At 32.2% G+C, this 72,089-nt stretch overlaps 1 protein-coding gene and 3 long non-coding RNA genes across 5 annotated transcripts; 2 read left to right on the forward strand and 2 right to left on the reverse strand.

Annotated features, from left to right (window-relative positions):
• Positions 1-2,694: 2,694 nt before the first annotated feature.
• On the reverse strand, positions 2,695-4,931 carry LOC134692587 (uncharacterized). Its single transcript, XM_063553044.1, has 2 exons — positions 3,440-4,931; positions 2,695-3,047 (listed from the first exon to the last, which is right to left on the reverse strand). The coding sequence occupies exons 1-2, from the start codon at positions 4,929-4,931 to the stop codon at positions 2,695-2,697; spliced, it is 1,845 nt and encodes a 614-aa protein (XP_063409114.1).
• Positions 4,932-14,500: 9,569 nt separating this feature from the next.
• On the forward strand, positions 14,501-17,138 carry LOC134692864 (uncharacterized). The gene is made up of 3 exons (XR_010102285.1): positions 14,501-14,713; positions 15,141-15,229; positions 15,777-17,138. It is a non-coding gene; the product is annotated as an uncharacterized LOC134692864 (long non-coding RNA).
• An 8,857-nt stretch (positions 17,139-25,995) lies between these two features.
• On the reverse strand, positions 25,996-35,732 carry LOC134693729 (uncharacterized). Of its 2 annotated transcripts, XR_010102452.1 has the most exons (5): positions 35,470-35,732; positions 33,922-34,042; positions 32,743-32,941; positions 28,102-28,279; positions 25,996-26,072 (listed from the first exon to the last, which is right to left on the reverse strand). It is a non-coding gene; the product is annotated as an uncharacterized LOC134693729 (long non-coding RNA). The 2 variants fall into 2 exon arrangements; XR_010102453.1 differs by lacking the exon at positions 33,922-34,042.
• Positions 35,733-39,666: 3,934 nt separating this feature from the next.
• LOC134693730 (uncharacterized) lies at positions 39,667-47,082 on the forward strand. Its single transcript, XR_010102454.1, has 5 exons — positions 39,667-39,929; positions 41,357-41,477; positions 42,461-42,659; positions 44,767-44,944; positions 46,969-47,082. It is a non-coding gene; the product is annotated as an uncharacterized LOC134693730 (long non-coding RNA).
• Positions 47,083-72,089: the final 25,007 nt, after the last annotated feature.

Below are 72,089 nucleotides of genomic sequence, written 5' to 3' on the forward strand. Positions count from 1 at the left end.
AACATCAACACTAAATACATGAATTGGGGATAAAAAAAAGTACCATGACGCGTTTAATAATAATGTGAATTCACACTCAAATATAAGAGGAAACAAACGACACAAAAGAAACACAAAGGTCAAATGTAACACACACAAAAACGAACTATAATATAACAATGACCATATTCCTAACTTGGTACAGGACATTTTTCAAAGAAAAAATGGTAGGTTGAACCTGTTTTTTTGCATGCCAAACCTCCCTCTTTTATGGCCATATGAAATATAACATTAAAATAAGAACACAACATTACAGGACTAAAATTTAGAATGAAATACAATACAAATAAAAAGGGGGACACAACTGAAAAAAACACACGAATAATAGGTAACAAAGGGCAATAGGTTTTAATTTTGATATGCCTGAAGTGCATTTTGTCAACAAGACTTTCTGGTGACGCCCAGATACAAAAGTTTGGTGACTTAATAAATGAAGGCGCTGATTAATATTTTTTAACATAACACATAACAATAGTTCTCCGTTAAAGCGCATAACGTCAGAGTAAAAAAGGATAAAATATGAATTGCAGCGAAAGTTGTTTATAAAGAACATAGAACATCGTCTTAGTGTATTCTATCTACACTATAAGTTTTAGCATAAAAAGTGCTACCGTTATTTTGTAATGATAGTTTAAGTGAAAAAAAAACAATAAAAAAAATCATTTTAGGTCAAGTTACAGTAAATGGGCTATGTCACTGTTGGGTTTTGAGTGTGTTACTTCGCGTTGTGTTCGTTTAGGATTTGACTAACAATAAATAACAAGCGTGTGGTTCAACATTCATTCAAAAGCATAGATTCATAAGATACAATATACATAGTAACGCGACGTCACATCGTCAGTGGCGACGGCACACATACGAACGAATAACGTTCCCGCAATCCTCGACATCCTGGGGGCCACCGAAATGGAAATTACTAAAGAAAAATGATAAAATTTACAATCACAAAAGAATACAAAAAGAATTTACTTTTACTGTCTCTGTAATTTACTATACTTAAATTACTCCTGAAATTTACTTTAACTAATTCACAATTGTCTTTCATTTTGCCCCTCCGTCATTGAATGTAATTGATATGTTAAAGTCCTTTTTGGTTTACTTTTGGCGGGAGTGAAGTAAATAGTGCGTTTTACAATTTTCACTAGTTGGTCCTTGTAATTCCAACGGATATAATTTAAAAATTGGTCGGTTTGTAATACCAGTGTCTGTTTTGATGATAGCAGTGCGGATAAATCCATCTTTTCAACGAATCAACTCCTTCACGACGGCTAACCTCCACATACGTCTATTTGAATCGTTGTGAACTTGAACGATGTCTCCAACTTCAATAGTTTGAACGTTATTACCAGTTGCACGATGGAATTCTCTTAAGCTGGGGTCACACATTCACGATTTTTACTACCGTTCTTGACAGGACCATTCCCGATTAAAATTTATTAAAAGTCTGATCAAGATCCTGTGAATCGTGGATGGAAATTCAAACTTAAATTAAAATTTGTAAAAAAAATAATTTGATCACGACAACAATCAGATAGTGTTCAGGAAGCACCGATATTCAACCGTTTCTAAGCGAATAAGTCCCGATAATCCCGTTCTGAATCCACTTCTAATCCGATTTGTATTTTTCGCCAGGTAAAATTCGACCGAGTCTGTCACGACTGCGTCCCGACTCTACCGAATGTAATCCGACTGAGATCAGACAGTGACCAGACAGTGAACCGACGCTGACGGAAGTTATTTGTTCGAAAACTGTCGGCATGTTCGGGATGATCAGGTACTGTCGGAACGTAATCCTATCACGGTCCGCTCTATCGCATTGCAAACGGCTTTGTCTGGTCTCAGTCGTATTGTATTCTGTAGTTGTCGGGACTCTGACGTGGGTATCATTGACGAATTTCGTATTAATAACGGGACTGTTTCGGAACGGTTTCGGCAAAAAACGGTTCGCAATCGACAAGATCTGGATGCAATCTGGACTCAATCGGCAGAAAAACAGCTATGAAAAATTACTCCAGATCATTCCCGTTCTACAGGACACCGTCCAGAATACACAAGACATTGTTAGGAATTCGATCCGATACAGCAGAATCTGTCACGACATAGCCACGATTGTAATCCGATTAGACAAAATCGGCTGAGTTGCCCCGAATGTTACGGGACGCACCTAACTGTCGGGATGCTTTGCCGAACTATTCGGACCCTTCCCGATCCGTAGGAATCTGTTACGAACTAAAACGAATGCGTTCAGACAATGATAGGACATTCCAGATAATTGAGGATACCAATCCGACTTTTTCACTTTTCGTATCGTATTGCTGTCTGATCTCAAACGGGAGCAATAATCGGCAATGTGTGAACCCCGCATTAAAGATGTTAAATATTCATTCCTCCAACGTGTACGAAAATGTTCAATCAGTTGATGTTGTCTCTGAAGGTTTTTGTTACAAGACGCATGGTTGGAATTGTGAAAGTTTTCAATATCATCCATTTGATGTGGTAGCGAATCCAATCTCCTTCCGCTTAGTAAGTGTGATGGCGTAAGTGGTTGCGGGTCGGTTATGTCTGTTGATATATACGTAATCGGACGATTATTCAGCATGCTTTCAATTTCAGTCACTATGGTTCGAAGCATGTCAATGGTAACAAATGATCGACCTAATACTTTTTAATAGCATTTTTGGTTAGTCCTATAAGTCTTTCCCACCATCTACCAAACCATGGGGCTCTATTTGGGATGAATTTCCATTCGGTTCCGCGCTCCACAACTTTTTGTTGAATTGATTCGGCTGCAGCTTTAAATGTATTAGCGTTATCTGACATCATTATTCTGGGAAGTGAATGGCGTGCCACAAATCTCCTTAAAGCTAACATGAATGACTCTTCTTTCATATCCGGTACAATTTCTAGATGTACTGCTCGTGTTGCTGCACATGTAAACAGGCAAATATAAGTTTTGCAGTCAATGTTATTTTGTCCTTTTGTACACAAAGCGCCTGTAAAGTCGACACCTGTAACATAAAAGGGATATTCATCGTTAAGTCTATCTTTCGGAAAAGCGGTGGCTCAGGTGCGCGGTAAGGTTTTCCTGTTACTTTATTGCACTGTGAGCATTTTCTAAGATGGTATTTTACACATTGACGAATTCTCGGAATCCAAAACTTTTGCTGAATATGCACAATTGTGCTGTTTAGTCCAGAGTTTCGATTTTTGTGATGCATGTCTCTAATTATCAACGACGTAAAATGGTGTTTCGTTGGTAACAAAATTGGATACTTCGTATTATAATCTAATGGTGCGTTGTTTAGTCTTCCTCCGCAGCGCAATAATCCGTTGTCGTCCAAATAAAGTCTAAGTTGTCTAACTATAGCAACTTTGTGTTTCGATGATGGGTTCAAACTACCAATCTCGAGTTCAAATGTCGTCCGCTGAACATTACGAATAAGTGTATTCTCGGCTTCTCCGATTTCTTGAATGCTGAGTATTCCAATTGTTCGCTCGCTTTTACGGGTCTTCAAATTATGGATAAATCTTAACACGTATGCTGTCATTCTAACTAATTTACTAAACGAGCTATATTTTTCAATTTGAATACAACTTGTCTTTGGTACATGTATCTCAGCATCCATAGATTCCTCTGTAATTGTTGAAAATGTGTTACAGTTTTCCACATTTCTTGTCCAGTTTGGCCATTCTGCCTTGTTGTTGATCCATTTTGGTCCCTTTATCCAAAGTGCACTATTCATCAACTGTTTTGCCGTAATTCCGCGGGTAAGATAATCTGCTGGGTTTTGGTCTGTTGGGCAATATCTCCAATCACTGTTTTCGGCCAATTTTCTTATTTCTTTGAGACGATTAGATACAAATATAGTTAACGTTTTTGTTGACGATATCCAACTCAACACTATTTGACTGTCACTCCAAAAATATGTCTTCTGTGTGTCAATAAATCCTACTAAATAGTTCGCTAATCTGGCGCCAATCAGCGCACCCATTAATTCCAAACGTGGCAAAGTTATAGTTTTTACCGGAGCGACTCTGTTTTTTGTAATGATTAGACTAGATGTGTTCCCTTTGACCAAATAGGCACACGCGCCATATGCTTGTTGACTGGCGTCTGTAAATATGTGAAGTTCAGTCTCGTCTTGCGCATCATATTCAGGTACTATTTGGCGGGAAAATTCTGTTTTTGTTGCCTCTTCTATTTCCATAGCGATCGATTTCCACTCTTCTTTTAAAGTACACGATAATAGATCGTCCCAATTTAACTTCTCTTTCCATAATCTTTGCATAAAAAGTTTTGATGTCACAGTAACTGGGGATATTAATCCAAGCGGATCAAATATTCTTGACGACTGGCGCAACACTTCTCGTTTTGTTAATGATATATCATCATTTTCTGTCAAAGTAAGTTGATTATACAAAATATTATCAGATTTTGTGTTCCAGCGCATCCCAAGTATTTTAACTGTCTGGTCCTCGTCTCCTGCCTTTTCCTGTATTGCTCTATTTCGTAAGTTTTCATTGTTAGAATTCCATGATAGCAAGTTAAAACCGGCATCGTGTAATAATGTGCGAGATTCTGCGTAAAACTTGAGTAGAGTTGTCTCGTCAGGAAAGCTCGTTAGAATGTTATCTACATATATGTTCCTTTGCAGTTCTGAGGATGTGTTGGATGGGTTTTCTCTAAAGTGTTTCATCAATGTAGCACTCAAAATAAAGGGTGAACAGGTTGCACTAAACAGTACTACTTTGAACCTGTAAGTTATTAATGGACTGTTCGGATTGTTGGGGTTCTGTAACCAAAAGAATCTCGTAACATCTCTGTCATTTTCGTCTAATTCTGTGTGTAGAAATGCTCTCTCTATATCAGCTGTCACTGCATATTTCTCCATTCTAAAGCGTGTCAAAATTGTAGTAAGGTCGTTCATCATAGGCGGGTATTCTGCTTAACAATCATTGAGACTAGCGCTGTAAGAATTTGCTTTACAGCTACAGTTATAAACTATTCGTATAGGCGTGGTTGTGGAATCCTTCCTAACAGCGTGATGTGGTATATAATGAATAAGATTTTCGGTAAGAGTCTCATCGCTTACCTTTTCTATGAAACCTCTCCGTTCTTGGTCAGATATAATGTCTCCATACATTCGGAACATTTCTTTGTGTTTTGAAATACGACGTATTACATTTTCTGTTCTTCTTTTGACGAATTCTTTGTTGGTTGGTAACTCTGGGCAGTTTTCTTTCCATGGTAGTTTGGACACATATTTCCCATTTTGTTTTGTAATGGAAGATTCGGCAAAGGTTTCCATGACATCTATCAATTGCGAATCAACTTCCTTTTTGTCAATTCCTAAAGACTCCAGTTTTCAAAATTTCTCTAAATCGTAAGTTTCCTGTTTATGAGATATCAAAACATTCATCATTGAAGTTAACTGGTTATTGTTCTTGACTGGAACTGGGCCTGATAACAAATATCCGAGTTTAGAGCTTACAGCAGTCGGACCATTTCCACGTATTATTTTATCTTGCACTATATTCCAATAAAAGTCTGCTCCAATTAGAAGAGTAAGACTCTGCGTCTGTAACGGGGTGGGCTAGAGATAAGCCATGTAGATAGTGAAGTCCCTGCGTAATTTTTCTACTCTTGCTCTAAAGCGGTGATGCTATGGTGGGTACTATCAGTACTTGTATAGGTATAATCTCTCCATTATTGGCTTTCAACTGTACTGTGGTTTTGTCTAAATTTCTAATACCGCTAGTTTTATTCCCGAAAGAAACAATATTCAGATTTTCGGATCCCTCTTTTTGTACATTTAATTTAGTAGCTAAGTCTGCAGTAATAAAAGACCGTTGTGCACCCTCGTCGAAAAGTATGTTTGCCTCTGCTGTATTATTCACCGACATTACCTGAGCTACTGCTGTTTTCATGAAACGGTTGAAGTTTCTTGACTGGCTGATGTGTACAGCATTGAAGTTTCTGTGGTGTCCTTATCTTCTGATTGTTGTGTTGTATTTTTCTTGCAAATTGATGTATGATGCTTACGGTGGCAAATTCTACAGTCGTATTTAGAGCGACAATCTGATACTTTGTGAGTACCAAAACAATTAAAACACAATTTCTTTTCTTTAATAATGGCTATTCTTCTTTCATGTTCGGCGACATCCGTGCAGTCATTGGAAAAGTGGTCCCCCTCACAGAATGTGCATGCTCGTTTTCTTTGTGCCGAATTAATTGGTTTTTTCATACCTTGATGCTTCGAGGTTTTTCCTTGTTTGCTAAAATCCCTCTTAACGCTTGCTACAAAATTTGCGGTGTGATTAGCTGTCGGCGGTTGATACATGTACTCATTACGTTCTGATTCTTGAATTGAAAGTTCTCTGCAAATAGCGTCTCGTAGTTTCTGTATATTCCAATCATCACTTCCGTTTTCCCGTGTAATATTTTTCTGAAATCTGGCGGCAATTTCCCTAGAATAACCGGAATCAGTAATGAACCAAACATTTCTTGGCATTGGCCTAATGACTCTAGACCTCTGATGTATGCCTCGGACTTATCGTAAAATGCTCGTAAACTCTCTAAACGCTCATCAGGCACCGGCATATCCAAAAGTGATCTCATGTATGCATTGATTATCTTGTGGGTTTGACCATAACGATTTGTTAAAAGTTCTATAGCCTTGTAATAATTTGGGTTGGTCATGGTGAGGCCTGAAACTACGTTTGCGGCATCTGATTGCAATAATGACTTCAAATATGAAAATCTCTGAATGTCGGATAGTGTACTGTTATGATGAATTGTCGATTCAAATGAATCCCAGAAAAATTGCCATTCTAATATATCTCCGCTAAAATTTGGTAGCCTTAACCCTCTTGCTGCCAAAGGGACATTTATGGCTTCTACACACAAGTCTTGTTGATTGTGTAGAACGTCAAAGGTCCATTGTAACGTCACAATACTCAGGGGCACCGACAACGTCAAAATACGGCGTCAAAATGGCGATTTTGGCGGGAATGAAGCAAACTGAATAAAATGCTTTAAAATTATACTTAAAACGGATGTCAAGAAATGATACAGGATCAAAAGCTTCTTAGTACTATAATACCAATTTATTTAACATGTTTACTAATTATCGAGTTCGTCATTTTCATGTTAAATGTTGCATTGTTTCGAGAAATTTGTTTTACGTTTTTTTTCGTACATCTATCAATCAGAATGGCAGAATATCTCATCATAGTATAAATCAAAAATCTTATTCCTGATAAATAATCATAATAAAGGTTACTGTTATACTTGATTACGCGAAATATTAATATTCATTCACAATACGTCGCCATACACGATTTATTTAAAAGAACTGGATAATTTATTATTATAATTTATTAACTACCACGATTGAAATCTCAGCTAGGATTTTTTTGTAAAAGTACACACATGTTAACCGATGTACTTGTATTGCCATACGATATTTCAATACATTTTAAACCTATTTCATCATGGATCATCATGGCAGCACTGAATTAAAAATGTTTATTTTAATTCGAAATGTGGATGTTAAATTTGTAGTAGACACAATGATTTCTATTCCTATCATATATATCATAGATATCTTTTCCCAGTGGCAACCTATTTTTTCTGGCATTCACCACAGATCTTTTACTTTGTAGGACCCACTGAGCAATAGATTTATTGTACATTGAATTTCAGACGTCCTCGATATTGCATCATGTGAAATATTTGTCATTGAACGTTTAGAAGAGACCAGTTTACCAATTATCAGATTTTTAAAAATATTTCGTGTATGTCACTTACAGTGTGTTCTTTAACATAGTAAATGAAAGTGAATTAATATTGATTCAGGTTCACTCGTAGACAATAGAAATTCATTTTAGAGAATTTCTTCCCTGTTTTTACTATGTTTTGCTTAATCGTATTCTCTAAATTTTTTAGCAATAAGTGGTCAACAAAATAATAATAAACATGATTAGAAAATAAGCAAAATGAATATGAATAATAATTTTTTTATAAAAAAAAATATATCCTCGCCTACCGGCACAAGGATTGAAATCTTGATAATTTAAATCTGACACATTTGATACTTTACAACAAGAAGAAGTTCATAGAATCATAGAGCAGCTGCTCGGAGATCTTATTTATTTTTATTAATTTGTACACGCTTTAAATTTGTTTTTATTTTCATTTTCATTGGGTGCCGTTGTTTCGCCGTTTTTAAAATGATTTGAGAGTGGGTTTTTTTACCGTATTTACCAATTACCTTATTAAAAAAACCGAATAAATATTTTAGTATTTTATAGGCGGTTAAGAATCGTTAATGCATTTCACTTGACAAAGATAAAAACAAAGTTGCCTTCAAAGCTAGTATAGCAGTTGGTATATTATTTTCACTTTCTTTTTAAAAGACAAGAAAGATGAAAAAATATATATTTTAAGGTTAAAAGTTGTATTTTTAAATAATGTTGTATTAAAAACATCTTTTATGACAATCTTAGAGCAATAACTTCCGTAAAATTACTTATACATCGCTTTTCATAATTACGGCTACATTGAAACGGGAAAAACTATGGACGGCGGGAAAGCGCAGTTCTACAGAGAGGCACAAGTTTTGCAACGTCACAGATAAGAAACGTCGAGATGCTTTTGGCGCGACAAAGCAAGAAAAAAACTCGGCAGCAAGAGGGTTAACTTGGGTAGGCGATGGTTTTGGCTTGAGGTTGAACTTGTCTGTGACAGCTCCCGACTGGAATGCGTAAATGGGTTTGAATGTGAATTTGGTATAAACTCTTGGGCATTGCTATCTAGAATTGAAGAAGTGGCGGTGGCGACGAGTTTCAAGAACTTTTTGTATTTTCTAATTTTACTTTCTAACTCTAAATAGTACTCATCTGTTTCTATAATTTCATCAGTAATTACCTCCGAGTCCACTGTATTTAAAATTTGTTCGTCGATATTGGCTAAAGTTTTCTTTTTCTTTTCAACTGCTTCCAATAATGTACATATTTCCTCCGGGTCTAAAGGTGTATCAACGATGGCGTCCTCCAGTTTGTTAAAAACTTTCGTCACCGCTGCTCTGTTCCCCGCTCTCAACGATTTTAATCTGCTTATGTCCATTCTCTCCCTTCGTTTGTCACGGCACCAATGTTGGGTTTTGAGTGTTTTACTTCGCGTTGTGTTCGTTTAGGATTTGACTAACAATAAATAACAAGCGTGTGGTTCAACATTCATTCAAAAGCATAGATTCATAAGATACAATATACATAGTAACGCGACGTCACATCGTCAGTGGCGACGGCACACATACGAACGCATAACGTTCCCGCAATCCTCTACAGTCACAGATTTTAGTTAAATTTGGCATACAACTCTGGCTCGATGAACTTCAATTGAAAATCGAAAAAATAATGCATTTATCACAATTATAATTTGAAATATTACTGATTGAATTCTTTTAAAATGGGTGAACATGTGTATAGAAAGTACATAAAATCGGCGAAACCCCTTCTAAAATTTGTCTTTAAATCGCCAAATCTCTTAATTCTACTCCATAGATTTTTCTTAAAAAACTATATATTGTTGATACATAAATTTCCGTTATAATGATGCGAAATAAAGATAGGGTCACCGACTTCGTTTTTACGGTATTCATCATTCAAAGTTCTTTGTGAAAAAAATCCAACAAAACGTCGAAATAATCGTAACGTTATCGCGTTGCAGGCCGTAAAACGTTGATTTTTGACGTTTTTTACTACCAACAAGGTAACAAATTGATTATTAGACAAAAAACAAAGTCGGTGACCCTATGATGATTTGATATCATTAAAACAGAAATTTATGTGTCAACAATATATAGTTTTTTAAGAAAAATCTATGGAGTAGAATTAGAGAATTGGCGATTTTAAGACAAATTTTAGAAGGTTTTTCGCCGATTTTATGTGCTTTCTATACAAATATTCGCCAATTTTTAAAAGAAATCAATCCGCAATTTTTCAGATAATAACAGAGATAAATGTATTATTTTTTCGATTATTAGTTGTAGTTCAACGAGCCAAGGTTGTATGCAAATTTTTAGCGAAATCTGCGACATAGCCCATTCACTGTTCCTTGACCTTAACGTCATTTTATTTTCTTTGACGTCGTGATTTTCAATGCCAAAATGCTAAAAACTTATTGATTCACGTGAACTTTTATTTCTTTTTCTTGATAGCTAAAATTTAAGTATGATATTCAGTCATGTCTGCTTTATTATTATTTATATAAAGGTTTTTTTTCTCTCTAACAGAAATTAAAGTGATAAATCTTCAATTTGACCTTTTCTGTGCGAACTTGTACGATACACAATCAACTCAGCATTTCAGTCTTGTACAAAGCAGGATAAATATTTAAATCGTATAAACAGGCTTTCAACCCGAATACGCATATAATTTGCAACTGAATCCTCCTCCTTTTCGTCATCATCCTATTTACCAATCTGTGTAACCATGAATTATCATTGATGTGGTCATATTAATATCAAAAACATATATATAAATCAACTGTTTTAATTTCAAAATGAAAAAGTATGGCGTATTACGCATGAATTTCTTGCTTTGAACTGTTTTAAAATCCCTTCGAAGCCGACGCACAACCCTTGTATGATCTTGTATCTTTGATTGGTTACTTCCTTTAATATTCCTTAATACTTTTTTGATCATTGTATCGGAAATTTAAAGAAAAAATAGGAGAGACGAGAAGTGTCTATTAGTTTTTGAAGCAGACCAATTGAAGTATATTTCTTAAAATTGAACACTTTAATATAACAATAAAAAGATGTGGTATGATTGCAAATGCGACTCCAGTCTAACATTCAACTAATAAAGATAATCGGCAAGATAAATCGTTATACAATGTTTTGGTGACCTAATACGATATATACAGGGTCAGTAAATTCCATATAAGGTTCTATTTTCGCTCAAATTCCTTATGGAATTTACTGACCCCGTACTTATCGTATTAGGTCACCAAAATTCTGTGTAACTGATAATATCTGACTTAAATTTAAACGAATCACTTTAATTTTATTTAAAGGACGACATCAAAAGATCGATGTGGGATAAAAAAAAATAAAAAAACTTAAATTAAATAGTTTGGGGGTGGGGGTCAACATTGCTTCAAGTTTTGTTAATCTAAAATCGATTTAACATATATCCCTTTTAGTCAATCAATTTTTCCCAAATTAAGTTAAGAGGAGGTGGAGTCAGTGAAAAAACTATGTGAATAAAGTTTTTTATCCTTCATTGAACTTTTGATGTCTTTCTTTATTTAATAATGTTTACAGTTAGTATAATAATACAAATTTAGAGGAGATATGATTTATTGATTGATGTTTTCTGAACGTACAGTGGCAAACATTTCATGCTGATTTATGACCGGAAGAAGAATATTAAAAAAATAAGTAAGATGTTACATGCGATCTCGTTGATAAAGAATTTAAAAAGGGTTCAGTAAAAATATATAAAAAAACAATGATGAGAGAGACACGACAAAAAAATAATCCAGCAAAATATAAAATATTAAGATATTTTATTCATCCTCTTTGTTGGTTAGTTGTACCCTATTAATCTCGCAACTTTGATTTTTAGACAACCAGTAACGACCCCAGCTTCTTTTAGTAGATCCTCTTATTCTAGTAGTACTATGCATCATATTCCGCTTAAATATCATAAACTTATTTTAGTTATTTGAAATAATCCGAGATATAGGTGGTGGTTTATAGATTAAAAAATAATTTTGAAACTCAGGAAAATGGTGAATTGAAAATAACAGAAATAAATGATTTACAGAATAATGAAACTTTACGTTTTCTGCATATTAAATTCATTATTGACAATATTCTAGTAGATCCGGGTCCCATGTATATCTTTAAGTCGGCATCATATCTTGACTTACATCTAGAAATTGACAATGAGGGTGGGTTGAAAACAAAATTTTACGACAAAAGAGATGATTTCAGCTTTCCAATTGTTAACTGTCCATTTCTAAGTAGCAACATTCCAGCAGCACCTGTATACGGGGTATATATCTCCCAATTGACACGATATTCCCGTGCTTGCATATCCTATCATGATTTTCTTGATAGAGGGTTGCTGCTCATAAGGAAGCTATTAAACAAAAGTTCCAAATGGTGAAATTGAAATCATCCCTTCATCAATTTTACGTGCGTCATCACCAGTTAGTTGACCGTTATGCAATAACCGTTTCACAAATGGTTCGGATATGTTCCTTACGTCGTACCTACAATCGCCTCCCCTTCCATGAATGTGACCCACCGAACAAGACTATTTACAGGCTTTGTTAACACATAGGCAATACGACCGGTGCCACATGTGGAACAGGATCTGCTTACACTTCCGGAGTACCTGAGATCACCTCGCAATCTAGAGGGTAACGTATCAGAACAAAGGATTTTTAATGAGAATGAGATTGATCACCTCTAGTTTTTGGTGGGATTCGTGTTGTTTATTTCTTATTATTTAATTTTGTGTCATGTGTACTATTGTTTGTGTGTTTGTCTTTTCCATTTTTAGCCATGGCGTCGTTAGTCTGTTTTAGATTTATGAGTTTGACTGTCCCTTTTGTACCTGTTGTCCCTCTTTTGAACTTGGTGGCGTAATGTTGCCTTTCTACAAATGAACAAGATGCAGATTTTTTTCAGATTCGTTTTATTACTGGAGTTTGTCTCCACCAAATGTCATGAAACTCATACACAATGCTTAAAACCACAATATACTGATCAAGTTTGATTTTTGATGGCGTCAGCTTTGCATTTCTAAATTTAAAGTTATATCACTTTCAAAAATAAATGTTAAATGTCTGTTAAATATCGATAATAAGTTAATCATCGTTTTACCTGTAAACGAATGTTTTTTGTGGATCGAATCAGTCAATCAAATTATTTACCTGTGTTTCACTCTTCATGTTGACATTCTTTTCTTTATACCTAAGCGGTTAAATTGATGTTCACAGGAATACGAATACGTGTAAGTGAATAATTCATCATCAATTTGTCTTATATAATTTGACCAGATTGAATCATATTGGCTGCTAAAAGCGAAATAATTATTTCACTATATTCACTTGTATTAATGATTTGATTTTTGTTGAGCCTTCGACTTTAGTCGTAAAAGCGAGACATAGTGATCCTACATTCAAAATAGGTTAAAATTTTTAAAATTTTTATAACTTTCTTGAAAGATCCATGGATTTCTATGGAACTTGGAAAGAAGCTTGTGTATGTTCATAAGATAGTATCCAGGAGTAAATTTTCCGTATTTTAATTAATTATAAATGAACTTTTTTTCTGCCAGGAAACATTACATTCACTCTGTGGTTAAATATTTTAATAACTTTCTTAAACTATCCTGGATTTGTACCAAACTTAGACAGAACCTTGTTTATGATCATAAGATCACAGAAGATGTGGTATTATTGACAACTCTCCACAAGGGACCAAAATGACTCAGAAATTAACAAATACATGTCACCGTACAGCCTTTAACAATGAACAAAGCCCATACCGCATAGTCAGCTATAAAAGGCTCTGAAATGACAATGTAAAACAATTCAGACGAGAAACCTAACGGCCTTACTAGTTTTTGTTAAAAAAAGAAAATTGAACGTTTCGTAATGAATTCATTGCCATAATTTCAACATATACTATCAGATATACGTTTTTAGTGTCAATATCAATAAAACACTTTCAAGTTACGATTATCTTTTCATTTTTTTTATACCATAGTTTAGATTAGCTTTTTTCAGAGTTACTGTTATCACGCCGACTGTTTCAACGGCAATTTTCAAAGCACTTAGACAATTCCAGTGCACCGTTACGATTCAAATATGATGTAATAGTATAGAAAAACCTTGCAGTTGAGTAACTTTGACAAAAACATGCTACATTTAAGAAATTTTACCTATATCTACCGTTGCCATATCAAGATGGTCGTAATTCCAGTTACGATAATCTCTATAATACCTATCGTAAGGTGGTTTACTAAAACTGCATATGTAATGATAAAGACGTCAAAACTGTATGAATTTGTATTGATGACTAAAGTATACAAGATAACTTCATAAGTAAACGACGTTGGATATATAATAATGCAGCGTTACGTTAACGTTCTCTTCTGTGAGTGATTTCCAACAATACAAGTGCTCTTCAATTTCGTACTTTATTTGGCCCTTTTAACTTTTTCAGCTTCGAGCGTCACTGACGAGTCTTTATTAGACGAAACGCGCGTCTGGCGTATATGTAGCAGAGTGATTTTTATGATAATTTTATATATTGTAAAAATCATCTATTTAATTACTATATTTATTATAAAAGCTTTATTACATATTTTGAATATTGTATATTCAGTTTAATTTATTACTTGCAAACCTTACTTTTATGTATAGTAATATTCACGTTATTTTTATGAATATTCATTAGGGTTTTACTTGAATCATTGTATCTGATTGGCTGTTAATATTTCGCGGTCAAGTTTAATTTCCTTTGTTTTGTACCTGTACATTTCCACGGACGATAGCCATGACAGTCCATTGAATTTATGTCTGTTTATCTTGACCACATAGTTTACCTGTAAACCTTATATATTTTGGACAACATTATTATAGAATACTGTAAGTTACTTCTTTATTAACATTATTTATATTTTTCACGTAAATGATATTCTAGTAAAGTTTCTATTTTGTTTTGTAACGTTCTCCTCATATCGCTTGTATGTAACACAAGTACACAAGATGTACGAGAGAGTATTTCATTAAGCTAGAAGTATATGATTTTATAATCTACGGTTTATTTGCCACGGTAGAATTGTATTGTTAATTTGCGTACATTACTATTTGATTATTGTCAGGAATAGTCTATATTTTATAAATGACGGCTTATTAAGTTAAAAGAAGGAAAAGTGTTTCCATTTATATAAAGTAATAGTTTTGTAGTAAATAGTTTTTATCAAGTACAAATATGAATGCGTAAAGAATATTTGGTACATTGTATATTTTTATAATTCGAGTCCGAGTATTTATGTTCGTATTTTGGTTTCAGGAATCCATGTAATGTAATTATGTAGAGAACATGATTGTTGTTTATATGATGTGCCGTTAACCGTATCAGTACAACTCACTCCACAAGTGGTAAGAGTATATTTATTTATAGTTTAGCTTTTTTTATATTGTATTGTAAACATGAGTTATCTCCCGTTAGTTTGGAGCTTTTAACGAATCGATAATATTGACATCATAAGTCTTTATGATTATTATATTTGCAACTTTATGATTGTTGTATGATATTATATAGTTAATTATTATAAGTATTATATATTTTAATGAAGTCATTATTAATAAATGTAGTTGTAACATTTATTATATACCGTTTGTAAGGTAAACCAGTATTGAATACAAATACACAGATACACATAAATTACGTATCACATTCCGATGTAGTGTATAGTCAAAGGTCAAGCATTTGTAAAAGTACACGTGACACCCGAGGTCAATTTTATATAATGTAAACATCGAACATTTTCTACTTGCAATACATTTTACTTGCTACTTAGTAAATAACAGTTAAATGTATTATTAATTATATTCCTGTACTATATAACTGTGATATTCGTAAAAGTATATATATTATGTTATATGAAATAGCTTGTTATTTATATATGTTGTATTGCTATTTCAGACTTGTTTTATATACTGGTAATAAATCATCAGAACCCTTAGCTCTTGTTGGTGTTATCGTTAACGCATAGAAAACCACCTACTACAAATGGCGCCCACGTTTCGTTGGGTTGATGGCACATACCAGTTTTTGTGGAGATCCAGATGTGAAGTCAGTGACCACCATTAGATGTCTCGAGTCCATGTATGCAGTGACCATGTGTGTTTGTTTACTTCCGTTATGGTACCATGTGATGAACTTTACCACGTGCTTATGTTTACTAACATTCCAACCCATGTGATAATCGTCCACGTGCGTTTGTTTACAGTTTACCGGATGACATTATAGTACCGGATGTTACTTATAGTAACTTGACTTTTTGTTTTCATTTTTGGAAAACTGAACTTTTATTATTCTACATTGTGAAATATTGTGATTCAATTATACTTTTGTGGAACAGTGTAATTATTGGAATAGTTTTCTAGTTTAAGGTAGGATTTATTTATTTACATTATATACTGTATACCATTTTGATACATTGAAACTTAGCATACACTTGAAACATTTACACATTTCGAATTTAATTTTGAAATTTTGCATCCACTTTTTGGACTTTAAATATTTTTTTTTGACGTCCTACATTTTGACCTTTTCATACTTAAACATTTATACACATTAAAAAAAATTTTTTTTTCAATTTTTTTCCGAGGCTTACTTGGATTTGGACTTAGTCTGTCAGAGGACATGTACACTTATATTATTTAGGCATTCATTTATGGTGTACATGTATTACTGATAGTGATAAACATACTTTGTAGATTACAGTAGCATAGCTACATAGTATATAGCATACACTTTTATATTTTAAATTTATTTTTCGGTATACAGTTGTAGTGTATTATACTTACATTGAACTATAACCCACATGGTATAGGTCAATGCTCAGTTGAACTTAGCAATTATAACACACATTATGTTTTATGTGTAGCATTGCTAGTTAATATTAGATACATAGTATATATATCGTTTTTATAAATGTACTTTGTATAGTGACTTGGTACTTAAGTTGATATGAATTAAATTTATCATCATATTATTTACATATTAGACATTCACTGAGTTAGATAGTACCTAGATTTTGAGATTGTTGATAGACATTGTTTATTATTTTTTAATATTGATTAAAAAATTTGCATTTGATCATTTAGTGTGGTGGTGTTGACACTTGTTAGATTTTTTCATTATTATTGAACTTGAATTAGGGTGAATGAATTGAATGTTTATAGGTACACTAGTTTACACCGTTTACCATGTATGAACAACCGAATGAGCCATGTTACAACGCAATGTATGACCAACCCTACAATACCTACGACACTTTTGATCCACAGTACTATCCACCACGCAGAAAACGTCGTCGCCACCGAAGACGCAACAGACAACGTCCATACTGGGACCAGAAAGAAGCTGAATACCAACCTGCTCCGACTTATGTATCTCAAACATCCAGAGAACCTGTTATATGCTACAGATGTGGACAACCAGGCCACTATGCCTTTGCCTGCTGTGTTAGACTGGATCACACTAGAAAAGCTTTTAACTTTCAGCAGATGAACACTGAAGCTAAGATGTATCAACAACGACAGTCATCAGGTGATACAGAAGGATTACTTGGTAGCCCTAATGAAGTCACAGTAGTCATCAATGGACTTCAAGCAGCAGCACTACTAGATACTGGTTCTACAGTTAGTACAGTTAGCCAGTCATTCCATCGACAGTACCTTGCTGACAATCCTATCCAGACACTCAACCAGATACTTCATATCGAATGTGCAGATGGCCAGAACATGCCATACCTTGGTTACATCTCAGCAGATCTACAATTACCGGGTACATCTACATCAGCAGATCCTCAGCAATGCTTACTGTTAGTCGTTCCAGACAGTTCTTACAACCAGCTAGTACCACTTCTACTGGGAACCAACGTTTTAACAGCAGCTATGACAGATGTAAAGCAACGATATGGATCACGCTTTCTACAAACAGCAGATCTACATACACCTTGGTATATCACATTTAGATGTTTGCTTCTTAGAGATAAAGAACTGCAAAAGAGATGCAACAGACTTGCCATCATCAAGAGTGCTGAAGGAAAGACAATCCGTATACCACCTAACAAAGATGTCGTTCTACAGGGATATATGGACCATGAACTACCATACCATCCAGTTTGTGGACTCCTACAGTCAACTGATAGAGCAGCAATACCATCTGACTTAGATATAGCTCCATCGCTAGTCTCATATGAGTATAGAAACAACAGCATCATACCGGTACATATCAGTAATGTAACCACCAGAACAGTGACCGTTTCGCCAAATGCCATCCTTTGCGAACTCCAACCTGTTTCAGTCACCGACATTGATGTACCAGACACCTACGAACAAGATGCATGGAATGAATCTACATTTCCAGACACACTTACTGATGAGCAACTACATAAAGCCAGAGAATTACTACATCAATTCAGAGACGTATTCAGCACTTCGGATACTGATATAGGCCACATCACTGCCGTTCAGCATAAGATAGAACTGATAGATGAAACACCATTCAAACAACGACACCGGCGTATTCCACCTGCCTTATTCGACGAAGTTAGAACTCATCTTCAACAACTTCTTACTGCTGGGATCATTCGTCGTTCACATTCGCCTTGGTCATCGAATGTTGTATTGGTTAGAAAGAAAGACAACAAGCTCAGAATGTGTGTAGATTATAGACAACTGAACCAGCTGACGATTAAAGACTCATATGCTCTTCCTAGAAGCGAAGAAATCCTTGACGCCTTGGGAGGAAACAACTACTATACCGTCATGGACATGAAGAGTGGTTATCACCAAGTAGAGGTAGAAGAGACACACAAGGCTAGAACAGCATTTACAGTCGGCCCTCTTGGTTTCTATGAATTTAATAGACTTCCGTTTGGCCTCGTAAACAGTCCAGCAACTTACCAACGTCTCATGGAACAGATACTTGGAGATCTTCACCTAGATATATGCTTTATATACCTTGACGACTTGATCATCTTTTCAGAGACGTACGAAGAACATCTTGAAAGGTTACAGATGGTACTACAACGACTAAGAGAACACAACTTAAAACTTTCGCCCAAGAAATGTGCATTTTTCAAAGATAAAGTCAAGTACATCGGCCACATAGTCTCTAAAGATGGTATTTCACCTGATCCAGATAAATTAGAGAAAGTTATCAACTGGCCTCGACCAACAACGCCAGAAGAGGTACGTCGTTTCCTTGGTTTCGTCGGTTATTACCGGAAGTTTGTCAAAGATTTCTCCAAGATAGCAAGACCGCTCACAGACTTGATGCCTGCACCAAAGAAATCTAGTAAGCGAAAACTTAAGAAGCCAACAGTAACATCATGGGTTTGGGATAAACCACAAGAAGATGCATTCCAGAAGCTCAAAAGTCAACTAGCGATGCCACCTGTTCTTGGTTATCCGCGTTACAAGGAACCTTTTGAACTACATACAGATGCATCTATGCTTGGTCTTGGAGCAATACTGTACCAATCACAAGAAGGAAAGAAGAGAGCCATAGCCTATGCCAGCAGAGGACTTAGCAAGACTGAGAGGAACTACCCAGTCCATAAATTAGAATTCCTTGCTCTGAAATGGTCAGTAACAGAGAAATTTCATGATTACCTTTATGGCAACACATTTACCGTGGTTACAGATAACAACCCACTTACTTACGTTTTAACAACAGCGAAGCTTGATGCCACTGGACATCGTTGGATAGCAAGTTTGTCATCATACAACTTTAATATCGTCTATCGACCTGGTGCCAACAACGCTGATGCAGATGCACTTTCCAGACTTCCAGAACTACTTGGTCGTACCAACACCTCCAACATTAGTACAGATTCTGTGAAAGCCATTTGCCAGTTACAGCATGCACAACCATATGTTCAGACGTTATCGATGACAACATCTAAAGCCACTGATGATCCATACTTACCATCACAACATCTAGTTAACATCAAGATGGAACAGAAGCAAGATACTTACCTTAAAGATTGGATATATTGGGTTGATGAACATCCAAAGCCACGAAAAGAACAGTTAGAACGTTCACCATGGAACACTTGGTTTATAAACAACTACGACAAATTGAAAATGGTTGATGGCGTACTCTACCGTATTATCCACGACAATGGGGAACAACATAAACAACTTGTACTACCTGAAGTCTGCATTTCCAAAGTACTTACATCATTACATGATGAGATGGGACATCAAGGCAGAGACAAAACAGTATCATTGGTTAGAGATCGTTTTGTTTGGTTTGGAATGAATAGAGATGTTGACAACTGGATATCGAATTGCGACAGATGTATTCGACGAAAGCAACCTGCAAGTCATAGAGCACCACTCATTAGTATCGAGACAACACAACCACTGGAGTTAGTATGTATGGACTATCTATCACTTGAAAGATCTACAGGTGGATTTGAGAACATACTTGTAATAACAGACCACTTCACTCGATATGCATTGGCAATACCAACAAGAAACCAGACAGCAAAAACAACTGCAGACGCATTCTTCAACAACTTTGTCGTCCACTATGGTTTGCCTGAAAGAATTCACTCCGACCAAGGTGCCAACTTCGGATCCAAAATTATCAAGGAATTATGTAACATCACTGGTATGACTAAGTCACGAACAACACCATATCATCCGATGGGTAATGGCATCACCGAACGTTTCAACAGGACATTACTTGGTATGCTTGGAACATTAGAGAACGTCCAGAAGAAAGATTGGAAGTCGCATGTTGCTGGTCTTGTCCATGCTTATAATTGCACTCGTCAAACATCAACTGGATTCTCTCCTTACTATCTGATGTTCGGAAGACAACCAAAGCTACCTATCGACATCGCTTTTGGAATTGGAGATGAAGCTGAACCTATAACCACAACTAAGTATGCAGAAGAAATGCAAGAAAGACTTCGTAAGGCATATGACACAGCAACAAGGAACATCTTTGCTGCCCAGAAACGACAAAAGACACACTACGACCAGAAAGTAAAAGGAGCTGTGCTGAAACCGGGAGATAGAGTTTTAGTCAAGACTCTAGCTTTTGATGGAAAGCACAAGTTAGCAGATAGGTGGGAAGATGACCCGTACCGTATAATTAGTCAGCCTAATTGTGGAATACCAGTGTACGTGGTTCAGAAAGAAAACAAGGAAGGAAGAAAGAGGACATTGCATAGAAATCTGTTCTTGCCTATTGGAGATCTGCCCAAAGATATTGATAAAGAAAAGAAACGTCCTGCGCCCAGGCAACAAAGAAAGAAGCAGCCAGAGGAACCGACGAAATCTGAAGGGAACAGTGAGAACAGGACCACTGATGAAGTATCAGATGAGGAGTCGGAGCAGGAGTATGGATATTGGATACTTGATAAGGATACACAGGACAACACTAACAGTGATGTACCAGTTGTGGACCTACAAGAAGAAGGAACTCTTGGTTTCACTGGTGACGGCCATGATGGAGCTGAGAGTAGTGATCAGCAGGGAACTGGTTTAGGAGGGGACGCTCTTCCTGTGGACATTATTACAGCTGCAGAACCAAACCCTGTGAGTGATGAGGAACCTGAAGAAGCGACTGCTCAGACTATTGAAGAAAACACTTCTATTGATCAAGATGAGAGTGCGCCAACAGACTTGTCACTAGTAGAGGCAGAGGAACCCACCATAGCTCCGGAACAACAACGAAGAAGACGTATACTACCGACACCACCACGCGACCCACCAGTATCAACTAGACCTCAGAGGGAAAGGAAACAACCGAAATACCTGGAGGATTATGTTTTATCTAAGCAGGCTACTACTATCCAACAGCCGGATTGGTTAATGAGGATTCACTGGTTGGAGTCTGAAGCAAGAAAAGGAAGATTCAAAGGCTTAGAGATGGAGTTGTCAAGAACCATCCTCGACATTATGCGAACTGGTTAATGGCTTGCCGAGGACGTCAACTTTCAGTGAAGGGGGAAAACAGACTGGAATGACGTGGAAGTCATTTTCCTACAGCGGGGAGAATGTAGCAGAGTGATTTTTATGATAATTTTATATATTGTAAAAATCATCTATTTAATTACTATATTTATTATAAAAGCTTTATTACATATTTTGAATATTGTATATTCAGTTTAATTTATTACTTGCAAACCTTACTTTTATGTATAGTAATATTCACGTTATTTTTATGAATATTCATTAGGGTTTTACTTGAATCATTGTATCTGATTGGCTGTTAATATTTCGCGGTCAAGTTTAATTTCCTTTGTTTTGTACCTGTACATTTCCACGGACGATAGCCATGACAGTCCATTGAATTTATGTCTGTTTATCTTGACCACATAGTTTACCTGTAAACCTTATATATTTTGGACAACATTATTATAGAATACTGTAAGTTACTTCTTTATTAACATTATTTATATTTTTCACGTAAATGATATTCTAGTAAAGTTTCTATTTTGTTTTGTGACGTTCTCCTCATATCGCTTGTATGTAACACAAGTACACAAGATGTACGAGAGAGTATTTCATTAAGCTAGAAGTATATGATTTTATAATCTACGGTTTATTTGCCACGGTAGAATTGTATTGTTAATTTGCGTACATTACTATTTGATTATTGTCAGGAATAGTCTATATTTTATAAATGACGGCTTATTAAGTTAAAAGAAGGAAAAGTGTTTCCATTTATATAAAGTAATAGTTTTGTAGTAAATAGTTTTTATCAAGTACAAATATGAATGCGTAAAGAATATTTGGTACATTGTATATTTTTATAATTCGAGTCCGAGTATTTATGTTCGTATTTTGGTTTCAGGAATCCATGTAATGTAATTATGTAGAGAACATGATTGTTGTTTATATGATGTGCCGTTAACCGTATCAGTACAACTCACTCCACAAGTGGTAAGAGTATATTTATTTATAGTTTAGCTTTTTTTTATATTGTATTGTAAACATGAGTTATCTCCCGTTAGTTTGGAGCTTTTAACGAATCGATAATATTGACATCATAAGTCTTTATGATTATTATATTTGCAACTTTATGATTGTTGTATGATATTATATAGTTAATTATTATAAGTATTATATATTTTAATGAAGTCATTATTAATAAATGTAGTTGTAACATTTATTATATACCGTTTGTAAGGTAAACCAGTATTGAATACAAATACACAGATACACATAAATTACGTATCACATTCCGATGTAGTGTATAGTCAAAGGTCAAGCATTTGTAAATGTACACGTGACACCCGAGGTCAATTTTATATAATGTAAACATCGAACATTTTCTACTTGCAATACATTTTACTTGCTACTTAGTAAATAACAGTTAAATGTATTATTAATTATATTCCTGTACTATATAACTGTGATATTCGTAAAAGTATATATATTATGTTATATGAAATAGCTTGTTATTTATATATGTTGTATTGCTATTTCAGACTTGTTTTATATACTGGTAATAAATCATCAGAACCCTTAGCTCTTGTTGGTGTTATCGTTAACGCATAGAAAACCACCTACTACATATATACTAAATTAAGTCCTGGTATCTATGATGAAAATATTTACAACCTCTGGGTCGATGCCACTGCTGGTGAAGATTTATTTCCCCGGGGATATCACAAGCCCAGTAGTCAGCACTTTTTGTGTTGGCATGAATTTTTATTTATATGGTTATATCTATAAATCAAGGCGAAGTGTACGTAATTGCACGCCCCTAGCGGAATACGGGATTAATAACGTTCGACGTTAGTTACGCAAGTTATCTCCCTTACTCCAAGAAAGGACACACAAAAGAGAAAATACTTCGTGCGGTCTATCATAAATCCAACAAGCACGCCCGTGCTGTCTTTAAAAACCTAATCATGAGAAATTATCTGAATTACTCCATTTAGAAATCAAAGCATTGTATTGTTTCGTGGAGCCTGACTAGTGGATTTTTTTTGGTTTCAGACGCATGGGACATGATAGGCATTTCGTGTAAAAACTTATGATATCAACAGATTGTAAAAACGCATCACAACAGAATTATGAATAAATAAACATGTGACGATTCTACTTCTATTATTAATTATTTAATTATTAAAATTAAACCTGAATTGACCCAACAATATCGTTTTAAAAGCCGTAGTTTTCAACAAAAGCACACAGTACTCAACATAAAGTTTTAGGTTACCGAACAATTAATGAATGACATGTGAAATTAATTATTAGATTAAAAAAACGTTGACATGTTCGTATTTTGTGCTCATGAAAATTTTAGGACATGTTTTATATCAATTTAGAAAATAAAGACGATACCAAGAGAATATAATTTGACGACTAGTCCAGGGCAACACTTACAAGTCGGAAGAACAAAGACGAAAGTTAACAAATTAGGCCCCAAACATATACTCATAGTAAACTAAAAAGTTATCACTCTAAACATTTATCTTAGAATAAGTAAAAACTATGTCATTCAACTTCCAGTTTTTAACTTTTTATACATGTGCAGAAAATAAACAGGTGTCTTCTATTCCGTCCGAAATTTATTGGAAAACTGAATCTAAATTTAGAACCAAATTGAAATTCATTTATGATAAAAAATATAACACGTCATTTCTTCTTTTTCAAATTCCAATTTCGAAGAGATAGCAAAATTTGTTTTATTTTATTGTGTCTGTGTGCATCATTTCAAATTAGAGAAAAAATGTAATTTTGACTGAGTAACGTGTTATTCCTAATAGGTCTCAATTCAAGATTATGAATGCGTAGAAAATATCATTACGCTTAAAGAAAAGAGGCCAGGAAAGTTTGTGGCACTTGTAACTGTAATTTAATGTTTAGTGGAATGAGAGGTGAAATAAGCTCAGACTTTTTATACATTTCGATAGCATTTTAAAGATTTTTTTTTAATTTAACGGAAGTCTACTGCAAGGAATGCATATAAACGATCTCAATGATTATCCCGGAAGATATCGCACTCAATCAGCTCTATGCTTTCACTAAGTTCATGATAATAGATCATAATACAAGAATTGAGAAGCTCGTGGTGTACTACACAGGCAAAATTGCAACGCATGTAAACGCATGTTTACCAGGAATTTACTCTACGTTTCTAAACATGTCAGAAACGCATGTTTGGAGCACCGTACGTTAAACGCATGTTTGGAGAACGTATTGTTTACATGCGTTTATGGAAAACATGCGTTTGAAAACACGTGGTAAACGGATGTTTATGTGAAACATGCGTTTGAAAACACATGATAAACGCATGTTCATGGTAACCATATGTTTGAGAACATATGGCTAACAGATGATCATAAACCATATGGTAAACATATGTTTGGATGATGGTTGCTTTACTTCCAGTTGCAGGTCAGATGCATATTCAGGCTATGAGATCATGATAATCAGAATTGAGCTCCAACCCTAATTTGTATAAGACTGACACCCTAACTCACAAAGTAATAGTTTGCAGGAAGATATGTCTCCCTACCTGGACACAAAATTCTGACTATGTGTTGATTCAGTCTGCTCTTACTTCTTAATGCTTTTTGCCTAGCAAAGCAGCTTATACCAGTTTTCAAGTCTTTGCATTGACTCGGTCCCTGTTTGAACCTTTAATAACCTCCTGCACTCAAGGCAAGCACTTTCAGACTAACTGAGGTGTTCTAATAACATGTAGGATATATGAACAAAACATGTCATGATGTGAATTATTCTTTTGAAATAAAACTTTCATGGTATCAATTCTATTGCATCATATGCGCATTTCGTCTGAATGCAGATGTTTTAATCAATAAAGAATCTACAGCTTTACAGTTTGCACTTTGACATGAGTTTTTTAAGGATTTTTAAGAGCGCTTACAAATTATATCATTAAGATGAGAACCCCTTAACCATCCCATCAGCTTAAAATTAAACCCATTTCTATACATCCGTGTTGAAGGCCGTACTTTAACCTATAATGGTTTACTTTTTAAATTGTTATTTGGATGGAGAGTTGTCTCATTGGCACTCACACCACATCTTCCTATACCTATGTTTTCTTAAAATGGCATGATTGATAATAAATTCTCATCTTTGGTAACAGAATATATTTTAAAAATTTGTTATCAGTATAATCAAATGTACATATATGTAACAAAAGTTACAGTCTATTTCTTCATCTTTTTTTTCTGCTTTTAACAGTTTCTTTCCATGGCTGATTCTGAAATAAATGCAAGATGCAAATTTTATAATGACAGCAACTAACTATCAATATATTTTGATTTTAAAACAAGCAAAATAATCAAATTAAGGTTAATATTATTATTACTTACAGTTATACATGAACATCTGTATATTTACAAGCATTCTGTCAGTATTGCATTACAATTTATCGGACCACAGCTGAATTATCACGTTGTGATTGGTTAAACACCGTCACATGGTGACCCCTATGAGACAGTTTGGGGTTAGTCAGTTTCATAAGAGGTCCATGACACGTTAATTGTGACGTCATCTATTAATGTTGTTGTATTTCATTGTTAATTTTTTCAACAGAACGCAGAACAAAAGTCTGGTGTCCGATAAATTTGTTATACGGTTAACTACTGACCCCCTACAGATCCAGAGGGTGAATAAAATTAAAAGGGGATTTGACCTCTGGCCTCACCCCCTATGAATTTCACTAACCCTCTATGGATCTGTATATACGTAGGGGTCAGTAGCTAACCATATTACTTATAATATAGTCCCCTACCAGTTAAATTTCATTGTATTGGAACATATTTCTAACTTTATCTACTGTGGATTCATTATTATTCGTTGGATACCAATTTTCGTGGATTTCGTGTGGACAGTTGAACCACGAAATTAAAAGTTCAACGAATGACAATTTTTCCTATGGCTTGTATGCAGACTTCAGCAAAACCACGAAATTAAATATCCACAAACAAGTTTTCCTCAATCCACGAAAATTGGTACCCACAAAAATAAATGAATCCACAGTATAACTTGTCATGGTGTAACATGTGTAAACTATATAACAAATATCAAATCAAAGTGTTGAAAACTAATTATTTAAGTGAATTTTGTAAGACCAAGGAACATTATTATGCTCAAAATCATTACACCAGAAAAAACTAGAGGCTCTCAAGAGCCTGTATCGCTCACCTGATTCTACCTGGGTTTTTGAAATCATATAAAAAAAAGATAAAATTTGGCTACAAAGTAACAACACTTGGCTAAAAGCTAAAAATTAAACTGGATCTGTTACTTGTCATGATAAAACAATATCATATCAATATCTTCAAGCATGAAGAAACAATTCCTGCAAGAATGTGTCCATAGACTAGTTCATGAATGCCCCACTTGCACTATCATTTTCTTTGTTCAGTGACCATGAAATTGGGAACAAAGCTCTTATTTGGCATTAAATTTAGACAGATCATATCATTGGACTTCAACTTCATCAAAAACTACTTTGACCAAAAATTTTAACCTGAAGAAAGACAGACAGAGAAACCAATGCACAAACCGAGAAACAAAATGCCCATACATATAAAAGGGGCATAAAAAAGTGAGGAAAACTGGATGGACAGACCACAGAAAGCCTTCAAAGGGAACTAAAAAGTTAAAACCATTGAAAATCACATATATCAGAATACCTATTTAAACATGTTAAACAGTGATTTTTTTTTTCTTCTCAAATAACTACAATTTCTGTTTGCATCCTCAACTGTCACCTTTCTCTAGTTAAAATTGTTTGATATACTTTACATGTCATTTTTAAAGCATAAAGGTACATGTTTAATGTGTTTTGTCTAACTAATATAAACTTCCTAATAATCCAAATTGCAAAATAATTATGTTTTAAATTTAACTACTTTTTTGTTGTTGAGGGCAAAGAAATTCAAAAGTAACATTGTAATCCCACATGTAGCATTAATTCTGCACCACAAATATTGGCTGATGTGCAATGGATTAACACAGTAGCGCAAATTTTGATTAAGCCGAAGTGCGATGATGGCATTGTGACACTTTTTTATCGATAAAATTGCTGAATTGCTAAGGTGGTAATTTGAATTTGTTTATCATATTTTCTATGTTATTTTTTAATGTTTACATGTGAATTTGGTCAAGGAAAATCCTGTTTACCACCCACTTCATTTAGTGGTGATATAATTTGATTGGTTGAGGTCACAAGTTGATAAAACATTCATATATATATATATATATTCTATATAACATAATACCTTGTCTTAACTTGCTCATGCTGGTGTCCATGTACTGTGTCTAATATTTTCCCCTTTTCTTTACTTTTCTTCACTTATATATGTTCCATTTCTCCCAAAAGTAAAAAAAAAACTCAACTTCATCAGGCCCATTGACCATGTTGACATATATTAGCTTGTTTTTGTGGAAAAATGACCTCTGAAATTAAAACAATTAAAATATTGATTTTATTACAATTTACTGATTTAAGGATTATCTTATGTACCTATGTTTAGTAAACCAGATGCTCTGCAGGGCACAGCTTTATAAGATTGCAGAGGTCAAACCCTGAACATGTGGAGCAAGTATGACACAACATTTAAGCTTGATACAGCTCTGAATTTGGATTGTGATTAAATAGATGACACAACATAGGTTTCTGACACAGAATAAATATGTGGTCTAAGAACTTAAACTTAAAAACTTAAAAATTTTAAATTGGAAAAATGGTTAAAAATTGACTATAAAGGGCAATAACTACTTCAGGAGTCAACTGACCATTTTGGTCCTGTTGACTTATTTGTAAATCTTACTTTGCTGAACATTTTTGCTGTTTACAGTTTATCTCTATCCATAATAATATTAAAGATAATTTCCAAAAACAGCAAAATTTCTTTAAAATTACCAATTCAGGGGCAGCAACCCAATAACGGGTTGTCCCATTCATCTTAAAATTTCAGGGCAGATAGATCTTGACCAGATAAACAATTTTACCCCATGTCAGATTTGCTCTAAATGCGTTGGTTTTTGAGTTATAACCAAAAACTGCATTTAACCTACATGTTCTATTTTAAGCCGTGGCGGCCATGTTTTTTGATGAAATGGGAATCTAGGTTTGATGCTGGGTCAGCGGACGCATTTTTCAAACTAGATACCCTAAAGATGATTGTGTCTAAGTTTGGATTAATTTGGCCCGGTAGTTTCAGAGGAGAAGATTTTTGTAAAAGATCATGGAAATTAATGAAAAATGATTAAAAATTGACTATAAAGGGCAATAACTCCTAAAGGGGTCAACTGACCATTTTGGTCATGTTGACTTATTTGTAAATCTTACTTTGCTGAACATTATTGCTGTTTACAGTTTATCTCCATCTATAATTATAATATTCAAGATAATAACCAAAAACAGTAAAATTTCCTTAAAACTACCAATTTAGGGGCAGCAACCCATCAAGGGGTTGTCCGATTCATCTGAAAATTTCAGGGCAGATAGATCTTGACCTGATAAACAATTTTACCCCATGTCAGATTTGCTCTAAATGCTTTGGTTTTTGAGTTATAAGCCAAAAACTGCATTTTACCCCTATGTTCTATTTTTAGCCATGGCGGCCATGTTTTTTTATGAAATGGGAATTAAAACACAAACTTTATTCTAGATACCCTGTAGGAATCAATCAGATGAAGTTTGGTTTGAATTGGTTCTGTAGTTTCAGAGGAGAAGACTTTTGTAAATGTTAACGACGACAGACGCAGGACGACGACACGGACGCCAAGTGATGGGAAAAGCTCACTAGGCCCTTTGGGCCCAGTGAGCTAAAAATGCTTATTTTGGACCTTTTTTTTGGCCCCTTATTCCAAAACTGTTTGGACCAAAACTCCCAAAATCAATCCTAACCTTCCTTTTGTGGTCCTAAACCTTATGGTCATAGAAATTTCATACATTTCTGTTGACTTATACTAAAGTTATTGTGCGAAAAATAAGAAAAATGCTTATTTGGGCCCTTTTTGGCCCCTAATTCCTAAACTGTTGGGACCAAAACTCCCAAAATCAATCCCAACCTTCCTTTTATGGTCATTAACCTTGTGTTTAAATTTCATAGATTTCTATACTTGATTGTAAAGAGAGCTTCCAATTAAAATAAATAGTATGTTACTGCTAACATGGTTAATTTTCAAACTAACCCAAGAATAAAAAATGTCACCTCTATGTCCTCAACATTTACTTGTACATGTACGTACATTGTACATGTAAGGGACGACATCAAAAGATTGATGTAGGATAAAAAATTTAAATCAAATAGTTTGGGGGTGGGGGGTTTAAAATTCTGCAAGTTTTGTATATATCTAAAATCGATATTTGGGTGGAATCAGAAAAAATGAAGATTTTAACATATTGGGGCATATTGTTTGCCCCATTATATTTAGGAAAGTAAATTAAATGTCAAACCAACAAGTTCAATACCAGCTAACTTGCTGCCAAATTTCATTTAGATATCTTGTACCAGCCAAAAGTTTTATTAAAAAAACATGTCAAATTTGTCAGGAGTGTGACGCTTTTTGTGTGACAGGATTTTTTTTTAATAATTTACATGTTGAGTAAAAATTATTATGATGAATGCATGTATATGAAGATGGTTTATAATCATTCTTCAATACTAGGTTTTGTAGATTATAGATTGGTGTAATCATTGCACAAATATTATGTAAATAAATATACATTATGAAAAGGTATGTACCAAAAATTAATATTGGCAAAATTTGACAATTTCTAAATTAAAGTGTTATGGTTGTATTTTAAAGGAGTATTTGTGTGTAAAACTGGTAAGTATTTATTGTATACATGTATAAGCTATCCATAAAAGGCTATACAGACATCCTGAGGTGCATAATTCACATATTGGATTAACTTCTATACAAGCACCCAAAAATGTCAGGAGTGTGACAACTGTCTTTAAACATGTACCAAATTTATATTATGCTTTTCATCTTACATTGTTATTTATTTTTCAGAAGCACCTGTTCCATAGAGAAGAAAAACATTTATTGCAGCTGTGATAATCTATATGTTGAATCTACACACTTGATTTTTAGATGTCAGGAGTGTGACACTTTTTTTATACATTCAATGACATTGTTTAAATTTTAATTACATATTAAAAAAAATGATCCATTGTTACTTGGTGTCAAAATTTTGATAGAAGAAGGTTAGTAAATACAAAATTTAAACAATATATGTCATTGAATGTATAAAAAAAGTGTCACACTCCTGACATCTAAAAATCAAGTGTGTAGATTCAACATATAGATTATCACAGCTGCACTAAATGTTTTTCTTCTCTATGGAACAGGTGCTTCTGAAAAATAAATAACAATGTAAGATGAAAAGCATTATATAAATTTGACAGTTGTCACACTCCTGACATTTTTGGGTGCTTGTATAGAAGTTAATCCAATATGTGAATTATGCACCTCAGGATGTCTGTATAGCCTTTTATGGATAGCTTATACATGTATACAATAAATACTTACCAGTGTTACACACAAATACTCCTTTAAAATATAACCATAACACTTTAATTTAGAAATTATCAAATTTTGCCAATATTAATTTTTGGTACATACCTTTACACAATGTATATTTATTTACATAATATTTGTGCAATGATAACACCAATCTATAATCTACAAAACCTAGTATTGAAGAATGATTATAAACCATCTTCATATACATGCATTCATCATAATAATTTTTACTCAACATGTAAATTATTAAAAAAAAATCCTGTCACACAAAAAGCGTCACACTCCTGACAAATTTGACATGTTTTTTTAATAAAACTTTTGGCTGGTACAAGATATCTAAATGAAATTTGGCTGCAAGTTAGCTGGTATTGAACTTGTCGGTTTGACATTTAATTTTCTTTCCTAAATATAATGGGGCAAACAATATGCCCCAATATGTTAAAATCTTTATTTTTTCTGATTCCACCCTTATGTTGATTAAAAAAAAAAGAGAACATATTCTATATATTCAATAATTTCATGAAATTTCGATAGAATTGCCTTCTGGTTTTTGATACTTTTCTTCCAACATGTGATAAATGCATTCATATTATATATTTTTTGATATATATGATATGTGTCAAATATGTCAGGAGTGTGACAAAATCCCAGAAATGGATGCTTTTCTAAAAAGATGATTACTTTAAAAGTGTAGCCTATATTGGTATATTTTTTTTTGCTGATTGTTAACAAAAGTTGCGTCTTTAATGGAAAGGTGTTTTTGTTAATATTTTTAAGTAATTTTTTTCTGTATTTAAACTTTTATAACCAGGTCATTCATAATCTGCCATACATAAAGTGCTAAAACAGGATTTTTTTCAAATTGATGGCGATAATGTATAGAGCATTTGGTATCCAAATGTTCCTTAATCAACCTGGCATTAATAGGAAATATGTTTATGCTTTTAATGTATTCTTAATTGATGTAAATCATGTGTATATGTTTAGTTGTATTTGTTCAAATTACTGATTTTGTTAGTTATTAAAAGTTAAAATTATTCTTAATGTCTTAATGCTTTGTCTGGACACTTAAGTTTCATAAAATAAATGATATGGTGAAGGTGGTGAGACAAATCCTGAACCCCAAAAAATATGTTTATTTTTGACCATGCTCGTCACACTTTTGCCTCATTTTTTCTGATTCCACCCATTTACATATATATCCCTATTGGTAAATCAATTTTTCCCAAATTAAGTTAAGAGGGGGGGTGTGGGGTGAGTGAAAAAACTATGTGAAGTAAGTTTTTTATCCTACATTGTACATTGAACTTTTGATGTCGTCCCTAAGTCTGAAAACAAAAAAATATTTAAACAACTTAAACATAACTTTCATGACATACCTCTAATCATACATTTGCAATGTTTCATTGACCATGTTGGCTGCTGCTCCTTATTTGCACATGAATCAATACAGCACTTTTCAAATCCACTACCAGTCTAGATACATGTATAAATATAGAAATCATCGCCTCTAATGACTTCTGTTTTGTTGATTATTTTCCACTACTTCTTTAAGTGCTTGTACTTTCTTTAAAAATGCTAAAAGAAAAATGTTTAAATGCATAAACATGATAAAAGGAAGTTAGGATACATGTAACTGGCAAAATTGCCTCACTTTGACATTTCAAAATAAGACTAACAGATTTGCCCTAAAAAATATGACTTTATAAAAAGCATTTCATCAATTACATGTATTTTAATGTTCTTCTGCATCATTTCAAATCAATATGATCAATACGACATTTTAATGAATGAACTGGTTATATTGCATCTCTGATTTTGTCAATTAATGTCAATCTTTGGGCAATAAACATAATACATTTACATGTATTAACATGATTAAGGAATTTGAAATTTTAAGTTACATGTGTATATGAAGATGTGGTATGAGTGCCAATGAGACAACTCTCCATCAAAATAACAATTTATAAATGTAAATTATAGGTCAAGGTACGGCCTTTAACATAGAGCCTTGGCTCACACCGAACAGCAAGTATATACATGTATGTATCACAATTTTGTGCTGTATTCATGTCAGTTCTGACTTTAATACACCTATGTAGATAATAAAATTGAGAATGGAAATGGGGAATATCTATACATTAAATGTCCATCAAACCATCTAATGCCCAATTTTTTTTAATTTCTATAGAATTACAACCACATGATTACATGGATTAATTATCTGCCTTTTCACAATGAAAATGACATGAAAAAAAATAGTATAATAACAGCATCCCCCTTTTATAAAGTGACTTGTATTTATTTTGTACACTGTTAAACAATCTTTTGTGTCTGGCTTCATGCATTTAGTGATATTTCTTTTCAATTTGGTACTGGATATTGATTGGTATGTCTTATATAAAATTATGAGTGAGTTTTAATTCTTGTTTCAAACAAGCAGATAGTACATGTATATGGGTATTAAAATTAGAAAACATTTCAGAAAAGAATACCCACTTTAGAGTGGTCCGTAACAGCGTAAGACACATGTAATCTTATTTTTTTATTTAAATTACCTTTAAAGGAATTATTGAAGCATCATCACTCATGACTGGAGAGGCCCCAGTTTGGCAGTCAGTGCAACCCCCCACTTTTTTTAACATTTCTGGATCTGCCACTGTTGACCAATTCAACCAGCTGTGAAAATAAGATAAAGGTTATGTGAAACTTGGCATTCACTACACACAAAACAGTTGACTTATTACTTATTTACTTGGAATGATCAAGATTTTACATAAACTAAAATCATATAAAATCAAACAGTGACTGTGTATCCCAAACTCTGTGCATGTATGATTGACAAAAGGTGGTCAATGGTTTTCAGGGTGTTTGGTGGTGTTTTGGGTAACGAAAAGACCCACCCCTCTGGATTTCATGTTTTTATGCCTCAGATTTTGCAATCAGGACCCCTCCAACCCCCCTAAAACACAAATACTTTGTTTACAAAATACCCTGTTCTCACAAGAAGGTCATAAATAAGGGACCTATTCTAACCAGCAGGGGGTATCAGGATCGTTCGCCCTAGGTTCGTTCGCCCTGATAGTCCGTTCGCCCTGGGTTCGTTCGCCCTATATTCATTTATGATATGTATATGTTACATTAATAAACGAAATATATAAATATATATTTCAATTTATGTTCATGTATATCTATTAAAAGTTAAATACAGAATATTTGGCAAATTTATATTAATTAAATAAAATTTTTGGCTGCATTGTTACACTTTATTTTATAATTACTTTTTATTACTATTGATTGAATTTTGATTGCTGATAAGGTATCATTTGAAATCTTTGATATCTCTGATGGTTATATGAATTTTCTTTGATGGATTAATTATAATGAAAATAACATTTTTCTCAAAAAAAATAGTCAGCTTGGATAGATAAAAACACCGATGACAAGTGATCAATGTACAGCAGTGTGACTGTGTTTTTGGTATTTGTTTTACTAAGAGTAATTCAATTTGATAGTGAATGTACAGAAACTTATAACCTAGTCCTAGTAGCAGCTAGCTATAAACAACATGATAAATCGCAAATATTCGGCCAAATTGTAGACTGACTTCAACACATTCAATTATATACATGTACACACAACGCAACACTATTTACTAAAAATTGAAATCAGGGCGAACGGACTCTGGGCGAACAGGTATTAGGGCGAACAGAAACTAGGGCGAACCGGAATCAGGGCCGACGGACCCAGATTCCCAGCAGGGCATGAAACAGCAACCCTAATTTTTGGCATATTTGTAATATAAAAATAATATAGGAAGTACCCCTCCCCTTTTTCCCAGATACAAACATACCATTCATATGTCGGATAGTGTTGTATTATTATGTTTTATGATATAAACTCATCATGCTCAATGGAACTGAAAGTTGAAGTACATGAAGTATGGAAGATGTCTTAAATTATTTACAAAATTATTTACAGAGTATGGACTATGGACGATGTGCACGGTGTGGCGGTACATGGTCGACACAGAGAGAATTTAATGCTTACATCTTTCTGCTTTAAAAATCCATTTTAAAAAATGTGAATGATAAATTTATTTTTACCTTTCTTTGTGCTTTCCAAGTGGCAAGTCACCAATCAAAACAAAAATACTTTCCGTTGCGTTGACTTTCATTTCAATCGTTCCCTGTTTTTTTCCAGTGAATCTACAAGTTATCTATTTCCATTTATTTGTTAATCGGTTTGGCCATCAGTTTGAACAACCAGAGTTGTTTATACCATATATCTCTGACTCTGTCCATTCTTGCAGTTAGTTTAAAAAAATTGAAACCTCCATCCGCAGCTCGTGAGCGTCCATAGTATTGCGTCATAGTATACAAAATGGTAACGGGGAGAATTCCGGGTTTGCGTACTCACGTACATTTGCTAAAGTGAGGGTCTGGAAACCGTTTCGGGAGGAAAGAATAAAGAATGATGGACAAATTAAAGTGCAGAATAATGAGAAAAATAAAGAAAGGAAAGAGGAGAGTAAAAATGCAAAAAATAGAACAAAGAACATTTGAGAATCATGGGGTTCAACTTCTAAATTATAATTAGACTGAATATTGAAAATTATTGAAAGTAAAGGACACATTATAAATGAAGAAACAGAGAAAATGTTAATGGTCTGAAAATTAAAGATATAAAGGACCCTCATCCAGAACCTTGTATTTATTATTATTCAATTAGTTTGTTACATACAGGGGCGGATCCAGGATTTTCAGTTAGGGGGGGGGGGCAAAGTTTTATATTCGCCAAGCGGAGGGAGGCGAAAAAAATTTGGAGTTTTTTTTAGGTAAAATTATTAAAATATTCTTCCAAAGGGGTGAAATGTAGATATTTCGAACTATTGTGCAGTAAAATAAGCAAGAAATTAAAGTTTCTTAATGAAACGGCCATAATCCACACAGGTCTGACAACAATCTACAGATAGACGGACGCAAAGTGAGACGAGACAGTTCACAATTGCTCACCTGACCAATATATTTTGCAAACGAAAATTTCTACTTTTACCAGAGATTTTTTATTTTTTAATTGTCCTTCCATAATATCTGGGTTTTTTTACTCTTTTGATTTTCGCAGGTTGTGCCAGACTTTACTGTGTTCGCTAAAAACAATTAAAATCAGAATGAGATGCATTTACGCAGATATCTTTATTTTCTTGGGATGCCAAGCATGTAATACAGTACAGAATTCGACTAAATTTTTAGGTTTGCAAGTGAGAAACAAATATAGACACAGGGATACAAATTAATAAACTAAGCTTCCGCTTGAAACACTATCTTTCATTACGGATATTATGAAAGAATCTCAGCTGCCGACTGTTTTCTTGATCGCATCATGATGACATTTTGAAAGTGAGTAAGGGATGTTTTGGAACTACGATTTATCAAAGAAATTGATTATAAAAACCGGAAATACAATATAACATTTGTATTTACTTTAACTGCTAAAACCTATTATATTTGTCATCAAATGCAGCTACGCGTGTGACACCTTCCCGTTTGAAATAATAACTTTAATAAAGCGTAGGTCAGTTGATTAGTAATCATGTTGATTCTGTTAAACTGACTGTTTTATATACTTTGAATGTTAAAAAACATGGAATGGTCTCTTCTGATACTTAAATATGTTGAAGTCAACCCATGCTTTGCAAATTTTAGGGAGGGGGGGGGGCGCACGCCCGCCACGCCCCCGCCTAAATCTGCGCCTGACATTTCTTTTTTCTTTTATGTGGTAGTAGTTTGATAAAATTAGTTGTCATATTTTTTTTTATAGTGACAGTGTTTGAGTTGGTCATGTTGTATAGAAAAGAGAAATTGAGAAGGACGTTTATTCTCAAGAGTCACAACTCACAATACATGCGTTTACCAGGTGTTCTTGAAAACGTATTGTAAACATGCGTTTCACCATATGTTTACCATGTGTTTTGAGTAACAGGTGGTAAACATGTGTTTGAAACCATGCGTTTCCCATATGTTTGAAAAACATGTGGTAAACATGCGTTGATGAACGCATGTGAAACACATGTTTACAAAACACATGAGAAACATACGTTTGACCATATGTTTACCATATGTTTTAAGAAACACCTGGTAAACATGCGTTTGAAAACATGTGGTTTACATATGTTTGTAAAAACACCTGGTAAACGCATGTTTTGAGTAACACCTGGTAAACATATGTTTAAAAACAGGTTGTTAACGTATGTTTTGAGTAATACCCTATAAACATATTGATGTTTAAAAACATATGTTTTCAGATTTTATATGATTACTTAAATTAAGGGGGAAAGCATTAAACTTCAAAAAGAGAGGGTATGATTATGTTTTTCTGACTCAGAAGTTTTTTTTTGCACACAGTGTGTACACATTTAATTAGTTTTTCGACGCTATCAATCAAATTATTTTGTCAAAATTAAACACTATTAGGTATGTGGGAAATCCACATTCAGAATAATATTTTTGTCATCTGCTTGACTGACCAGAATATTTTTTTTTTCATCAAATTGGGGGTCAGATTTTTTTTTTAAACACTCCCCCCCTTTTTTTTTAAAGTTAAATGGTCTCCCCTTAGTAAGTGTCAGATTGTCTGAGGTAGTTTCTGTCTTGTTCAATGAGGCTCTTTAGAATTAGTGGAAAGAAGCATTTTATCATGTTAAAATCATGACAAACAATAGTCACTAAATTATGTTCCTCTAATCTGTCAAAGCATGCTACTAGAACAGTTGTGACTCTTGAGAATAAACGTCCTTCTCAATTTCTCTTTTCTATACAACATGACCAACTCAAACACTGTCACTATAAAAAAAAATATGACAACTAATTTTATCAAACTACTACCACATAAAAGAAAAAAGAAATGTCAGGCGCAGATTTAGGCGGGGGCGTGGCGGGCGTGCGCCCCCCCCCCCCCCCTCCCTAAAATTTGCAAAGCATGGGTTGACTTCAACATATTTAAGTATCAGAAGAGACCATTCCATGTTTTTTAACATTCAAAGTATATAAAACAGTCAGTTTAACAGAATCAACATGATTACTAATCAACTGACCTACGCTTTATTAAAGTTATTATTTCAAACGGGAAGGTGTCACACGCGTAGCTGCATTTGATGACAAATATAATAGGTTTTAGCAGTTAAAGTAAATACAAATGTTATATTGTATTTCCAGTTTTTATAATCAATTTCTTTGATAAATCGTAGTTCCAAAACATCCCTTACTCACTTTCAAAATGTCATCATGATGCGATCAAGAAAACAGTCGGCAGCTGAGATTCTTTCATAATATCCGTAATGAAAGATAGTGTTTCAAGCGGAAGCTTAGTTTATTAATTTGTATCTCTGTGTCTATATTTGTTTCTCACTTGCAACCCTAAAAATTTAGTCGAATTCTGTACTGTATTACATGCTTGGCATCCCAAGAAAATAAAGATATCTGCGTAAATGCATCTCATTCTGATTTTAATTGTTTTTAGCGAACACAGTAAAGTCTGGCACAACCTGCGAAAATCAAAAGAGTAAAAAAAACCAGATATTATGGAAGGACAATTAAAAAATAAAAAATCTCTGGTAAAAGTAGAAATTTTCGTTTGCAAAATATATTGGTCAGGTGAGCAATTGTGAACTGTCTCGTCTCACTTTGCGTCCGTCTATCTGTAGATTGTTGTCAGACCTGTGTGGATTATGGCCGTTTCATTAAGAAACTTTAATTTCTTGCTTATTTTACTGCACAATAGTTCGAAATATCTACATTTCACCCCTTTGGAAGAATATTTTAATAATTTTACCTAAAAAAAACTCCAAATTTTTTTCGCCTCCCTCCGCTTGGCGAATATAAAACTTTGCCCCCCCCCCCCCCCCTAACTGAAAATCCTGGATCCGCCCCTGAATGTAACAAACTAATTGAATAATAATAAATACAAGGTTCTGGATGAGGGTCCTTTATATCTTTAATTTTCAGACCATTAACATTTTCTCTGTTTCTTCATTTATAATGTGTCCTTTACTTTCAATAATTTTCAATATTCAGTCTAATTATAATTTAGAAGTTGAACCCCATGATTCTCAAATGTTCTTTGTTCTATTTTTTGCATTTTTACTCTCCTCTTTCCTTTCTTTATTTTTCTCATTATTCTGCACTTTAATTTGTCCATCATTCTTTATTCTTTCCTCCCGAAACGGTTTCCAGACCCTCACTTTAGCAAATGTACGTGAGTACGCAAACCCGGAATTCTCCCCGTTACCATTTTGTATACTATGACGCAATACTATGGACGCTCACGAGCTGCGGATGGAGGTTTCAATTTTTTTAAACTAACTGCAAGAATGGACAGAGTCAGAGATATATGGTATAAACAACTCTGGTTGTTCAAACTGATGGCCAAACCAATTAACAAATAAATGGAAATAGATAACTTGTAGATTCACTGGAAAAAAACAGGGAACGATTGAAATGAAAGTCAACGCAACGGAAAGTGTTTTTGTTTTGATTAGTGACTTGCCACTTGGAAAGCACAAAGAAAGGTAAAAATAAATTTATCATTCACATTTTTTAAAATGGATTTTTAAAGCAGAAAGATGTAAGCATTAAATTCTCTCTGTGTCGACCATGTACCGCCACACCGTGCACATCGTCCATAGTCCATACTCTGTAAATAATTTTGTAAATAATTTAAGACATCTTCCATACTTCATGTACTTCAACTTTCAGTTCCATTGAGCATGATGAGTTTATATCATAAAACATAATAATACAACACTATCCGACATATGAATGGTATGTTTGTATCTGGGAAAAAGGGGAGGGGTACTTCCTATATTATTTTTATATTACAAATATGCCAAAAATTAGGGTTGCTGTTTCATGCCCTGCTGGGAATCTGGGTCCGTCCGCCCTGATTCCGGTTCGCCCTAGTTTCTGTTCGCCCTAATACCTGTTCGCCCAGAGTCCGTTCGCCCTGATTTCAATTTTTAGTAAATAGTGTTGCGTTGTGTGTACATGTATATAATTGAATGTGTTGAAGTCAGTCTACAATTTGGCCGAATATTTGCGATTTATCATGTTGTTTATAGCTAGCTGCTACTAGGACTAGGTTATAAGTTTCTGTACATTCACTATCAAATTGAATTACTCTTAGTAAAACAAATACCAAAAACACAGTCACACTGCTGTACATTGATCACTTGTCATCGGTGTTTTTATCTATCCAAGCTGACTATTTTTTTTGAGAAAAATGTTATTTTCATTATAATTAATCCATCAAAGAAAATTCATATAACCATCAGAGATATCAAAGATTTCAAATGATACCTTATCAGCAATCAAAATTCAATCAATAGTAATAAAAAGTAATTATAAAATAAAGTGTAACAATGCAGCCAAAAATTTTATTTAATTAATATAAATTTGCCAAATATTCTGTATTTAACTTTTAATAGATATACATGAACATAAATTGAAATATATATTTATATATTTCGTTTATTAATGTAACATATACATATCATAAATGAATATAGGGCGAACGAACCCAGGGCGAACGGACTATCAGGGCGAACGAACCTAGGGCGAACGATCCTGATACCCCCTGCTGGTTAGAATAGGTCCCTTATTTATGACCTTCTTGTGAGAACAGGGTATTTTGTAAACAAAGTATTTGTGTTTTAGGGGGGTTGGAGGGGTCCTGATTGCAAAATCTGAGGCATAAAAACATGAAATCCAGAGGGGTGGGTCTTTTCGTTACCCAAAACACCACCAAACACCCTGAAAACCATTGACCACCTTTTGTCAATCATACATGCACAGAGTTTGGGATACACAGTCACTGTTTGATTTTATATGATTTTAGTTTATGTAAAATCTTGATCATTCCAAGTAAATAAGTAATAAGTCAACTGTTTTGTGTGTAGTGAATGCCAAGTTTCACATAACCTTTATCTTATTTTCACAGCTGGTTGAATTGGTCAACAGTGGCAGATCCAGAAATGTTAATAAAAGTGGGGGGTTGCACTGACTGCCAAACTGGGGCCTCTCCAGTCATGAGTGATGATGCTTCAATAATTCCTTTAAAGGTAATTTAAATAAAAAAATAAGATTACATGTGTCTTACGCTGTTACGGACCACTCTAAAGTGGGTATTCTTTTCTGAAATGTTTTCTAATTTTAATACCCATATACATGTACTATCTGCTTGTTTGAAACAAGAATTAAAACTCACTCATAATTTTATATAAGACATACCAATCAATATCCAGTACCAAATTGAAAAGAAATATCACTAAATGCATGAAGCCAGACACAAAAGATTGTTTAACAGTGTACAAAATAAATACAAGTCACTTTATAAAAGGGGGATGCTGTTATTATACTATTTTTTTTCATGTCATTTTCATTGTGAAAAGGCAGATAATTAATCCATGTAATCATGTGGTTGTAATTCTATAGAAATTAAAAAAAATTGGGCATTAGATGGTTTGATGGACATTTAATGTATAGATATTCCCCATTTCCATTCTCAATTTTATTATCTACATAGGTGTATTAAAGTCAGAACTGACATGAATACAGCACAAAATTGTGATACATACATGTATATACTTGCTGTTCGGTGTGAGCCAAGGCTCTATGTTAAAGGCCGTACCTTGACCTATAATTTACATTTATAAATTGTTATTTTGATGGAGAGTTGTCTCATTGGCACTCATACCACATCTTCATATACACATGTAACTTAAAATTTCAAATTCCTTAATCATGTTAATACATGTAAATGTATTAATATGTTTATTGCCCAAAGATTGACATTAATTGACAAAATCAGAGATGCAATATAACCAGTTCATTCATTAAAATGTCGTATTGATCATATTGATTTGAAATGATGCAGAAGAACATTAAAATACATGTAATTGATGAAATGCTTTTTATAAAGTCATATTTTTTAGGGCAAATCTGTTAGTCTTATTTTGAAATGTCAAAGTGAGGCAATTTTGCCAGTTACATGTATCCTAACTTCCTTTTATCATGTTTATGCATTTAAACATTTTTCTTTTAGCATTTTTAAAGAAAGTACAAGCACTTAAAGAAGTAGTGGAAAATAATCAACAAAACAGAAGTCATTAGAGGCGATGATTTCTATATTTATACATGTATCTAGACTGGTAGTGGATTTGAAAAGTGCTGTATTGATTCATGTGCAAATAAGGAGCAGCAGCCAACATGGTCAATGAAACATTGCAAATGTATGATTAGAGGTATGTCATGAAAGTTATGTTTAAGTTGTTTAAATATTTTTTTGTTTTCAGACTTAGGGACGACATCAAAAGTTCAATGTACAATGTAGGATAAAAAACTTACTTCACATAGTTTTTTCACTCACCCCACACCCCCCCTCTTAACTTAATTTGGGAAAAATTGATTTACCAATAGGGATATATATGTAAATATCGATTTTAGATATATACAAAACTTGCAGAATTTTAAACCCCCCACCCCCAAACTATTTGATTTAAATTTTTTATCCTACATCAATCTTTTGATGTCGTCCCTTACATGTACAATGTACGTACATGTACAAGTAAATGTTGAGGACATAGAGGTGACATTTTTTATTCTTGGGTTAGTTTGAAAATTAACCATGTTAGCAGTAACATACTATTTATTTTAATTGGAAGCTCTCTTTACAATCAAGTATAGAAATCTATGAAATTTAAACACAAGGTTAATGACCATAAAAGGAAGGTTGGGATTGATTTTGGGAGTTTTGGTCCCAACAGTTTAGGAATTAGGGGCCAAAAAGGGCCCAAATAAGCATTTTTCTTATTTTTCGCACAATAACTTTAGTATAAGTCAACAGAAATGTATGAAATTTCTATGACCATAAGGTTTAGGACCACAAAAGGAAGGTTAGGATTGATTTTGGGAGTTTTGGTCCAAACAGTTTTGGAATAAGGGGCCAAAAAAAAGGTCCAAAATAAGCATTTTTAGCTCACTGGGCCCAAAGGGCCTAGTGAGCTTTTCCCATCACTTGGCGTCCGTGTCGTTGTCCTGCGTCTGTCGTCGTTAACATTTACAAAAGTCTTCTCCTCTGAAACTACAGAACCAATTCAAACCAAACTTCATCTGATTGATTCCTACAGGGTATCTAGAATAAAGTTTGTGTTTTAATTCCCATTTCATAAAAAAACATGGCCGCCATGGCTAAAAATAGAACATAGGGGTAAAATGCAGTTTTTGGCTTATAACTCAAAAACCAAAGCATTTAGAGCAAATCTGACATGGGGTAAAATTGTTTATCAGGTCAAGATCTATCTGCCCTGAAATTTTCAGATGAATCGGACAACCCCTTGATGGGTTGCTGCCCCTAAATTGGTAGTTTTAAGGAAATTTTACTGTTTTTGGTTATTATCTTGAATATTATAATTATAGATGGAGATAAACTGTAAACAGCAATAATGTTCAGCAAAGTAAGATTTACAATTAAGTCAACATGACCAAAATGGTCAGTTGACCCCTTTAGGAGTTATTGCCCTTTATAGTCAATTTTTAATCATTTTTCATTAATTTCCATGATCTTTTACAAAAATCTTCTCCTCTGAAACTACCGGGCCAAATTAATCCAAACTTAGACACAATCATCTTTAGGGTATCTAGTTTGAAAAATGCGTCCGCTGACCCAGCATCAAACCTAGATTCCCATTTCATCAAAAAACATGGCCGCCACGGCTAAAAATAGAACATGTAGGTTAAATGCAGTTTTTGGTTATAACTCAAAAACCAACGCATTTAGAGCAAATCTGACATGGGGTAAAATTGTTTATCTGGTCAAGATCTATCTGCCCTGAAATTTTAAGATGAATGGGACAACCCGTTGTTGGGTTGCTGCCCCTGAATTGGTAATTTTAAAGAAATTTTGCTGTTTTTGGAAATTATCTTTAATATTATTATGGATAGAGATAAACTGTAAACAGCAAAAATGTTCAGCAAAGTAAGATTTACAAATAAGTCAACAGGACCAAAATGGTCAGTTGACTCCTGAAGTAGTTATTGCCCTTTATAGTCAATTTTTAACCATTTTTCCAATTTAAAATTTTTAAGTTTTTAAGTTTAAGTTCTTAGACCACATATTTACTCTGTGTCAGAAACCTATGTTGTGTCATCTATTTAATCACAATCCAAATTCAGAGCTGTATCAAGCTTAAATTTTGTGTCATACTTGCTCCACATGTTCAGGGTTTGACCTCTGCAATCTTATAAAGCTGTGCCCTGCAGAGCATCTGGTTTACTAAACATAGGTACATAAGATAATCCTTAAATCAGTAAATTGTAATAAAATCAATATTTTAATTGTTTTAATTTCAGAGGTCATTTTTCCACAAAAACAAGCTAATATATGTCAACATGGTCAATGGGCCTGACGAAGTTGAGTTTTTTTTTTACTTTTGGGAGAAATGGAACATATATAAGTGAAGAAAAGTAAAGAAAAGGGGAAAATATTAGACACAGTACATGGACACCAGCATGAGCAAGTTAAGACAAGGTATTATGTTATATAGAATATATATATATATATATATATGAATGTTTTATCAACTTGTGACCTCAACCAATCAAATTATATCACCACTAAATGAAGTGGGTGGTAAACAGGATTTTCCTTGACCAAATTCACATGTAAACATTAAAAAATAACATAGAAAATATGATAAACAAATTCAAATTACCACCTTAGCAATTCAGCAATTTTATCGATAAAAAAGTGTCACAATGCCATCATCGCACTTCGGCTTAATCAAAATTTGCGCTACTGTGTTAATCCATTGCACATCAGCCAATATTCGTGGTGCAGAATTAATGCTACATGTGGGATTACAATGTTACTTTTGAATTTCTTTGCCCTCAACAACAAAAAAGTAGTTAAATTTAAAACATAATTATTTTGCAATTTGGATTATTAGGAAGTTTATATTAGTTAGACAAAACACATTAAACATGTACCTTTATGCTTTAAAAATGACATGTAAAGTATATCAAACAATTTTAACTAGAGAAAGGTGACAGTTGAGGATGCAAACAGAAATTGTAGTTATTTGAGAAGAAAAAAAAAATCACTGTTTAAATAGGTATTCTGATATATGTGATTTTCAATGGTTTTAACTTTTTAGTTCCCTTTGAAGGCTTTCTGTGGTCTGTCCATCCAGTTTTCCTCACTTTTTTATGCCCCTTTTATATGTATGGGCATTTTGTTTCTCGGTTTGTGCATTGGTTTCTCTGTCTGTCTTTCTTCAGGTTAAAATTTTTGGTCAAAGTAGTTTTTGATGAAGTTGAAGTCCAATGATATGATCTGTCTAAATTTAATGCCAAATAAGAGCTTTGTTCCCAATTTCATGGTCACTGAACAAAGAAAATGATAGTGCAAGTGGGGCATTCATGAACTAGTCTATGGACACATTCTTGCAGGAATTGTTTCTTCATGCTTGAAGATATTGATATGATATTGTTTTATCATGACAAGTAACAGATCCAGTTTAATTTTTAGCTTTTAGCCAAGTGTTGTTACTTTGTAGCCAAATTTTATCTTTTTTTTATATGATTTCAAAAACCCAGGTAGAATCAGGTGAGCGATACAGGCTCTTGAGAGCCTCTAGTTTTTTCTGGTGTAATGATTTTGAGCATAATAATGGTCCTTGGTCTTACAAAATTCACTTAAATAATTAGTTTTCAACACTTTGATTTGATATTTGTTATATAGTTTACACATGTTACACCATGACAAGTTATACTGTGGATTCATTTATTTTTGTGGGTACCAATTTTCGTGGATTGAGGAAAACTTGTTTGTGGATATTTAATTTCGTGGTTTTGCTGAAGTCTGCATACAAGCCATAGGAAAAATTGTCATTCGTTGAACTTTTAATTTCGTGGTTCAACTGTCCACACGAAATCCACGAAAATTGGTATCCAACGAATAATAATGAATCCACAGTAGATAAAGTTAGAAATATGTTCCAATACAATGAAATTTAACTGGTAGGGGACTATATTATAAGTAATATGGTTAGCTACTGACCCCTACGTATATACAGATCCATAGAGGGTTAGTGAAATTCATAGGGGGTGAGGCCAGAGGTCAAATCCCCTTTTAATTTTATTCACCCTCTGGATCTGTAGGGGGTCAGTAGTTAACCGTATAACAAATTTATCGGACACCAGACTTTTGTTCTGCGTTCTGTTGAAAAAATTAACAATGAAATACAACAACATTAATAGATGACGTCACAATTAACGTGTCATGGACCTCTTATGAAACTGACTAACCCCAAACTGTCTCATAGGGGTCACCATGTGACGGTGTTTAACCAATCACAACGTGATAATTCAGCTGTGGTCCGATAAATTGTAATGCAATACTGACAGAATGCTTGTAAATATACAGATGTTCATGTATAACTGTAAGTAATAATAATATTAACCTTAATTTGATTATTTTGCTTGTTTTAAAATCAAAATATATTGATAGTTAGTTGCTGTTATTATAAAATTTGCATCTTGCATTTATTTCAGAATCAGCCATGGAAAGAAACTGTTAAAAGAAGAAAAAAAAGATGAAGAAATAGACTGTAACTTTTGTTACATATATGTACATTTGATTATACTGATAACAAATTTTTAAAATATATTCTGTTACCAAAGATAAGAATTTATTATCAATCATGCCATTTTAAGAAAACATAGGTATAGGAAGATGTGGTGTGAGTGCCAATGAGACAACTCTCCATCCAAATAACAATTTAAAAAGTAAACCATTATAGGTTAAAGTACGGCCTTCAACACGGATGTATAGAAATGGGTTTAATTTTAAGCTGATGGGATGGTTAAGGGGTTCTCATCTTAATGATATAATTTGTAAGCGCTCTTAAAAATCCTTAAAAAACTCATGTCAAAGTGCAAACTGTAAAGCTGTAGATTCTTTATTGATTAAAACATCTGCATTCAGACGAAATGCGCATATGATGCAATAGAATTGATACCATGAAAGTTTTATTTCAAAAGAATAATTCACATCATGACATGTTTTGTTCATATATCCTACATGTTATTAGAACACCTCAGTTAGTCTGAAAGTGCTTGCCTTGAGTGCAGGAGGTTATTAAAGGTTCAAACAGGGACCGAGTCAATGCAAAGACTTGAAAACTGGTATAAGCTGCTTTGCTAGGCAAAAAGCATTAAGAAGTAAGAGCAGACTGAATCAACACATAGTCAGAATTTTGTGTCCAGGTAGGGAGACATATCTTCCTGCAAACTATTACTTTGTGAGTTAGGGTGTCAGTCTTATACAAATTAGGGTTGGAGCTCAATTCTGATTATCATGATCTCATAGCCTGAATATGCATCTGACCTGCAACTGGAAGTAAAGCAACCATCATCCAAACATATGTTTACCATATGGTTTATGATCATCTGTTAGCCATATGTTCTCAAACATATGGTTACCATGAACATGCGTTTATCATGTGTTTTCAAACGCATGTTTCACATAAACATCCGTTTACCAGGTGTTTTCAAACGCATGTTTTCCATAAACGCATGTAAACAATACGTTCTCCAAACATGGGTTTAACGTACGGTGCTCCAAACATGCGTTTCTGACATGTTTTGAAACGTACAGTAAATTCCTGGTAAACATGCGTTTACATGCGTTGCAATTTTGCCTGTGATATGTTACGATCGTTATTGCACTGACTAGGTACGTCGATCTCAAAAGAATCACATAAGATGTAAGGTTTTCATTTTGAATATACATGTATGAAATATCTGCGACTGGTAGTTATACCAAATACTCCGATCTTTTCAATTTTTTTAAAATGTATATTTAAGCGAGTCCTTCTTTCTAACCTCATTGCGGTCTAAAAAATTCTGAAGATAAAATTAAATCTGGATTTACCTAGATAAGGGAAAATAAAGGCAGAACATTTTAAAGCCACGGATGAATAAGAACTAAAATAGTTGAAGAACCATAATATGCATTATGCTTATTGTTTAAATCCGTGTTACCCCAAGGGTGACTGGGGGAACGAAATATGGTCGCTTGGTCTTCTCCCGATCGGCAGTCAAATATTTGCCGAAGAGGAGCGTCCGTTTGGCTGGCAGGATTTATTAAGCTCGCAGTCACGTCCGGTCAGAATGAGAACGCTTAATCCGATGCCTCGTGTCACACTCTATGCCCGTTAAAAACCATTGCAACAACTATAATTTAAGGATTGAATATGTGGACTGTTGCACGCGGCAAAATTTCTGTCCCTATCCAATATACATGTACTCTCATTTTCTAGTGGCACTCCAAATATCCCAGACCATCATCCCGGATGGTCTCTGTTATGAACAAAACTACCTATTGTATTTATTATTAACTTGTTCTCGTCCTGAACATGCATGACATATTTGCCACTGGACGTTAAGCAACCAACAATCAATCAATCAGTTCAAATCCTTAAATGTGGATTTTTAACAAATAATGCATGGAACAAACAAATATTGTCTTAGGTTACTGAAACTTCATTCAGCATTCTTTGTCATTTAGTTAAAGAAAAGGGAAAGTGATCGAGATTGGAAATTTTGTAAAATAAAATATGTTTTGGCAGAGATGCGTCTTTAGCCTGTGTGTAAACATGACTAATGAAATATGTTTATGATGTAGACTATATTGTGTGGAAATCCTCAGATTAACAACATGCAGAAATGACAAACATGAAAATATGCAGAAAATAGGTATTTTTTAAATACAAACATACAGAAGTAAGATTGAAAACGAGGTGTATACCCGATCTTAGTATTAAAGCCGATCAATTCATTCTGACAACACTGTGTTAACCGGGACAAATTCAAACTCGACATTTGATTCATAAAAGAATTAAATAATCCATGCCAGCATTGAAAAAAATATCTGCTAATTTTGATGATTTTTCCTATATTATCCTTTGTAATTTTGGTGTATCGTGTAGTTAATTTCAACGGCTCGTATCTCAAAAACGAAAACGGTTACCCCCTTTTTTTATTTCATTTTCTGGTGTAATTTTACAAGCAGAATTCGTATGTGAAATTTTAAAAAAATCCATTCTGAAGTTTAATTACGTACAATTCGCCTTAAGTGTTTCCAATTTTTGAATTTTCTGAAATACTAAGGCTTTTCTACCTCAGGCATATATTAGCTTAGCTGTATTTGGCCAAACTTTTAGGAATTTTGGTTCTCAATGCTCTTCAACATCGTACTTTATTTGGCCCTTTTAACTTTTTCAGATTCGAGCATCACTGATTAGTCTTTTGTAGACGAAACGCGCGTCTGGCGTGTATACTAATTTAGTCCTGGTATCTATGGTAAGTTTATTTATATGATCGTTCAAATCGGGATACTGAATATCTTTAACGAATCGTGCCGTTTGAAGATGGCATTTTACAAATTAAATGGCAATCAACAACTAGTGAATAAAACCAAACAATCGTTTATCATAATAATTATTCTTAAATGGTCTTTGTCAATTCTGTTTCTTTTTGACGTTAAAAAGAGTTACCTTTCCGGAATATGAGCTGCAAATCATTAGCAGATTTTCTTTTTTTTCAAAATAAATTCCACATGGATTAGCTAACCCATCTGATTCAGTAAGAATTTTTCTATAACGCTTACCATCCTCAGATACTACTACTACAGTGTTGTCACTTTCATTGGTCACATATACATGCCCTTCATAATCTGTAGTCAAACAACGTAAAGTGTCAAATTCATTTTTAAAATTCCAAATTAATTTTCCATATAACGAGCAGCAGTATATTGCGCAAGAATTTGCACCCACAAATCTGTCTCTATCTACTGTTATTTCGTAGATTTTGTCTGACATATCGTCGTATGACGGTAATACTGAGCCGTCAAGTCCATTAGAGTGGGGTGCTCATTTTCGCCACATCTTTCCATGTTTTCTTCAGTTTATGTTCAAGTCTTTATGTTTTTGAAGTATACTGATATTTCTATATGAAGATAACTTCAAATGCAAAATATTCTTAGCTTGAAAACGTTTTTGTTTTGAGTAAAATCATCTCAAAAGTTGTTTGAAATTTCCTCATTTTTTGTCAACGGGGCACACATATTCGCCGTTTTAACATATCTATTTAAAACCAAATAACTGCAGCTTTAAACAATATTTATCAAATAAATTTCATTCTAGACGAATAGCTGACATTTGAAAGGTGTAAAAAAATGAAATTTAGGGCAATCAGTCCAAGAATTACTAAGGAATGCTTCTTTGAAATCGTTTTTGTCATTCAGGAAATTGGTTGAAAATCGTTGTCCATTTTTCGGTCCTTTGCCGTAAGTGCCGAAATTTAGTCTCATTTTCATAAATTATCATATTTGTTATAAAAATATAATTAAACGGAATATTTCTTCCATTCCAACTATCCTTTGAAGTTTTACACCTCAAAATCATAAAATGGCGAAATTGTGTCCACGGCGAATATGAGCGCCACACTCTAATAGTTTTTTACTTCCATCAATATCAACGTACATGAAATTATCGTAATATGATATTCCGTAGCAATGACCACTGCTGTTGATTGTAAGACCGACATTTTGTGTAGATAAATATAAGATCAGTATGACGCTATCATTTGTACAGGATATTGCTACAGTGTTACTATCGACCTCTGTTAAGGTGGTACCAAACACTACAGGGAGATAACTCTCTAAAGTCAGCTAAACGTTTTAATTACGTTGTATTGTAAGGGGAATATTAAGCTTCTCATTGATCAAAATTGATGTTTGTCAAACCGCTATATAACCAGTGTAATTTTTCTGATAAAATGGTTGGTTCAAAATTTTTGAAATTTTTATATTTTTGTAAAAGGGTCAAAGTAAATACTTTGTCAAAATTTTATGAAAATTAAACGAATCCAAATTAATTTTAGTGAAAGTGTTAGGTACCACCTTAAATACCATGGTCGATGGTCGAGAGCAATGTGAACCATATCAGTACCGTTTGCATTACAAACAATAAGTCGGTAAACATGAAAGTCGGCAACAGTAGTATAGTACTTGAACGACTCCAGCGCACCCCCTCCAAAAAAAAAAAAAAATTTGACCCCCAAAAAATTACCCTCATTTCAAGTAAAAGAGCCCTAAATTTTCATAAAAAAGCAAAAAAACACCCCAAAAAACACCAAATTTTCTTACTCCCAAAAAAATTTTTTTTTTACTTTGGAAAAAAACGTTATTAAAAACACCCAAAAAACAACAAAAAAATTCCAAAAAAAATAAATAAAAAAAACCGGGAGAACTGACAGAGAAAGAATTCTGTGGGATTTAAGAGAAAAATAAAAAAATCAATTTTTACTTAAAAAAATGAAACAACCTACAGCTCCTAATTTATATCCAGAATTACCTATAGAAGATGGACAAAACTATAGATTACAAAAAATTTCAGAAATAGAAAATTCTTTAAAAAATGAAAGAGACAAAAGAAATTCTTTATATAAAAAATATAAAAGAGGAGTAAACTTTACAGATGGAATAGATACAACTTTAATTTCAGCATCAGTTATTTCTGCAGGTATAGGTATTGCTATTCCTATTTTATTACCATTACAGATTACAGCAGTCGCATGCGGTAGTGTTGGGGGTGTAATAAAATTATTAAGAAGAAAGCTTACTTCAAAAGCTAAAAAACATTATGAAATAAAAACTTTAGCAGAGTGTAAATTAAATAGTATTAAAGATTTAATTTCTAGATCTTTAACTGACAATAAAATAAGTGAAGAAGAATTTAAACTTATTTTAGAAGAACTAGAAAAATTTAATGAGATGAAAAAAAATTTAAAAATGGCAAATTTAAAAACTTCAAAAAGTTTACCAGAAGATGAAAGAAGAAAAATTATAGAAGAAACAGAAAATAGAGTAAGAAATGAAATAAAAAAAAAAATGGAAAATCTATAATTTTTATAAACAAAATAACTTTAGTTGAAAATCACCACTATGTGAACGTGGGAAATCCACCAAACTATGAATCAATTTTTAATTAAATAAATGGATGAAGAAACAAAAGAAAAATTAGTAGAAAATGTAAAAATAATGTTAAATAAAAAATTTAATTATTTTTATCTTAAGTTGTTTTTAACAGGTTCTTTTTATTGTTTATTATCTAATATTTTAGATGAATAAAATGGCTGAAGGAGGTTATGAGTTTGATAATCCTGAGTTTAAAAATAATGATTATGATGATGGTTATGAAGAAGAAGAAACGTCTTTTCAAGATGATGAAGAGTTTCAAAATAATATAAATAAGGAATTTGAAAAATCAAGAGATTTATCAGAAAATGATGTTAAAATTCGTAAAAAAGAAACTACAAAAAAAATGATTAAACAATTTTATAAAAAAAATGGTGAAACTATACGTAATGAAGAGGTTTTTTTTGTTAGGGAAGATCATAATGAAAGACAAATCTTATATGTAAAAGATGAAAAGGGTAATAATATTGCATTAACGTATTTTAAAAAAGGAGTATTAAAGTTTTATAAATTTAGTACTCTTCAAAAAGAATACGGTGTTAATTTTGTCAGGGATGTTTTAGGTGTAGATGATTATAAAATATCTGATTATTTAAAAGAAGGTAGATCAGTGTTTCAAGATTTTCAAAAAAAGATAAAAGCACCAATTCGTGAACTCGATAATATAGAAATTCCATTACAAGAAATATCTACACAACAAGAAGGACAAGAATTATTAGAAATAGCAAGTAATGAAGAAACACATGTGAAAGAAATAGAAACTTCATTTATTGAACAAGGAACATCTTTCATAAATGAAGAAACACAAACAGATATGACAAAAAGAGAGATGGATGGTATAATCAGTGCAATGACATCAGTAAAAGAAGAGATTGCAAATGAATTAGCAAAATTGAATGAAACAAATAAAGACTTAGCAAAAGAAAACGCCAAATTAGAACAAGCTAAAGAAGACAATGATGAATTTCAAATAAATAGAATAAGTAGTCGAATAAGAGAGTTAGAATCTGAGAGAAGTGCAAGACTAGAAGTAATTAATATTAATAAAGAAAAACTACGTAGTCAAGTAAACAGATTTAAACAAACAATACATAAAATGTTAAACGAAGACAAAACATTAGGTGAAAGAATAAGAACATTATTCAGAGAACAAGGAATAACAATAGTTAGTGTTTTAACTGCTTTTGGAATGATTATTGGTGTTATTGTTGAAGTATTTACTGGTTCTCCTTCTCCTTCTCCTTCTCCTCCATCAAAAGGTGGTGGTGTACAAGACTGGATAAAAAAACAATTAAAAAATCTTGGAAAATTATTATCTTTTCTTGCAGGAAAATTAGCAGCTGCATTACCAGGTATTATAGGTTCTATTGTTTCTTGGTTATTGTCTGCAACAAAAGACGTAGTAAATTGGTTTGCAAACAACTTATGGGCATTGCTTATTTTAGTTGTTAGTTTATTGTTTACTGCTGCTAGAGATTATTTGAAAAAATAAAGTGCTGTAAATCCTATTACAATACTTACAAATATTATTGCTTGTTTATTATCTTCATGATCTTCATGTTCAATTTTTTTTATTGGATCTATTTTTGGTTCTTCAGGCTTTTCAGGTTTTATAGGTTCTTGTGGTTTTACAGGTTCTTTTGGTTTAAAATCAACATGATCAAAATTTTTATTATTTAAATCATCATTTAACCCAAGTGTTTGATTTTCTGTTGCAATTATAATTTTATTATTATAACCAACAATACTTCCAATTTGTAAAACCATATCACTGGGAGACATATATAAACCAAGTCCATAAGCATAATCAACTTTACTTCTTGCATATTTTAAAACATTTTCATAATTCGATATCTGGGTGGGTAAATCGATAGGACTATTTATTACATCTTGTACATTTGCTAAGAATTGTTTTTGTGCATCAAATCCTGTTCCTACTTTTAAAATTTCTGTTTTTGTTTGTGATTGTGCACCTAACAAAGCCCATACATAAATTTTAATACTTTCATTAATACGTTCAACACCAGATTGTGTAAATCCATTCCCATTATCTAAAATAAAAGTAGTCCAAGCCATACTTATATCTTTTTCATGCTTAATAGTATCATGAGTACTAAAGAAAGGTCCTTTAATTTTATTTCTTTGTCTATATTCTCCACTTGGTTTATAATATTGCTCAAAACTTCCTAATCCTTGACATGATGATTCTAGTTTTTGTCTCCAATTTGTATTTGGAGAAATATTAAATTCATCACATAATTTCTGATATGCAGCTTTGTCATATGGGTTCTTGTAATAACAGAAAGAAGAATCTGTTGGTAAAGGTGATTTAAGTTCTTTTAAAATTCTGGCAATACAATAATATAAATGAAACATATAAAAAGACTTTGTAAGATTTGAAGTATTTTGTATATGATCATTATAAGAAACACCACATCCTGTACTTGCACACCAAACTGCAAAATTTAACTGACATTGCCACCAATCAAATGAAGAATGAATCCAGGCATTCCATGGTTCGTTAGTGTGTATTGATGGGTTTTGATAGTTTTGAAATAAATCAGGAAAAGATGTTTTAAAGTTCTCTTTTTGATTTACAAATATTGTTTGATTTACAAGATTTGTTTTTAATTGATGATCTTTTTCAGAATATTTAATACCTGGATTATATGAAACATTAGGATTATATTTAAATTCTTTTGTTATCATTTTTTTATATTAAAAATGTTTCATACTATTTCAAATATTGATAATACAATAAACTTAGAACAATACATAAATAACAGAAATGGAAATAAACGTATTGGTTTGAAATTTATAAGATACAGTATAGGTTGGTATAATGTTTATCATGGGTTTATAACAAAAACCGGAGAGGAACAGCAAAGGATTATGAATGGTTATTATAGTTTTCAACAAATAGTGGATGAATTTCAAAAAGAAAATATTGTATTATCCGTAAATGAAGCAAATGGTATCGCTTCATTAAACACTACTACTGAGTTAAAGATAAGTAAGGGTTTGGGAAATATGTTAGGATTTAATAATAAACGTAAATTCGAACCTAATGAATTACATTATGGAAACAAATTTGTGGATTTTGCTATCCATAAATCATTATATATCCATTTGGAACAAGTTAGCACTTCTCATAATTATCTTGATGGTAAGCCAAGTACATTATTGGCTGTTATTCCAGTCGAGAATAAAGAGTTTGGTGAAGTTATAACAGCGAGATTTGAGCAACCGGAATATAAGTGTTTAGTAAATGATGTTATAACAGAATTGAAATTAGAAATAAGAGATGAAAATAATAACAAGATAATTAATCATTTACCAATTAATTGTGTTTTAGAAGTTATATAATTTATTTAATAAAATGAGCATACTTGGTGTCAAAAAAAAAAACGTAGATACATCGGAAATAAAAAAGGAAATATTAAATATGAAGAGTGAGCTTCAAACAATGGATACTAAGGATAGAGATTTACGCCGGAGTGTCGCTGCCCTAACCATCAGAGTTTTAAATGTTGAAAATATAGTTAGTAATATTAAAAATAAACCAGACAAAAAATTAATAAGTATAAATGCTGGAATTGATGGTTCAATACATGCAAGACAAAAGTTTAATTTTGGTGATGGTGGTGGTGGTTATTATGTAATGAACTTTCCAGGACAAATATTGGGTATTAGTTTAGTAAGTTTAAGAACAAACTCAGATAATATAGATGTTATGATAACTGTTAATAATTATAAGACATATAGTTACGGAATAAGTTTAAGTAATGGTGACACACACAGTTATCATAACTTTTATACACCTTTTGAAGTTAAGGCTGGAGATATTATAGGGTTTGTTAGTGAGAGTGATAATTCTACATGTATCAATACTCTAGTATCAGTGATAATTGAATTATTTTTATAACAAATTTAATCCTTAAAAATGTCGGCATACGGAAACAAATTAAATCCTTACAGAAAAATAAGAGAACCCCGTGGTGTGAAAGGTATTCGTCAAAGTGTATCAATAACAAATAATCCTTCAACTATTGATCAAAATCAACAGCTATTAGTGAGATTTCCCAATCTAAGCAATAATGATGTTATTGTTCCTGGAACAACCAGATTGGCATTTGAAATAGAACTCACATCTACAGACGACAATGCAACTATATATCAAAACATAGGAAGAACAATAGTTAAAAAAACAACAATTCGTATAAGTGGAAATGAAATTATGTCAATTGATGATAGTGATATTTATCATTGTTATGTTGATTTATGGAAATCTACATCTGAACGTTTAAATATGGCATACCAAGGAATTGGTGAAACAAACATGTTAAAACACAGAGTTGGCGCGGATGATAAAGCATCAAACATAGGGGATGAAGCAATTGCAACTGCATATGGTGCAAGATTTTGTATCCCACTTGATTTTGAACTATTAGAAACTCATATGCCTTTTTATCAAGCAGGTCTTGGTGATAGACTTGAATATGAACTTACATTTAATAATTATAGCAATGTTATTAAATCAACAGATACATCTGCAAGTTATACAATCAAAAACATTTGTTTAGAATTTGATATGGTTACTGATGCAGAATTAGCAAGACAGATAAGACAACAAGTTAATGGTAAGATGGTTATTTTGTACGATAGAATACTAAGACATAGAAAAATAACCAAAAACAAATCTGATACATTGTGGAATATAAATTTAAATGTTCCAGCTAGAAGTATGAAAGGAATTCTAATGTTGTTCGAAGATCCTGAAAGAACAAGTACCGAAACTTATTATAATCCTAACATAACAAAAGTAGAAATGACAATAGAAGGTGTTCCAAATCAACTATACAGTCAAGGAATGAAAGCATATCAACAATGGGATGAAATAAATAAATTCTTTGCTTTAAATTCAAAAAGAAATAAAACAACAGAAGAAGTTTTAAAGGATTTAAATTTATCCTATACAACATTAGAAAAATATCTTACAACTAATTATGCATTATGGTTAGATTTACGTTCAACAGATGACAACTCATTACACGGTTCAGGTAGAAGAATTGAAAATGCTTCTGAAGGTATTACTATCCAAATAACTAAAACAGCAGGAGCAAATAAATTATTAAATGTTTATCTGTTTGTTATACAAGATGCACAAATTAATTTTGAAGATGGAAGATTTAAAGAAGTTAATTACTAGGAATTACTGTCTTGACGAACAAGTTCTGTTATCCTAATCTGTTCAGAAATTAAATCACTTTTCTTTATTTCCAATATAGTCTTTTCTTCATTCTCACAGGTTCTTTTTGTTATGAATTTTTTAAGCTTAGTCTTTGCACTAACTTTTTGTCTTGTTAATCGAAGCCAAATCCGTCTCTTGTTTCTGTCACCAAAATCTTCCTTAGTTTTATTTATTCTCTCGGTTAAATATTCAATTTCCTTTTTTATGCTGTTTATATCCATATCTTGTATATTTATCGTATTATTACGTTTCACTAATAATGTTTCAAGTTTCTCTAAATCATCCGACACTTTAATTAAATAACATCTTCTCAATTCAGATTCCATTTTGAAGTTACTGTAGCAATATTAAATGGCAAATTTAATTAAAAACCGCACTTTGTTACCTGTAAATATTTACAATGATCGATTTAGTTTATTTAAAAGTCATATCCTATTGAATTAAATATAAACAGTTTGCTTGGATACAGTAAACATCTCCTTAGTTACAATGAACACTTACTTAGTTACAGTAAACAACTCCTTAGATGCAGTAAATACTTACTTAACTACAGGTTATTGTAAATTTTACCTGAGAATTTTGTTTACAACTATTAAACTTTTACTGACGCAGTTAATTAGTTTGATGCATGATTTAACAAACGAATTCAAGTATGTTTCTTACATTTTGTCGATATTATTGAATTTGTTCTTTTATTAATATATATAATATTACAATTGACTGTAGTTAGATTTAAATATCAAATTCACAACGTTTCAACTATTCAAACCAGTAATTACTGTTTGCTATGCAAAACAGACATTTAAGATTTAATGGATTTATTCAATGGATTTTAAATCTACCTAGAGATCTAAAACTTAGTCATCATTAATTCTTGTTCATAGAAAGAACCTGTTATTTCTTCGCCTTTTAAATCAATTATTTTATAAGTAAAAGGAATTGTATTTAAAACTTTTTCAATTACAAATATTTCTTTGGTCCAACGAGTAGTATAACCCTTTTCAAATTTACCCTTTTTTTTTGTTATTCTTACTCTATCTCCGACTTTGAATTTAGCTTTTTTAATTTTCTCTTCTTTTTCTGGATATAAATTTTTATACACTGTTAATTCATTTTTTAATTTACTTGCTTCAACAGGTGTCATTTTAATTGAAGAATGTACTGTATTATTATAATTTTTAACTAATTTATCTAATATATCATAATATTTTAAAGTTTCATTAGCAGTAAAGTATTTATACATATGTTGTTTCATTGTTCCTATCCATCGTTCCACTACACTGGATTTTTCTTCATTCTCAGTTGAATATAACTTTATGTTATTATCTTTTAACAATTCTTTTACTTGTCGATTATAAAATTCGGATCCTTTATCTGACCAAATATATATTGGTTTTCTTTCTTTAAATAATGTTTTAAATGCTTCACTCACTGCTACTCCTGTTTTATTTTTCAATGGAATCAACCAACCATATTTACTAAAAACATCTATAACTGCTAATAAATATTTATAGTGTTTATTTTGTTTTGAATATGGTTGTATATCTATCAAATCAACTGCCCATGTTTGATCTATTGAATGAACATAAACACGTCTTTTAGGAAAAGATTTTATAACTCTATGATGTAATTCATCTGCTAATTTATTTGTTAGATTTGTTTGAGACATTTTGAAGTAACTAAAATGTTTTTTTTAAAAATGGATGAAAGAAAACATTGTTCAAAATGTAATGAATACAAGTTACTAAGTGAATATTACAAAGCAAAAGACAAACCACTGGGAGTTAAATCTGCATGTAAAGAATGTTTAAAACCTTCAAAACAAAATCATTATCAAAATAACAAAGAAAAATATAAAAAAAGCTTTTAAAGAATTTATGGAAAGAAATCCTTTTTATTGGAATTTATATCCAAGAAAATAATATAATTAAAAATTAAATATTACAAAATGGGATCTAAAAAATCCTTTAAAGATCTTATTACTGAAACTACTATTGATGATATAGAAGAAATCAATGCAACTAAATACATAAACTTATTAAAAGATAAAATAGTTATTAATCAATTTCCTTTAAAAATAAAGATAATAATAACAAGTGAATTTACAACTCCTATGGCATTTGATAGAATAGAAAGTCATTACTCTCATCCTGTTGAAGTTGTCCTAACACAAAACAATTTATCTACATTTTACAATAATTTGTTAGATAAATTTAAAGCTTGGGTAGATAAATTTCAAGAAAGAGGATCTGGTTTTGTTTTCGATGGTATCAAAAGTGTAAAAGTAAAACTATATAAATATGAATATCAAAGAGCTTCGTCTTATTTTCCCCTTCAATTTAAATCAAGTAATATTATTAATGTCCAAAATAAAAAGGATAATAAGTGTTTTCTTTGGTCAATATTAGCAAGTTTATTTCCAGCCAATAAAGACAAACAAAGAGTAACAAAATATAAAGAATATGAAAATGAAATTAACATGAAAGGAATTGAATATCCTGTTTCAATAAAAGATATCCCAAAAGTAGAGAAACAAAATAATCTAAGTATAAATGTATTTGCTTTAGAGGATCAAACAAATAAACAATCTTTACATCCAGTTTATATATCAAATGTAGAAAGTAAAAACGTAATTGATCTCTTATACATTGAAAGTAACGAAAATACTCATTATTGTCTAATTAAAAATTTAAATAGTTTTATGTGTGATAAGAATAGAAATAAATCGTTTATATGTAGAAACTGTTTGCAAGGATTTCAAAGAGAAGAAACACTAATAAAACATAAAAAAATATGTTATGATAACGAACATTGTAAAACCATAATGCCAAAACCAGGAAAAAATATTCTTAAATTCAATAATCATCATTTTAAAAATAAATTACCATTTGTTATCTACTCTGATTTCGAAGCATATAATATTCCTATACAATCCTGTACTCCAGATCCTAATAAATCTTATATAAAACCAATAAGTAAACAAGAAATAAATAGTTATGGTATTTATGTTCATTCTGATTATCCAGAAATATATAAACCACAATACTTTTCTTATGTTGGTGATGATGCAGTAGAAAAATATGTGGAAAAAGTAATGAAGATATACAAAGAAATAACTTATAAGATCTACCTTAACGAAAAGAAAAAACCAATATTAAATAATCATGAAGAAGATGAATTTCAAGAAGCAACCGGATGTTATATTTGTGGAGAAGAATTTAAAGAAAGCGAAAAAGTAAGAGAACATAATCATCTTTCAGGTAAATATAGAGGAGCAGCGTGTCAATCGTGTAACACAAAAGAAGGTAAAGCAACAAAATTAATACCCGTGTTCTTTCATAATGGATCGAATTATGATTTCCACTTTTTAATCGAAGAATTAATGAAATATGAAGATGAATATAATAAAGTAAAACTTCTTTCTAAAAACTCAGAAAATTATATTTCTATAGATTATGGATCAAATTATAAAAAATTAAGATTCCTAGATTCATATAGATTTATGTTAAAAGGCTTATCAGATATTGCCAAATCAATGGATGAGTTTCCTATTTTAGAAAAAGAGTTTAAAGGTAATATAGCTCATTTAAAACAAAAAGGATTCTATCCATATGAATACATAGATTCTATAAAAAAATTTGAAGATAAAAAACTTCCTGAAATAGAAAAATTTTATTCTAAATTAAAAAAAGAAACAATTACAAAAGAAGAGTACAAACATGCACAAAGAGTCTGGGAACATTATAATTGTAAAACTTTATTAGACTATCATAATTTATATCTAAAAACTGATGTTCTTATCTTAGCCGATGCATTCGAAAAATTTAGAAATTTCTTTTTAGAAAACCATAAAATAGATCCATGCTATTGTTATTCTGCTCCGGGATTGACTTGGCAATGCGGGTTAAAATTTACTGGAGTAAAACTAGAATTATTAACTGATGTTGATATGTTACAAATGTTTGAGAAAGGAATAAGAGGAGGATTTTCTGGAGTATTAGGTCCTAGACATGTAAAAGCCTTCAACAAATATACTTCAAATTATGATAAAGATTATAGAATAATAGATGAACATGAAAAAAAAGAGTGTTTAAAAAGATTAAAAGAAGGAAAAGATTTAAATAAATTTTTTGAAAAAAATTATTTGTTGTATCTAGATGCAAATAATTTATATGGATGGGCTATGTCACAAAAACTTCCTACAGGAGATTTTAAATGGGAAAAAGATTTAAAATATTATAAAGAAATTCCAAAAGGAAGAGGATGTTTAATTGAATGTGATTTAAAATACACAGAAAAATGTAAAAAGAAAACATATAAATATCCTTTAGCACCAGAAAAGATGAAAATAAAAAAAGAAGAATTATCTGATTACCAATTAAATCTATTGGGAGACAAACCATTAGGTAATGAAGAAAAATTATTTTTAACATTGAGAGATAAAAAAAAATATATAATTCACGATAGCATTTTAAAAGAATATATAAAACTTGGAATAAAGGTAACAAAAGTTTACAGAACAATTTCATTTAAAGAATCAAATTGGTTAGCAAAATACATAAATTTCAATACAGAACAAAGAACTAAAGCAAAATCAGATTTTGAAAAAGATCTTTGGAAACTGATGAACAATAGTTTCTATGGTAAAACATTAGAAAATATCAGAGGAAGAAGTGAAATAAAATTATTGACAGACAGGGAAGAAGTAAAAAAATATATAAAAAAACCAAATTTTAAAGACTCAATAATATTTAATGATAACTTTGTTGCAATTGAAAATAATGTTCCTTCTGTTAAATTTAATAAACCTATTTATTTAGGACAGGCTATATTGGATTACTCAAAACAATTGATGTATAGCTTTTATTATGATGTTGTTAATGAATTATGGGAAAAGAATGAATTAGTTGCAAGTGATACTGATAGTATGATTTTGAGTGTAAAAACCAAAGATATTTTTAAAGACATGGAAGAAATGATAGATGAACTTGATACGTCTGGTTATCCAAAAGATCACCCTTTATATTCAGAAAAAAATAAAAAAGTAATTGGTAAATTTAAAGATGAACTTAATGGGAAAATTATGAATGAAATAGTTTATTTAAAAAGTAAAGCATATTCTTTTACATTAACAGACACAATGTGTTTAAGTGAAGAAAAAAAATTAAAAGGAATTGGAAAAACTACAATAAATAAAGATATTAAATTTGATGATTATAAAGATTGTTTGTTCAATAATAAAACCAAAATGAATAAAATGTGTACAATGAACTCGAGCAAACACAAAATGTTTGTTAATGAAGTAAATAAAATAAGTATGTCTTCATTCGACGACAAAAGATATATTTTAGATAATGGAATAGATACTCAACCTTTTGGATTTTAATTTATTTTAATTTCCAAACAATAAAACCAGTTAATGTCATACCACCAACAACAAATGCAATCTCTCTATTTTTCTGGTCTTCTGATGGAGTATAAAAATCACTTAATGTAGGTTTAGGTGATAATGAAGTTAATTTTTTATTCGTGACACGATAGTATAGTTTCATTGCCTGGTTAACATCATCAAAAGTCTGAACCGCATGATGTTCCTTTTGTAATTGTTCATTTATAAAATCTAATCTTTGTATTCTTTTTTTATTCCATTCGGATTGTGCTTTTTCTAATTTTTCTATAGCTTTATCATGTCTTATTTTCTCTTCATTTGCATTACTACCCATATGTGAAAATAAATAATTACTCCCTGAAAATGCAAAAGCATTTGTTATTGCCCCACCAAGCATCATTGTTAAAGCACTTGCCATTTTATAAAAACAAAAATTACTTCATAATATCAGCAGGTATAATACCTTGCTTAATCAACATATCTTTTGTTGCTATCGCAAGTAATATATCAATGGATAACATTACAACATCATTCATATTAAAATCCACTTTTGGTGCTGGCCTCCTTAATACCTTTTTACCTATTTCTGCATATCCAACTGTTAACAATGTTTCCACTCCAGCATGATATAACATATTTGCTATTTGTTTTCCGTCTTTTTGAGTTGTCATTTTAATGTACTAAATTTAATTAAATTCAAAAGGATCAATTTCTTTCTTTTGTTTTTCTGGTTTTGTTATTTCTTTAATCATTCTTTCTGGTTTCTTACTTTGGTTGTAAAAAAACAATCCCAATCCAACAATACTTATAGGAAAAAGTACAAATTTGTAATCAACTAGGGAACTGGAGTGTTTCTTGACTGAAGGGATATGTTCGTTTGATTCATAATCTGTTTCTGTATCAGAATCTTTTGTTATTTGTTTGATTTTTGAATTTTCTTTTTTTAATTTTTCCACTTCTTTTTTTCTCAATTCTGCATTTCTTATTCTTACTTCTGCACCTTTCTTACCAGCAGCTACTCTTTTTGGGTCTTTTGGTTTGGGTTTTTTAAATACTTCTTTTTTTTCTTCTTTGTTTTCTTTTTGTTCAGGATTTTCATTCATCATTTTTTATGTCATTATTTTCATCTTTTTTTCGGAAATCGAGCGAAGCGAGTGGTTCAATATGTCTTGCTGTTGTTAATATTGCAGTAAAAGGAGCAAGATACATTCCATATCTATAGTACAGTTCACAACATGTATTAGTTAAAGCATTATTGATAAAAGGATCTTCCTTTAAGTCTTGTATTAAAATTGGTGGATTAACAACTTTGAAAAACTTTGATACACCCATGACATATAAATTTATAAAAGAGTTTCCTAATGTCTTGGTCATACTAGCTCCCAATCTTGCTTCATATTTACAGTATAGTTTGTTTATTTGCTCTGTTGTCATTTTATCAATATCTGACAGTTGTAATTCTTTACCCAGATATTGTTTACTACTCCCACCAGCAACAACGGATGATAATCTTTCGCGTTTTTTTTCTTGAAGGGAACCGTTCACTTCGCTCGCTTCATCATCAATATTTATGTTTTCCACAATTTGCTCGCTTAATAATTCTTCAGCATTCATTTTATACGTTTCAAAAAACGGATATAATTTATTTTTAACTTTAAAAAAATTAAATACAACATATCCAACTAATGATAAGACTGCAGTGTTTGTTGCAATTGTTAGTATTTCCAACAGCATTGCTTTTTTTTATTGCTTATTTTGGTTAAATTACTTAAGAATTACTTATTTTGGTTAAATTACTTAAGAATTACTTAAGCATTACTTAAGTATTATTTTGCTTATTTTGGTTAAATTACTTAAGAATTACTTATTTTGGTTAAATTACTTAAGAATTACTTAAGCATTACTTAAGCATTACTTAAGCATTACTTGAGAATTGCTAAAAAAATCAATTAAGTAACCAATAATCAGTAGGTTGATCTGTCTTTAATATTAATTTACGATGTTTCTTTTTTTTAAGTTCTTCCTTTATTCTTTGTCTTTCTTCCAAAGTAGGAATAACATCATTTTCTCTTAGACAATTATCAAAACTATCTCTATCTTTTGTGTAGAACATGCATAACCATTTTGTTTGTTCTCTTAAATCTTTTAAAACAGAGTTGTATCTCTGTGAAATGACCCACACTGATTGTTCCGCATGTCTTCCTGAAAATGCAAGCTCGGACAGCATATCTTTTTTCTTTGTTAGTTCTTTTGTTGCACTGCAGTCATCAATGATATATAATGTTGGATGACCAGCATATTTTTTAAAGAACATTCTTAGTAGTTCTTGTAGCTTCTCTTCTTCATTAAGGGAACCGTTCGCTTCTCTCACTTCAACAATAGGATTAACAATTATTAGATTTTTTGTTTTTGGTTTTCTAACATCATCAATCCATTCACGATTTTTGTATGCTTTGTTCCATTGGATGGTTGGACAAAGTATGACTATATATTTGAAAACTCCACTATATTCTTTTTCTAATAAATCAAGAACAAACTCTGTTTTTCCACATCCTGTTTGTCCACATATAATAGCACAATGGGGATATTTTGGTAATTCATAAAGGGAATCGTTCGCTTCCATTTATTAAGGGGAACAGTTCGCTTCCATTTTTTAAGGATAACCGGAGTGTATCTCGCTCCGCTCGCTTGCTTTTCTTTCATTTTTAAAAGTAAAAATTGATTTTATTTTTCTCTTAAATCCCACAGAATTCTTTCTTCGCCTGTTCTCCCGGTTTTTTTTATTTATTTTTTTTGGAATTTTTTTGTTGTTTTTTGGGTGTTTTTAATAACGTTTTTTTCCAAAGTAAAAAAAAAATTTTTTTGGGAGTAAGAAAATTTGGTGTTTTTTGGGGTGTTTTTTTGCTTTTTTATGAAAATTTAGGGCTCTTTTACTTGAAATGAGGGTAATTTTTTGGGGGTCAAATTTTTTTTTTTTTTTGGAGGGGGTGCGCTGGAGTCGTTCAAGTACTATACTACTGGCAACACTAATTTATTGCCACACAGTTCCGAATGACATTAGACGTTTTTAAATTTAACTGTCAACGCAAATTGACAGAGACTGGAAGGTTGTATTTAATATGTTGTTGAGCTCCTGTGAAAGTTTCTCCTGTAGTTGTACTGTTTTATGAAATAGATAATGATGCATCGAATTTATTACTGGATCAAATAATTGTTTAAATCAATAGGCATTTAACCACAAGCGGATCACATAAATGTTCTGCCATATCTTTTGTTTTAAAATAAGTTAAATAGAAAAAAACTAACTAAAAGGAAAATTCAAAGATACTCAAAATCATAGCAACACACAATGAAATTTCGTCAAAATGAATGAAAGTACGGAAGCGTATTAGCGCCACACATTTTTTTTTTCCCTATGTTTGCGTTATAACGCAAACATTTTGATTTCAATTATTCATTAAGTTTTGTATATATGTTCGTCAGTCATTCATTTCGGATGTGATTTACTAGTAGATAAAAAACACGGGTGTCATTCGGTTTATCGAGAGAAATGGGCGTGAAAGAATATCTAACGGCGGTCAAGTATTGAGAGACGATCGTGAAAGTTCTGGTAACGGATCGTGAAAGACATTTAATCGAGAAGACATCAGTAAATATTTTAATTTAATTAATTACACAGACACATTTACGACAAAATAAAACTGTCTGTCAAAATGGTTCAACATTATGATCAGTATGTCAGAATATCCAGTTTCAAAAGTACACAGTTATTACAAAACGACAAAAGGCAGATTGCTTCTCGACATTTCAATGACATACAAAATGTAAACAAACACGATTTTTTCACAAATTCGACTGAATAAACTACGTTTATCAAAAGAAGGGCATTGTATATGAATTAATTAAACGGTTCTCATAGTTATTTTGTATAAATATAATCTGAAACTTGGTAAATAAAGAACTATTCACACAAAATTGATTTTTGGATCGTGAAAGATCACGTACCGCATTTTTGAAGATCGTGAAAAGGATCGTGAAAGATCTGATGCTACGAAGACGTTCATGTTGCTGACAGTGGGTGTTTCGGAATGAAGCGAGAAATATAAATCAAACGTTTAATATTTTTTTATGGCTAGCATTATTCCATACAATAGTTTATTTTCTTATCTAAAGAACATCAGAATTGGCTCAATTTTATATTTTGAAATGATAGAGTTATCAAAATAATTCTTACCTGTAATGTTGATTTGGTGCCACGCAATTTCCGATGTCACTGCAGGACGTAGTGCAGTCGCCAAAAAAGTAAATTTTATATTATCCACCAATATTTGTTAGTGTATACTGCAAGTTGTCACACCCGGCACTTGAAACTTTTGTTTAGATCTCAAGGGGTAACAGGAAATTTTTATTTGTACAAGTACAAATAGTTATCAAAGGTACCAGGATTATAATTCAGTACGCCAGACGTACGTTTCATCTACACAAGACTCATCAGTGACGCTCATATCAAAATATTTATTAAGACAAACAAGTAAAAAGTTGAAGAGCATGGAGGATCCAAAACTCCTAAAAGTTGTACCAAATACGACTATGGCAATCCTTAGTTTTTCGAAAAATTCAAAGTTTTGTAATCAAGAAATTTGTATCAAATGACCACATTATTGATATTCATGTCATCACCGAAGTGTTGAATACGGGGCTGGTGATACCCTCGGGGACGAAACGTGCACCAGCAATGGTATCGACCCAGTGGCGTAAATAGTTATTAAAGGTACTAGAATTATAGTTGAGTACGCAAAACGCGCAAATACATTAAAATTATTATTTGGGCATTCGTGAACATGTTGTTTGTAAAATAGTTTGATGATTGTAGGATGAAGTTTTTTTTATCGTCATATGAAGTACTCACTTATCATGAGTAATAGGATACCCATATTTTGTGTATTGGATCCTATAAACTAAATGTCCGTCAAACAGGATTCACCTGACTCTGAATTTGCCAAAATGGATGAAGATTCATTTGAGTGGTCAAGTCCGTATCGAGGATTCGTTAAGCTTTAGGATAACTGTCTGTTGGTATGATTGTAAGGTGTATATTTTCAACTTGTGCAAGGTTTCAACTAACATTGAACTCATTATCATGCATCATTCGGCAATGTTTGTTTTATGTTGTTTGGCCTTTTGAATATATACATGTAGGCAATAGCGACAAGGTGTTTCGTGTATGGTGTACATGTATGTCTGCATGTTTCTTATATGACCATGATGACTTCAATCGTGTTTGATTTATTAAATGATAGAAAGATGTCTATGTCTGGCTGTCGGTCAGGGTTCATATACTTTTGACCTTATGTTTCGAATTAATTGGCCAAGCATAACTTTTACATTTGTCAGTTTCTAAGCCACTGTAAGGATCGGAACACATTTATTTGGTGTACGGGATATTTGTAGAGATCTGTATGGCATGGTTCATCTGACCATGACCTTTTTTTTTTATGAAACATTGATAATCTTAAGCGCATTTGACACTTCTAGTAAAACCCTTGATATTATAGACGTTCAACATATACTATCATAAGTAAAGCAAACAAGACATTACAGCATTTGCGCTTTGGTATTCTATAATATGTACTATATAGTTAAATCAATCCTTATCTGCGTTGTTTATAAAGAACTAAAAAAGTTCTGTTGCACACAATGTTGGTTATCGTTCAATCCAAAACTACACATGAAATGTGCTGTTTTTGCTATGATTTTTTGTTTGATGGATAAAATTTTGGTTAAAACGTTGCATACTATCCATATTATTGGCTAACTAGTGTCGGTGTGCCTGAAGTGCACTATACTGATTCCCAGAGCTGAATCTTTCACAATTATTTAGACACTTTATAAGGTTGTTTTTTTTAACTTTTGAGGTAAAGTGTTGAATAGAAAAAAAGATAATAGCTTAAATATTCATCCTTATCAAAATAGTTACAGGCTTCAACCACTTGCAGATTTATCAATTGGTAATAGAAAAACTGATTTCTGATTACTAGTATTCAGTCTGGTCACGCATTTTCTTTCACGATCGAACAAATACGTTGCCTGATCTTTCACGATCAAGTTTGATGGAAATTCAACAAATTCAAGGTTTTCATAAACAAATTAACTCTTTTAATGGAAGAACATACTTTGATTTTACTGTACTATCAGATACACCAAAGATTAAATTTCAAATATATCATGATATTCTGAAATATGACCGTTATAGGTACACAAAGCGTGTTATTTTTAATAAATTTCATAGACACGCATTGCGCCTTTTGTGTTTTTTCAAAAAGTACTTCATATTTTCTTTATCTTCTTTCACAGTTATGTTGAGGAAGTTAAACCATTTTGACAGACATATTTTTTTGTTCGGATTTGTTCCGCGTTTTGTAAATTAAGCGATTTTTTCAAAGATTCTGAACTAGAATGTACATTAAATGCCTTTCACGATCCGTTACCAGAACTTTCACGATCGTCTCTCAATACTTGACCGCCGTTAGATATTCTTTCACGCCCATTTCTCTCGATAAACCGAATGACACCCGTGAAAAAGAAACATACATACAAGGCAAAATCATTAGAATAAATATGCAAAGGAATAATGGAATACTTGAAGTGCAATTATACATAAATTAAGACTGATTTGTGCATCAGAAAAGTATAGAATTTAACAAGAAAATAGATATAGTTTAGTATATAGTCATATTTAAATTGAAAGATCAAAAATAATGTCATACAATTGTGAAACCTCCAAGTCAAATAGACAAAATGATCTTACTGCTTAAAAATGAATTAATAATAAGGATACATAATTTTTTTAAATCTCAGAATATGATCCAGATTCTTTGATAGAAAGTCATTGAATTTTCATTTCAATATAATGTAGTATTTTTAAGATGCTTGGGTAGCAATGTGAATAGAGAGAACATATTTTATTAATAAAACATCTTCATTCTATACATTTATTGCCAAAGGGTAGCTTCTGGAATCTAACCTACTTTACACATTTCTCAATCGAGAGCTTACTTTGGAAGTATATTTATATTCGGTTATAGCTATATTAGCAGGGTTGATTTTTTTTAGGTATAATAAACCTCAATTTACTCAATTTTCTTTGTAATATATATACTAGTAGTAACATGGATATCGTTTTGGGGGACCTTTATAGTTTGTTGGTTTTTTGTGAGCCAATGCTCATTGTTGAAGACCGTAATTCGGCCTATGATGGTTTACTTTTACGAATAGTGACTTAGATGGGGAGTTTTCTAATTGGCACTCATACCACATCTTCTTATATTATTCTGCTCATTATTAGTCATAGATATGATCTAATTATTCAAGCATTTTACTTTGCAATGACTACAAAGGTGATAAATTTTCATATATATACAGCCACCTCCATTAATAACTACTGTTTCCTTTGAATCTTAAATAAGAAATAAGATAAAACAAATGTTTGCGTTATAACGCAATGTTTGCGTTATAACGCAAATGTTTGCGTTATAACGCAAAGGTTTGCGTTATAACGCAAACATAGGAAAAAAAAAATGTGTGGCGCTAATACGCTTCCGTATGAAAGTAAAAACACATAAGCTATATTTGTAAAATGATCGACTTTTGCCATAGGAATTCAAAAATAGGTAATATTATTTCATTTAATTACTTCTTATACATGTATATTGATATTAATTATTCCTATGATTGAATTCTGTGTAGAAATTTGACCAATGCATCCAATTATTTTTATAGGAAATGGGGATTATTTTTGTATACCTTGACTAAAGATGTCTTTCGGATAAGCAAATTTTTGGCAGGAATAAGTGAAAAAATTTCGCAATTGACATACTCTTCTAACCAGGAATGAAAACCATCTATGTGATGGTAAGTGTTTCCGGTACGTAGTGTAAACGCGCATACAGATGTAATCAGACTCACAATTGGTCTTCTAATCTTCCAACCGCTGATGTTCAATGGTTGTCGTATGTTGATTTGATTCATAAGAGTGTTTCCAGCTTGTGTTTATATATTAGACTATTGATTTTCCGTATTGAATGGTTTTACAGTCTTATGTAGACGAAACGCGCGTCTGGCGTACTTAATTATAATCCTGGTACTTTTGATCACTATTTACACAATTCATTGTTTGGGCCCGTTATAGCTTGGTGTTCTGTGTGAGCATAGGCTCTGTGTTAAAGCCCGTACTTTGACCTATAATGGTTTCCTATTATAAACTATCACTTGGATGGAGAGTTTTTTCATTTGCACTCATATCACGTTTCCGTATATCTATATTGCTTCCAAAATGGAGTACCGTTTATCATTTTCCGTTTTTTGATTATTGTTGCAATATAAAGGTTAGTTGTTATGTAAGTGGATTAGATAAACTTTAATAAGTTATTTAAGACATATGACAGAGTTATAGTAGAAGCTGACATCCTCCAGATTATTGTTTTTAAAATAGTTTAATGTGGTTAAATCTGGAAAAACGAATTCAATGTCCAAAGACAATATTATTACAGAATATGGGTTTTAACTATTTACAAAAATACTTTTATTTTATTGATAATCAAAATTATAATCTACGTTCAGCTGTTGAAAAACTGTTAAGTCTTCCGAAGCCATAAACTATTTTTTTCATTTAAAAAAAAAACATTTACATATTCAGGTTCACAAATATGGAACAGTTTTTCACAAGAAATAACGATGAGTAGTAAACTTGTTTCTCTTAAAACAAAATATTTTATGATTTTTTTAATTCGTCCAAATTGATATGCTTTTTTTCATTATTATCTTTTTACAATGATATAGTGTATATGATTATCATAATATTCTACTTTCTACATATGTTATTATTATTTTGAGGACTCTCAGCAAGATTAATTTTTACTAATCGGCATGGCCACAATCAGATGTCCATTTCATATTCGGTCTATGTTATAGGCTTGTAAATACAAGAAGATAAA

The sequence above is a fragment of the Mytilus trossulus genome, chromosome 12 (assembly GCF_036588685.1).
Source record: "Mytilus trossulus isolate FHL-02 chromosome 12, PNRI_Mtr1.1.1.hap1, whole genome shotgun sequence".
Classification (NCBI taxonomy): domain Eukaryota; kingdom Metazoa; phylum Mollusca; class Bivalvia; order Mytilida; family Mytilidae; genus Mytilus; species Mytilus trossulus.

Excerpts from the sequence above, each read along its gene's own strand:
- LOC134692587 (XM_063553044.1), bottom strand. The coding sequence starts at position 4,931 with ATGGAGAAATATGCAGTGACAGCTGATATAGAGAGAGCATTTCTACAC. Across the intron at positions 3,048-3,439 it reads GACATTTGAACTCGAGATTG|GTGTCGACTTTACAGGCGCT; the intron begins GTAGTTTGAACC and ends TTTATGTTACAG.